The sequence below is a fragment of the Channa argus genome, chromosome 10 (genome assembly GCF_033026475.1).
Source record: "Channa argus isolate prfri chromosome 10, Channa argus male v1.0, whole genome shotgun sequence".
NCBI lineage: Eukaryota > Metazoa > Chordata > Actinopteri > Anabantiformes > Channidae > Channa > Channa argus.
Window position 1 is genome coordinate 27,676,444 of NC_090206.1, and position 68,527 is coordinate 27,744,970.

General features: G+C 40.1%; 7 protein-coding genes across 11 annotated transcripts; 2 read left to right on the top strand and 5 right to left on the bottom strand.

The window, feature by feature from the left end:
• Positions 1–216: 216 nt before the first annotated feature.
• On the top strand, positions 217–11,177 carry mrnip (MRN complex interacting protein). Its single transcript, XM_067519001.1, has 6 exons — positions 217–636; positions 6,261–6,320; positions 9,811–9,917; positions 10,016–10,186; positions 10,351–10,381; positions 10,513–11,177. The coding sequence occupies exons 1-6, from the start codon at positions 577–579 to the stop codon at positions 10,780–10,782; spliced, it is 699 nt and encodes a 232-aa protein (XP_067375102.1). The 5' UTR covers positions 217–576; the 3' UTR covers positions 10,783–11,177.
• Positions 11,061–15,603, bottom strand: sqstm1 (sequestosome 1). Of its 2 annotated transcripts, XM_067518999.1 has the most exons (9): positions 15,472–15,603; positions 15,196–15,400; positions 14,766–14,861; positions 14,053–14,312; positions 12,906–13,053; positions 12,732–12,800; positions 12,524–12,645; positions 11,532–11,742; positions 11,061–11,452 (listed from the first exon to the last, which is right to left on the bottom strand). In XM_067518999.1, exons 2-9 carry the CDS (start codon positions 15,362–15,364, stop codon positions 11,292–11,294), a joined length of 1,236 nt encoding a protein of 411 aa, XP_067375100.1. In that variant the 5' UTR covers positions 15,365–15,400; positions 15,472–15,603; the 3' UTR covers positions 11,061–11,291. The 2 variants fall into 2 exon arrangements, with proteins under 2 accessions (XP_067375100.1, XP_067375101.1); XM_067519000.1 differs by lacking the exon at positions 12,732–12,800 and having other exon boundaries at positions 15,196–15,575.
• Positions 15,604–18,849: 3,246 nt separating this feature from the next.
• rnf4 (ring finger protein 4) lies at positions 18,850–24,703 on the bottom strand. 2 transcript variants are annotated; one of them, XM_067519004.1, is made up of 8 exons: positions 24,375–24,703; positions 20,571–20,590; positions 20,042–20,228; positions 19,816–19,895; positions 19,703–19,715; positions 19,496–19,610; positions 19,305–19,356; positions 18,850–19,224 (listed from the first exon to the last, which is right to left on the bottom strand). In XM_067519004.1, the coding sequence occupies exons 2-8, from the start codon at positions 20,580–20,582 to the stop codon at positions 19,075–19,077; spliced, it is 609 nt and encodes a 202-aa protein (XP_067375105.1). In that variant the 5' UTR covers positions 20,583–20,590; positions 24,375–24,703; the 3' UTR covers positions 18,850–19,074. The 2 variants fall into 2 exon arrangements, with proteins under 2 accessions (XP_067375105.1, XP_067375103.1); XM_067519002.1 differs by lacking the exons at positions 20,571–20,590; positions 24,375–24,703 and having other exon boundaries at positions 20,042–20,520.
• Positions 24,704–28,578: 3,875 nt separating this feature from the next.
• Positions 28,579–32,763, bottom strand: LOC137134318 (probable pancreatic secretory proteinase inhibitor). The gene is made up of 4 exons (XM_067519005.1): positions 32,409–32,763; positions 31,378–31,409; positions 31,187–31,299; positions 28,579–28,800 (listed from the first exon to the last, which is right to left on the bottom strand). The coding sequence occupies exons 1-4, from the start codon at positions 32,458–32,460 to the stop codon at positions 28,755–28,757; spliced, it is 243 nt and encodes an 80-aa protein (XP_067375106.1). The 5' UTR covers positions 32,461–32,763; the 3' UTR covers positions 28,579–28,754.
• A 2,184-nt stretch (positions 32,764–34,947) lies between these two features.
• polr2b (RNA polymerase II subunit B) lies at positions 34,948–44,558 on the top strand. 2 transcript variants are annotated; one of them, XM_067518874.1, is made up of 25 exons: positions 34,948–35,072; positions 36,209–36,281; positions 37,274–37,424; positions 37,510–37,622; positions 37,747–37,966; positions 38,109–38,267; positions 38,600–38,764; positions 38,846–39,042; positions 39,123–39,242; positions 40,026–40,212; positions 40,404–40,547; positions 40,653–40,792; positions 41,056–41,167; positions 41,478–41,632; positions 41,707–41,905; positions 41,995–42,163; positions 42,266–42,362; positions 42,474–42,568; positions 42,681–42,931; positions 43,021–43,110; positions 43,195–43,302; positions 43,510–43,623; positions 43,716–43,876; positions 44,030–44,225; positions 44,335–44,558. In XM_067518874.1, exons 1-25 carry the CDS (start codon positions 35,054–35,056, stop codon positions 44,422–44,424), a joined length of 3,525 nt encoding a protein of 1,174 aa, XP_067374975.1. In that variant the 5' UTR covers positions 34,948–35,053; the 3' UTR covers positions 44,425–44,558. The 2 variants fall into 2 exon arrangements, with proteins under 2 accessions (XP_067374975.1, XP_067374976.1); XM_067518875.1 differs by lacking the exons at positions 34,948–35,072; positions 36,209–36,281 and adding an exon at positions 36,295–37,177.
• A 10,411-nt stretch (positions 44,559–54,969) lies between these two features.
• Positions 54,970–60,108, bottom strand: igfbp7 (insulin-like growth factor binding protein 7). Its single transcript, XM_067519342.1, has 5 exons — positions 59,621–60,108; positions 58,157–58,266; positions 56,854–56,958; positions 56,081–56,207; positions 54,970–55,419 (listed from the first exon to the last, which is right to left on the bottom strand). The coding sequence occupies exons 1-5, from the start codon at positions 60,057–60,059 to the stop codon at positions 55,397–55,399; spliced, it is 804 nt and encodes a 267-aa protein (XP_067375443.1). The 5' UTR covers positions 60,060–60,108; the 3' UTR covers positions 54,970–55,396.
• A 532-nt stretch (positions 60,109–60,640) lies between these two features.
• Positions 60,641–67,842, bottom strand: cox18 (cytochrome c oxidase assembly factor COX18). Of its 2 annotated transcripts, none has more exons than XM_067519078.1 (7): positions 67,699–67,842; positions 66,387–66,766; positions 64,818–64,918; positions 62,639–62,793; positions 62,198–62,313; positions 62,017–62,124; positions 60,641–61,487 (listed from the first exon to the last, which is right to left on the bottom strand). In XM_067519078.1, the coding sequence occupies exons 2-7, from the start codon at positions 66,747–66,749 to the stop codon at positions 61,326–61,328; spliced, it is 1,005 nt and encodes a 334-aa protein (XP_067375179.1). In that variant the 5' UTR covers positions 66,750–66,766; positions 67,699–67,842; the 3' UTR covers positions 60,641–61,325. The 2 variants fall into 2 exon arrangements, with proteins under 2 accessions (XP_067375179.1, XP_067375180.1); XM_067519079.1 differs by lacking the exon at positions 67,699–67,842 and adding an exon at positions 65,760–65,842 and having other exon boundaries at positions 66,387–66,527.
• Between the last annotated feature and the right edge of the window lie 685 nt (positions 67,843–68,527).

The window sequence follows — 68,527 nt, forward strand, 5'->3', positions numbered from 1 at the left end:
ATAGTCCAACCTACAAATCCTGGTCCAAAATAACTTCAAGGTTCCTAAAAGTAGCACTGGAGGCCAGAGCTACTGAATGCCATCTAGAGTTATCATATGTTTAAATACCATATTTCAAACCATAAAGGTAAATTTAAGTTACCGTATGGTGTCAAACATTGAGTTCTCTAAATAGAAACTTTTAGAGTTTTTCACAACTGTTCAGATCAATTAAAGTAATAGGATATAAGGATAATTAGAAAGTATGAAGTGGAGAAGTTTAATCTTCTATTGCTAGTATTTCTTCACACTATGGTCTTTATGTGGTAACAGTTCAGTAATTAAAATGTTATTGTGATCATGTCTAATCTGTCTGAGACAGAAAAACATTCACCAGTCTGTTCCGCTGACGGAAGATAAACTGATCACACTCGGCGCCATCTTTTCCCCCGGCCCGCAGGGGGCGCGCTGAGGCAACACTCCCTACAATTCCTTGGTGACGTAAGACCCGGCGTTTCGCTCAGGTTGAAACAGACCCGGGAAAGCTCAGCCGGAAGACCAACAGGAGCATATCCAGAAGCGTTGAAACCGTTCGTCATGGTTCAGGAGTTTCACGTCGTTCGCTGTTTTAAATGCCAGATTTTCCAGGTTCAACAGGTACAAAATCAAACACACTGCTAACTAACAGCTGAGTGTTGAGTTTACAGATGATATTAGCGCCCTCCGATGTTGTCCACAGTGGTTTTTGCTATGCGTCTTAAATTGGCTTATATCATATCTGATTTTAAAATCGATTTAAAAGGATTCAGCCAAAACAAGGAGATAGTTTGGTGTTCGGTAGTCAATGGTAAAACAACTATCAGTTAATATTAGTGAGCTGCTGAACAAGATGCCTTTAAATGTGTAACTGGTGAAAGTGCTGGTTGTATCTGCTTTTTGGGGAAAAAAATTAAGGTATTTTATGGGAAAGGCAAAAGTTAATCATCTGTAAAAGTCAGTTTTCATTCGTGTACTGTGTTCAGTCTTTTTGTGGCATTCTGGATAATTTACCCTTTTTAACTTAAAACGTTTAACCTAAATCAAACCACGTGAGCCCTGCCTGTGATTGAACTGCTGACAAGTGAGGGACATCTGAAACTATGTGCCAGGTCAAGGATTTGTAATCCTTTTTAAAAGCTAATCCAAAACTTAAACATTCAAAATCCTTAATTTGAAAAGTAGATAGTGTTTACAGCAAATTGAGACGGTATTTAAGAGTACAGTACTGTACAGTAGTAACCTCTCCATCTGAGTGTGAAGCAAGTACAAAAAGCCTCAAACCTTTACTTCCGTATAGTACTTAGGTGCATGTGCTATGTGTTGCTGTCAGCCAAGTGTAACAGTAGTAAGATAAAACCTGCTATTAAATTTCACTGAATTAAAAACTAGAATAGTGTTAAAGAAATACTAAAGGAAATAAAAATAAAATGTTTTTATAATATTTCTTTGAAACAGTTGATGGACAGTGCTTATCCTCCATTTGGACCCTGAACTCATCGTTGTCCGCATGTTGATTTGGCCCAGTTTTTATGCGAGATGCCCTTCCTGACACAACCCACCCCAATTTCTACCGGGCTTGGACCGGCCTTTACCAACTGAGCTACAGCCGCCCTGTGCTCTAAATAATACTAATTATAATAATGCAATATACTGCCTCAATTGTAAAGACTTGTACATAGTGATATATTTACGAACTTATTATATATATTATAATTATTTTAGTAGTAGACCCTCTTGTATTAAATGCCACCACAAGTGGGCACAAGCCAGTGTCTTCTTGTGCCAGTCCCAAGTCTGGGTAATTGCAGAGGGCTGGTTAACAACGACCGCCACCAGTGCTTTTGGCCTGCAGGGTGCCGGTGGAAACAGGGCTACTGTTGGTCAAAAAAGGAGAGGAGGAAGGCGTGCTTTTGTAGGCAGAGAGAGAAGAGGAAAGCCAAGAGTGTAGGACTGACAGTAAGGACTTTGAATGTTGGGACTATGATAGAGAAGGCTAGAGAGTTGGTTGACATGATGCAAAGAAGGAAGGTGGATATACTAAGTGTCCAGGAGACCAGGTGGAAAGGTAGCAACACTAGAAGCTTAGGAGCAGGGTTCATGTTGTTTTACCATGGGTCGGATAGGAAGAGAAATGGAGTAGGTGTTATCCTGAAAGAGGAGGTGAAGTGAGGAGGGTGTTGAAGAGGATGAAGAGTGGAAGGGCAGTTGGTCCTGATGACATACCTGTGGAGGTATGGAAGTGGCAGTATAGATTCTAACTAGTTTGTTTAACAAGATCTTGGAGAGTGAGAGGATTCCCAAGGAATGGAGGAGACATGTCATGGTGCCGATTTTTAAGAACAAGGGAAATGTGCAGAGCTATGGCAACTACAGAGGAATAAAGCTGATGAGCCATACAATGAACTTGTGGGAAAGAGTAGTGGAAGCTAGGCTAAGGGCAGAGGTCGTAGTTTTAGAGAAAATGTATGACAGGGTGCAGAGAGAGGAGCTGTGGTATTGTATGAGGAAGTCTGGAGAGGCAGATACGTATGTTAGAGGTGCAGGACATGTATGAGAGCTGTAAGATCGTGGTGAGGTGTGCTGTAGGTGTGACAGATGAGTTCAAGGTGCAGGTGGGTCTGCATCAAGGATTAGCTCTGAGCCCCTTCTTATTTGCTCTGGTGATGTACAGGCTGACAGATGAGGTTAGACAGGAATCTCCATGGAGTCTCCAGAGCAGGGAGCAGGTGGAGGAAAATCTAGAGAGGTGGAGGTCTGCTCTGGAAAGCCAATAAATGAAGGTTAGCTGCAGCAAGACAGAATACGTGTGTGTGTGTGTGAATGAGAAAGGCCCAAGTAGAATGGTGAAATAATGGGGAGTAGAGTTGAAGAAGGTGGAGGACTTTAAGTACTTAGGGTCAACAGTTCAGAGCAACGGAGAATGTGGTGAAGAGGCGAGTGTGGAGAAAAGTGTCAGGTGTGTTGTGTGATAAGAGTATCAGCGAGAATGAAAGGAAAGGTGTTCAAGGTGAGAATGAGACCAGATATGTTGTTTGGCTTAGAGACAGTGACACTGAAGAAAAGACAAGAGGCAGAGCTGGACGTAGCAGAGCTTAAGATGTTAAAGTTCTCTTTGGGGTGTGACAAGGATTGATAGGATCAGGAATGAGGACATCAGAGGGACAGCTCATGTTGATGTTTTGGAGATAAAATTAGAGAGGCTTATTTTGGCAGATCAGATGGTGGTGGCAGGGCACAGTGTGGCTAGACCGCACTGGATGTTGGACGTTAGGGGAACAAGAATGCAAGAACCAAACTAAAATTGGATTAATTAGTTCAACTTAATACAATAAAAAAAAAATAAAAGAGTTGATAACAAGGCACACCAAATGAAAGCAATAAGACACTAAATTAAGACTGTTAAACAATGCGGCTAATGCACACAAATAATAAACAAAGATTAATCTGTACAAATGATAAAAGGCTATAAAACAAATTCAGATTAAAAAAAGACAAACACTAAAAATTACTAAAGAATCAAAAGTATATTCACAGTATATAAAATGACACACATTAAATATTTTATTAAAAACCCAGGCTAAAAAGGTGAGTTTTAAGCATCCAGACTTTCTTTTGTTCTGAGATCCTCTGTTCCAGCAGCTCACAGCATAAACACTAAAAGCTGCCTCTTCCAAAGTTTTTGTCCATGTAAATAAGATTTTACTAACAGACCATTGGGTCGGGATCTGTGGCATTTATGTATTTGGACAACTGAAGACAGATTATTATATTTAGGTCCTGATTGAGTTTGACCCAATGTGCAGTACTCGGGTCTTTATCAATGAATATTACAATTACAATTAGTCATTTAGCACACGCTTTTATCCAAAGCAACTCACAAGTTAGTAGCAAACACTAGGGACACCTTTGGGGTTCAGTGTCTTGCCCAGGGATACATAGCCAACAGGACTGGGAGTCCAAGTATTAACCCTGTGGTTTGTAGACGATTGTTCTACCAACAGCTGCCTAGTCCATAAACAGAGGTCTTTCCATGTCTATGTTCTGCTGCACTCAGTCACAAATCATTTCTTTTCTCAGGATCATGCGTTCAATTAGAAGTAGATTCATTAAACCTTTTCTTGCCAGAGTTTATATTAAGCTATTCTAAAAGTTCAGCTTTTGTTTTGTTTTTTTAAGGTACACAATCAGATTGAGTTTACATTTCTGATACAAATTCAATTCAATTTAACTTTATTTATATAGCCCTAATTCACAACAAAGTCATCTCATGGCACTTTACAGAATAAAGACAGGACTATAAAGATGTACAGAGAGAACCCAACGATTCCCCCTTGAGCAAGCCCTAGGCAACAGTGGAGAGGAAAAACAGTGGTGACAATTGTGGGGTGAGAGGAGAATAAAGAGGGATAGGAGTAGGAAAGGAGCTCAGTGCATTGGGGGGTGGGTCCCCCAGCAGTCTAAGCCTATAGCAGCATAACTATAACTAACTATAAAGTTTATCAAAGAGGAATGTTTTAAGCCTAAACTTAAAAGTAGAGAGGGTGTCTGCTTCCTGAATCTGAACTGTGAGCAGGTTCCACAGGAGAGGCGCTTGATAGCTAAAGGCTCTGCCTCCCATTCTACCTTTGGAAATTCTGGGAACCACAAGTAGACCTGCATTCTGAGATCGAAGTGGTCTACTGGGATGATATGGTGCTATAAGGTCTTCTAAATACGATGGAGCCTAACCATTCAGAGCTTTATATGTAAGCACGGTTTTAAATTCTATTCTGGATTTAATAGGAAGACTATGGAGAAAAGCTAGTGAGGGTGAAATATGATCTCTCTTGCTAGTTCCAGTCAGCATTCTTGTTGCAGCATTTTTGATTAATTACAGGCTCTTTAGGGGATTACTGGGGCATCCTGAAAGTAGGGAATTACAGTGGTACAACCGAGAAGTAGTAAATGCATGGCCTAGTTTTCGGCTCCTAATTTTGGCTGTGTTCCATAGGTGGAAGAAGGCTCTTCTAGAGATTGTTTTATATGTGAGGTAAAGAACAAATCCTGGTCAAAAATAACTCCAAGGTTCCTTGCAGTAGTACTGGGGGCCAGACTTATGCCATCTAGAGTAACAATATGGTTGGACATCATATGTCTTAGATTTTTTGGGCCAAAGTACTATGACTTCAGTTTTGTCTAAATTCAAAAGTAAAGAATTGTGGGACATCCAGGGCTTTATGTCTTGTAGACATGCTTGAAGCTTTATTAACTGATTTATCTTCATCTGGTTCCATAGATAGATATAGCTGGATATCATCATCATAGCAATTGGGATTTATGGAGTGTTTTCTAATAATGTTGCCTAAAGGAGACATATATAAAGTAAAAAGTATTGGTCCTAACACAGAGCCCTGTGGAACTCCATAGCTAACCTTTGTGCGCATGGAGGATTCATCATTAACTTAAACAAATTGAAATCTATCAGATAGATATGGTTTAAACCAACCTAGTGCAGTTCCTTTAATGCCAATTTCATGTTCCAGTCTCTGTAATAAAATGTGCACAAAGGGGACTATCGAAAATATGCATTGTGTTGTGTGTTAGGCGTATTTTTGGCCGCTGAAATTGTTTTTGGCATTAGGTGGTATCCCAAGACTTTGTTAAAGGTTGGGAGGTCTGGTAAGAGAACGCAAACGTATCCCTTAACCTGACATGATAACAATACACATTATCATAATGAATAACAAAAATGGTCAAGGAGTGTATAACAAAAATGTTGTAGTAAAATAATAAGAATTAAAGTGGTACAAAAATTTGCATCCCTCTTGATAAATTAAGGAAAATTAACTTAAATTTCAGATGAAAGAACATTTACACATTCAATATTTTGTTGATGAAAAAAAATATATTTTACTGTTTTTGACATTTCAAACTAAAGGGTTGCAAACAACTGTAAGTAATTCACTTCATGCAAACCTACACTGATGCATACACCTCTCATAGTGTCAAGCAGCCTATCAAGAGTCTTAGTACCTGTAGAAAAAATGTTATTTCTACTACACTTAATCATCAATGTACATCAGATGTAATTAAATGAGTAACACAAATCAGCTGAGCATCAGTTGCATCTTCCCTTTCGATAGAGGTTTAATGATCCTTGTTTATTTTTTATTTTTTGGTACAATAGCAGCTGCTTTCTGTCAGCTTTGTTAAAGTCCTGACAAATGCAACTGATTGTTTTTTCCCTGTGCTGTGTCTAACAGGTGAAAAAGGCAACCAGGTGGAGCTGTAAACTCTGTGGAGAGAAACAGTCACTGCTCAAGGTCAGAAATTGTTAATTATTCTAAATTACTGCTAATGATTTATTCATTCTTCTTCTTTTCCTTTCGGCCGTTCCCTGTCAGGGGTCGCCACAGCAAATCGTTTGCCTCCATCTAACCCTGTCCTCTGCATCCTCTTCTCTGACACCAACTAACTTCATGTCCTCTCTCACTACATCCATAAATCTCCTCTTTGGTCTTCCTCTAGACCTCCTTCCTGGCAGCTCCAACCTCAGCATCCTTTTCCCAATATATTCACCATCTCTCTGAACATGTCCAAACCATCTCAATCTGGCCTCTCTGACTTTATCTCCAAAACATCTTACATGAGCTGTCCCTCTGATGTCCTCATTCCTGATCCTGTCCATCCTCGTCACTCCCATCTCTGCCTCCTCTCTTTTCTTCAGTGCCACTGTCTCTAAGCTGAACAACATCTCTGGTCTCACCACCGTCTTGAACACCTTTCCTTTCATTCTCGCTGATACTTATCACACAACACACCTGACACTTTTCTCCTCTCCTCCCTCTCATTCACACACGTATTCTGTCTTACTCCGGCTAAGCTTCATTCCTCTGTTTTTCAGAGCAGACCTACACCTTTCTAGATTTTCCTCCACCTGCTCCCTGCTCTCACTACAAATCACAACGTCATCTGCAAACATCCTAGTCCATGGAGATTCCTGTCTAACCTCATCTGTTCGCCTGTCCATCACCAGAGTAAACAAGAAGGGGCTCAGAGCCAATCCTTGATGCACACCCACCTCCATCTTGAGCTCCTCTGTCACACCTACAGCACACCTCACCACGGTCTTACAGCTCTCATACATGTCCTGCACCACTCTAACATACTTCTCTGCCACTCCAGACGTCCTCATACAATACCACAGCTCCTGTCTTGGCACCCTGTCATATGCTTTCTCTAAATCTTAAAAGACACAATGCAACTCCCTATAAACTTCTCTGTACATCTCCATCAGCATCCTCAAAGCAAATACTGCATCTGTTGGACTCTTTCTAGCCATGAAACCATATTTCTACTCACAAATGCTCACCTCTTCCCTTAGCCTAGCTTCCACTACTCTGTCCCACAACTTAATTGTTTGGCTCATCAGCTTAATTCTTCTGTAGTTGCCACAGCTCTGCACATCTCTCTTGTTCTTAAAAATCAGCAATAGTACCCTTGTCCATTCCACGGGTATCCTCTCACTCTCCAAGACCTTGTTAAAAATACTAGTCAGAAACAGAAGAGTCCTACATTCTTACCTTCCTCTTCTCTCTCAACAATCCAAGTCCAATTACCACCAGCACCCTGTAGGTCAACAGCACCGGTTGGCGGTCGTTGTTAACACGGGGCCCCGACCGATCCGGTATGGAAGTCATTTTTGGTGTGAAAGTCATGATTCGCATTGTTAATTCAGCCTGGGCTTTTGTTTTTTTACCTCGGATGCCCTTCCTGACACAACCCTCTGCATTTATCCAGACTTTGGACTGGCACAAGAAGGCTTGTGTCCCCTTGTGGTTGCATTGCTAATGATTTTTTCATTAAAAACCTAAATTAACCAGTATTGCAGAAGATGAGGACATATTGTGTACCTGTCTTTAAACCAAGTGATGTACTCTATTCTTGTGTAGTAGTGGTCTTACTTTTTAATTACATGGTGTTACATGTGTTTGCTGATCACCTGCTGCTAAGATTATAAATCAAACATCTCAGTGCAGCTCTCTGTCCATTGCTGCAGGAGTTGTGTGAATAAACACTGTACTTATCACTATCTAAGGCTCTTGCTAACATAGAACTTGCTCTGGGTGAATGCAGGCCATAAGAAGTCACTGTGCTAATGTTTGGTACAAGCTGATTTCTAATAAAATATCTTTTAATCTTAATCAACACAAAGCTGATGAACTGCTTTTGCAACACCCGTGCTCTGAGTGTTGATCATAAGAGCTGGATACTGAACTGGAACAGGGCACTTGTCACATGTCACTTGACTGAAAAGTGCTTGGCTGGCCAAAATAGTTTCTGGATTATGAGTTTGCTTCTGTATTGTGCAGCCCACTGCACATGCCCACTAGTGTTTTAAGTGCCTGCACGCTCCTGCTCGCTCCATAGACTATATTAAACTTGTGTCTGAAGATAATAGTTTTTTACTCTGCTCTGGGAAAGTTTTTACAGCTATAGATTGGCCACCATAGACTTAGAAAGTCATTATAGTGTAAAAAAAGGGGTGTCCTGTCAACAATTTTAGAGGCATCTCCTATCTCATTAGAGTCAAAGGAGAAAATGCTTTTTGGGTAATAGGGAGATGTTGTGCTGCAGTAGCATGACTGACTAGTGGGCTGAAGCAGTGCGAGGTGGTGTTGTATACAGATTTTTGAATACATCTTTGGTGTTCTCCTCACGTTAAATTTTACTGGGTACATCCCCTGGATAACCATCCCAGCTGAGCAAGTGTTCACAGTATTTGAAATACAGTGAACAACCCACAGGTCACTTCCATCATGACAAAGTGGGATCATCTTAAAAAATCTGCTCTAACTTAATGTTTGTTCTCCAGTCAAGCTGGAAGTTGTGCAGCACTGTTCATTGTATTTGCCACTCCCAGTTGTTGAATTGCAACAACTGGGAGTGGTAAGTCCTGAATTTTTACAGAAGCCATCATGTTTAATTTATAATTATGTAACTTTAAACTGTTCTTTACACTTCAAATGGATTCCTGTGGTGAACATATGTATTATCTGTTTATTAGAGCACTTTACTTAAATTTATTTCTAAAGATTAACCAATTATTGTTGTTAATAATCATTGGTATTATTAACATCAAAGACTATCAGAAAGACAGTTGCATTCAGAAATACAAATATTTTTTAATTCTTTTTCTGATGGTCATTTTCATAATCATATTATCAATAATGATAGGCTGGTTTTTAGTGATTACACTTATGTCTATTTAGTAGAAGTATTAGTAGTAGTATTTAGACATCATGTTAGCTCTTGTCACCATAGTGGACTAAATTGATGTGTTTAACGTTTTAGCCATTTTCATTCACAGATCCACAGCTTTAGTCACTTTGCCAGTCACACAAAGTGATTGGCACAATTGCCCACAATGTGATGATTGGATTTTTTCTAATGATTGTAAAATTAATTCCTTAATTAATTTAATCACACTTAATTAAGTCTTTAATTTTTTTTGGCTACTGGTCAAATAAAACAAGCACTTTGAATACATTATATTGAATATATTTGGATAGTTTCTCTGCTGTTCCATGTTCAGGCATGGGTTGTTACTTTGTCAGTTCATTTAAAAGTTGGCAGGTAAAAGGTTTAAAGTTGATGTGTCAACTTTGGGAGACAGGTAGAAGTTGATGTGTGATGAGTTCACAGTCAGAGGACAACCATCAGACTTAGGCAAAGACATGCTGTTCTCTGATAGGTCACACAGAACATTTGTGTCCTTTGTGAATAGAAAAAAGTATTTGCAATGATTGACAGGAGTTTGGACGGGGCTCTGGGGCAGACTGCAGACGTCACGTTCAGAAACTGAACGCCATGAGAGGCGCCATCATAGAGGAGCAGAAACATTTTACGTCGTCACCGTGGTAATTGTGTGATTGCTATGGTCAGATAAATCAGATCTTTATCAATAGTTACCTGTTTGTCATGTAATCTGATCTTTCACTGCCTGTGGTTTTCAAAGGGAACAGGTTGAGGCTGGGGAGGAGACAAATGACCAGGTGAGCCGATGGAGCAAGTACCTGGACCCACCAGAGAAGGGGGAGCCGGACCCACCAGAGAAGGGGGAGCCGGAGGAGGAGCAGAATGTTTTGATTGACAGACAGCCATTCCACAACAAGGACATGACTAACAGGTAAAACTTTTGAGATGGTGAATGTTGTTAGAGGCCACGCCCAACTAACTGTGCATTACTCCATGTATGATTTTTATTACATCATCAAATCAGCTGACAAACAAGTGAGATACCTTATTTACTCTCATCTGAAATTTTAAAAATTTAAATCTGTTTTCTAACAGGAAGAGGAAGAGGAGCTGCCTTACTGAAGAGGTAACATGCTGTCATCATCACTCTAATTTAAATTGTAAATTATCCGAGCTCAGAAATTGCTGCTAATTTCTAATACAGAGTGGTCACTTAGAAAACAGCCATAACTTTCTAACCAGTTCTTCTTTTTACAGTCAAAACACATCAGAGCCACCAGTCCACACAAGACCAGCCCTCCTTATAAGAAGATTTTTAACCCTCCCATTCTAACAACTCTTCCTGTCTCCAGATGGGCAGGTTTCCTCACTTCTGACTGTAAGGAAGGGAAGGGGCCTTCTGTGGGTGGAGTCACAAATCAGTCTTGCTGTGATACCATCCACAGACATCCCACCCTGCACCACATTTCCTCCATGTTTGAGAGCGGGGATGATTTCAGCGTCGACGACAAGTTTCTGACAGAATGAAGACTTTAACCTTACCCAGGACTAAAAATTGTGAGGCTCTTTCAAAGCAAACTTATACCTATGTCCATGTACAGCCTGAACCAGGTGTGTCTTCCTCCTGGTCATACTGTTCATGGTTTGGTGGATTGAAATGCAGTTTTTCTTGTGATCTGAAACATTTTCATCAGATCAAACCTCTGTGTAAACTTTTCTCTTCTGTAGGGCAAAGAGTACAAACTGCAGTTTTAGTTTCAGGTAAATGGAGTGAATCTAATTAAGACAAAATAAGTGGAAAACAGTTCAGAACCAGTTTGGCCCAAAGGAAATATGCTGTAGTTTTATTTATCTAAATTAGACTGAAGTTGAATAAAACAGCCATCTCAGTTACTGATTTTTTTTTTTTTTTTTTTTTTTTTTTTTTTTAAATGAGAATAACAAAGAAAATTAGACAGATCAAAGAGTTATTGTATTGCTCTACAATGTCAATAAACTGATTGGGTTATGTCATCAGTTTAGCACAAGCAATTATGTCATTTCTGGGGGCGGGGCAGCTTGGCGTACTGAATGGCGTCTAGTGCACCTCCAATGTCAAAGTTTTTGGCCTGAAGGAGTCGAGTCAGCCAACCTCCTTCATCAGTGAAGCCCATTGACAGCATGAGGGCTAGGGACTCCACCAGGCGGGGGTCTGCCTCTGTGGGGGAGGTCAGAGGTCAGTGGGGGCATCATAAAGTATCAGACAGCTGAGATTCAGGTACTTGAGGTCGACTTACCTTGAGGCAGGTGTGGGTATAGAGCTGCCTCTCTCAAGCCAGTTGGACCCTGCTGTTCCCTTGGGGTATCCTGTGGTCCTACTGAAGGAGGCCCCTGTAGTTCTGATGGTTGGTCCTGGTTCTGGGGCTGTAAGGACTGCAGTTCACCAGTGGAGGGGTCAACCTCTTTGGAGCTCAGGTGAGTCCACTCCTCATCAGAGTCTTTGCTCCCCTGAAGACCCACACAATCAGACTGGTTATGGTGTCATCTAAACCTGCATCATGCTTAGACCAGTTCTGATTGCTAAACTCAGCTTTGCTGTAAATTATAGAACTTTTTTTTTTTATTTTAATGTTTCTGTGTGTCATGATTTCCTGATGATGATAATAATAATAAAACATAACAAAATTAAAGTTATTGTATTTGGGCCAAGAAATCTCAGAATTATTGTTCAACCATATCATTACTCTAAATGACATTGCTCCAGTAATAAACCGGACTTATTTTTTTATGATCTGTCCTTTGCCTCACATAAAACAAATCTCTAGAACAGCCTTCTTCCACCTATGGAACATTGCCAAAATTAGGAGCATCCTGTCTCAAAGTGATGCTGAAAAACTAGTCCATGAATTTGTCACTTCTAGGTTGGACTACTAGAAAGAGTGCTGATGCGAATTACCAAGAGAGATCATATTTCACCTTCACTAGCTTCTCCATGGTTTTCCCCATTAAATCCAAAATAGAATTTAAAACCATGCTTCTTACTCATAGTTCCATATCATCCCGGTAGACCACTTCGATCTCAGAATGCAGGCCTACTTGTGGTTCCCAGAATTTCCAAAGGTAGAAAAGGAGGCAGAGCCTTTAGCTATCAAGCTCCTCTCCTGTGGAACCAGCTCCCAGTTCAGATTCGTGAAGCAGACACCCTCTCTACTTTTAGGTTTAGGCTTAAAACATTCCTCTTTGATAAAGCTTATAGTTAAGGGTTACTAACTATAGTTAGTTAACTGACCTTTGACCCCTTGCTGTCACCTCCATCCATCTCCACATCCCCCTCAGCTCCACCACTCTGAGAGGGAGCGGTCACCTTGGTCCGCTGGCCCTCATGTTCAACATCAATGTCCACATCAATACCTGCATGCACACACACACTCATTATTTCCTGCTTGTTCAGTACACAATCAGAAAGCTGAAGGAACCTCAGGTGTGACATCACTCACCCAGTGGACTCAACATGGCTGCCACCCCCTCCCCAATATTTTTCAAAAAGTCCACATTAGCCTGGGAGGCTGCAGACAGAGGTCAGAGGTAACTAATGACATAATTAATGAGGTGAAGTCACATCATGAGATAATAGGTTTATTAATCAGCTGAAACCTGATTATTACACTGACCACAGGGAGCGCTGCCATCAGCTGCAGCTCTGGAGGGTCCAGCCTGGCCCTGATTCTGGTCTTGAGGTTGAGCTTGAGCCTGGTTCAGGTTCTGGTTCCAGATGCAGTGTCTCATCTGCTTCAGCCACTTCCCCCGAGGAAACCGTTGCTGAAAGGAAGGAATGGTTCAAACTGACAGTCACGGAACAGGACTAACACAAATACACATACACCAAATAGCCACAACCTTATCACTACCTGGTATAAAATGTATGTTTTAGATACAAGTAGTATCAGCTGAATTAACCACCTATCAGCACATAAAGTGGTTAAAAACCGCTCCACCCTTATGAACAGTGGTCTCTGAACCTACTGTTTTATTACTTACTGTACATGTTTTACCATAATTAATATAATCAGTATTGTTTTAAAAACATTGTATTCTTTGTGAAAGACTTTTACTCTGTTACTTTAAATATAGATAAAATCTTTTGCTCAAGTAAAAGTCTTGAGATTAAGTTATTTCTTAGGCCAATAATTCTTAGAGTAGCCACACTACAGATCATAATTATTTGGACAAACCAAGGAATTCCATGTAAAATCAGGCAAGGATTAGCACCCCCATATAGCTGGAGTGGAACAATCCTTGTTTCATAAACACATTTTGTAAATGTGGCCTTAGATTACATGTTCTAATATACTGTTTGGGAATTTATTTATTTTTTGTCCTTTCGGGCTTATCCCGTGAGTTCAGGGTCGCCACAGCGGATCATTGTCCGCATGTAGATTTGGCAGTTTTTTTTTACGCCGGATGCCCTTCCTGACGCAACCCTCCCCAATTTCTACCAGGCTTGGACCGGCACTGCACAGCTAGTGAGGGGAGCCCAGAGACACTTCAACATATAGCCAGGGCTGGGGATCGATTTTTTTTTTTTTTAAATCCCTTCTCAGAGAAAAACCTGTTTAAACATCTACTCTGACGTCACACAGTACACAGGGCACAGTGTGATGTCATAGTGGGCTTGGTAAGTTAATACGAAATAGAGCTTAAATAGTCTGTAACTTGTGTACGCAGCTTTCATCAGTATTTTCATTGTGGGGTCTATGATGAACCATAACCCCAGGTCACACCCTCTCTTACCTGTCTACCTCTTATGACGGCACTCACCTGAAGAGGATGACAGATGGGCAGAAGAACGTGCTCAGTATGTGTCCCTTGGGCCTGGCAGGTTGAGCAAAGGTCATAGTCGGGACAAACCGAACACTTGAAGCGCGTTCCAACCACTGGGCCCTCGCAACCATCACAGGTAACCTTAGGATGGAGGGGTGGGGGGATATGGTGATTGGGTGGGCCATGTTGAGAAGGGGGCCCAAAGGCAAAGGGGGGCAAGGCATGGAGAGGAAAGTCCCGACGATGTTCCTTCTTCTCTGAAAGAGTTTCATCAAACTTTATTAGGAAATAAAATTCACAAGAACAGTGAATACAATTTTTGACTCAACAATAAACTTCTGTAAGAAAAAATTCTGACTCCTTATTTTTTTAAGGAAAAATAGGATAAATGGATTAAATATTTTAGATTTAATTTGTAATATTTTTAAAGAATGTTTTTTTCCAAAGGATTAGGGTTGAAAAAATTTGTTTCCAAAAAAAAATGTGTTAATCTTTGAATAACGAAGCTTCTTTTAACATCCTAAAATTAAACTCTCACTTTTAATATAATTTGTGATGTAAATCTGTAAATGCTTTGTGTCTTTTTTAACTGATGTGTTCAATTTAGATTAAAAACTATAAAGAAACAAATTTCTGTGAACATTGTGTTCATACATACAGGTTTAACTGGTATATAAATATAACTGCAGGTTAGGCTCAGGTGTTAGTACCTTTGATAAAGAGACGGAAGGTGTTGTCCTTCACACAGGCCAAACCCATCATCAGTTCATCGTCTGAGGAAAATGCCACCAGGTCCCCATCTTCATCTAAAACGTCACCATCATCATCATCATCATCATTATTAATATTATCAGTGTGACCAGCTTGTTAACAAATACTGAAACACCTCATTCTAAAATATGCAGTCTTTAATTGTAAATAAACTTATGTTGTTAAACATCAAAATAAAAAGTGAGTTTACAGTGAAAGTGTATAATTAATCTACAGACATAAATAAGCATTTATGACTGTGTTTTACTTCAAGTTCAAGTTTTACTTTAATAAAATAAGTTAAAACTAAACTTTTTCTTTTTACTTTGGCTGGATAGTTAAATGAAATACGCGTACGTCTAATTCTGTGTAATAAAGTAAGTTTCTGACCTCGGTAGTACATGTTGAAGGAAGTGTTTTGCAGGTTGTTAAAGACTCCAGCGGTTTTCCTGCTCAGATATTCGAAGCTGCAGGAAACGTCCTGATCCACAGTGAACCTCCGGATCTCCTTCACCGCCTCGTCCTTACCCAACAGGTAGGCCTTCACTGTCACTGACATTCTGCTGCAGGAACCGGGTACACTTCGAACCAGACCCTGAATATAACACACTCACTTTTACAGACTGAACCAGACTCGGGGCAGGAAATTCTCTGGTGACCGCTTACACTGAACCAGACGTGCAGAAATCAATGAGTTCTTCCCACTGAAACAAAGTAAGGAACTTTGTGACGCAGCGTTAAATCCCTTCAGCCTCTTTTATGTTTACTTCCGCGACACGTCACTGTCGTCAGGATTGACGCGGCCTCTGATTAGTCCGTTTGGGTAGTCCAACCCACAAGACCAATCAGAGCCTGCAGAATGACTCAGCACTTTCCAACCAGGGGCTTTCTTCTGAGTCAGCTGGCCAATCAGGAACAAGCTGTATAAAGTTCAGGTTAAAGAAAAATGAGCAGATTCATCGTGACAAGACACAAGGTGGCGGGTATTAAGTTTAATTCATGTTCAAATGTAAAGTTTAAATGTTTAAATATAAAATGGTTAATAAAGACTAACAGTTAAGTCAATTAGCTTCTGTTATTAAAATCATCAGCTTAATAAAGCAATCATGCAGATTTTTATGGTAGTGATGAGGCAGAATTTACAATAAAAACACGCTAATGTGAAGTGATTTAAGTGCAATTTTTTTCTAACTTACTATAGTTGGGAACTGCATTCACATTTTTAAAATAATGAATAAACTTTTCTTTGTCACGCTACAAGAAAGGTAGAATGGGAGCTGTGGAACCAACTCCCAGTTCAGATTCAGGAAACAGACACCCTCTCTACTTTTAAGTCTAGGCTTAAAACCTTCCTCTTTGATAAAGCTTATAGTCAGTTCTAGTCATGCTGCTATAGGCTTAGACTGCTGGGGGACACAGTGTGGAGCTACTGGTCTTACCAACCTGCCCGATGTTTTGTTGTTGCTTTTGTTGCTCTTTTCTTTTCTCTCTCCACTTTCCACTCACCCCCATCAGTCAAGGCAGATGGCCGCCCACCCTGAGCCTGGTTCTGCTGGAGGTTTCTTCCGTTAAAGGGAGTTTTTCCTTTCCACTACTGTCTAGGGCTTGCTCAAGGGGGGATTAATGGGTTCTCTCTATACGCCTTTATAGTCTTGACTTTATTCTGTAAAGTGCCTTGAGATGACTTTGTTGTGAATTGGTACTATATTTATACAGTTAAATTGAATTAAATGTTTGGCCAAATGTAATTTTGGACAAAATAATAATAACAACAATAATAACAAAAATAAATAAGTCACAGACCAACATTATTATGGTTTCCACATAGGGTCTAGTTTAGAACATTTTCACTAACATCTGTTGTCATTTATTATTTTTATGGCTTCATCTGTTTTATTGACCTGAATTAGAGAATTAATGTGGGTTAAAATAAGAATTCAAATTGAATATTACCTATTTATGTGATTTATAGTACATTTATTATATAGTGCATCTTTTAACTCACCTTCTCAGTTCATACACTATGTAAAAACTACTACTGTGACTTTTAGTTTCGTTAAAAAAAAATAATAAAGGTCTACTTTAATTTAATGTACATCTAAAACAAAACATCACATCAGACCAGAAATACTTTCAAAACCTGGGAAATTGATGGACATGTAGTGTTTACTTCTTTACATTTTAATTTAAACACAATGTCTCTGTTCATACTGGTAAGATTATCTTATTTTTGTTGAAATGGCCGGCTTATTACAAAGGTTTTCAAGTTGCTGCATCTTGAGATCACTCAGAGTGACGTTGCAGCACCCAATCACTAGCAGAGCGTGGGTCAGATGACAGTGACTCATCAGTCCTGTGAGTCTGAGTCACAAAGTGAAAACAAACAATGGAAACCATTTTAAATCTAGATCCTGTTTAATTTAGAATCCAGCTTAGATATTTTAACTCTGCTTGATTTGATTTTTTTTCATCTCTGATTAACAAAGCTTCTTCCAACACCCTAAAATTAAACTCTCACTTCTAAACCGATTTTCTTCTTTTCAGCTTAGATTTATTCAACACTGAATCTGCTGTTGTTTTCCCTTATGACAGTAAAAACACAAATTCACATACACTAGAAGCAAAGTTATGTCAGTTTATTATCAGGTGCTTAAACATCATAATAAACTGACAAACTACCAGTCTCTAATTGAAATTATTTTTGAAATATTTTAATCATTTAAATATTTTTAAGTTAAAGTGTTCAAGGTGGTCTAGGTCGTGTCCACACTGAGAAGAAAACAGTGCGAGACTAATGGAGGATCGCTGCAGCATCTGCCGTAGTTAGGACATTGTATATTATTATTATTATTATTATTATTATTTATTATAAGAGGAAGTGGACCCTGAAGTCAAAGCCCTTAAAAAGTGTTTTTTCTTTTAACCTGTACTGCTGTGACATTGGGTAATCTTATTAAACTAGGCCCAATTTCAAAATCTTGGGATGAACATAGCATAATTCAGTCAGTGACTGCTACTGTAGCCTCTTTCACACAGGCGTTCACAGGCAAGGTGCGTTCACCACACCTACATCCCCCCTCACTGTCCTGCAAAAGGCACCGAAACAGCATACGGGAGTCACAGTTGATTCTCCTATGAGCCGCCTCCAAAAGGTATCATCAGTGTAATTTCACACTGCCTCCAATACCGCCCCTGTGTAAATGACAGATTGCTACAAGTAAATGTTTTTTGTTGTCATTTCTATTTTTATCCTAAAAGCAGATACTGGTTTGTTTTTCCTGAGACTCTCCCTCCTACACTGGAGATGAAACAGCATTTATAACATAATTCAGTAAAGTTGTCAAATTGTGTAAAACATTGTGGACAGATTTTAGTTTGTTCGAGTAATGTGTTTCAGTAAGACATAACGGATGGATAATGGATGCATGTTTTCACAGCTGCAACATTCACATGATGGAACACATGAATCCAGCCAGTAAATATTTTTCTGCACAGGTATTTTTTTCCCCCCCATACATTTACTGTACATATTTTTGGACACAACAATCTAGGCCCAAGCAAATGTAATTTAAGTAATTTACCCTTTTTTTTTTTTAAGTAGTTACCCTTGTTGTTCTAACGTGCAGTTATTTCCGATCATAGACTTGTGTTTGAGTTGGTGAAACTAACTTTCTTCCCATTGCTGACACAACTTATAAATCACATATTTAATTACCATCTTATTTTTTGCTGAACCACTTACAAACATATGTGAACAGCTTTTTTAAAAAGCCTTCTAGTGTGCAAGCTTAGCGTTCCATAATGCTTGTTGTTTTGAAGGCTCATGTGAGATAACTACAATACACTGTGGACATGCAAACTGTCACTAACAAAATGCAGTGCATTTTTATCACAGGGAGAAATATGATCTATAATAGACAAAACAAAATGGAACAGCCCTACAAACTTTTTTGTAGTTTGAGCACTTAACTACAAGATGTAAAAACTTCTTTCAATGGTTAAACTGGTAATCTGCATGAATAATTGATCACCTACATCAGCAAATCACCTGAATCCAAAGTGAGTTTATTTCTACTGGTACACACCGCATCAGAAAAAAAAAAAAAAAACTAAAGAATTAACTCATACATGTCTAGAATATCAATAATGTACCAATACCACATCAATAGTCAATCAGCTCGGACTAAAAGGTTCATATTCCTGATAGAGAAGAAAAAAAAAGTGTCAACAAGAAAAACACCTGACGTCAAAAGGGACGTCATTGTGATGTCAGACATAGAGGGGGTGGTACTGGCGGGGTGTCAGTCTCTTCCTGCAGGTGGGACAGGTGTGTGATGATGTCAGCGCGTCTCTCAAACACTGGCTGCAGAACACGTGACCACATTTGGTAGAAACAACCAATCGGCCACTCTCAACTATCTGCAGAGGAAACAACAGCCAATCGGAATGCAGCATTTCTATAGGCCAGCCAGGTGTGAACAAGTGTGTCAGAGTCTTACCTCAGAGTACGAGTCCAGACACACTGGACAACTGATGGTCCCAGGGGTCGACCTGGAACACAGTGACAGACTGGACTGATTATACTGAGACCTCTGGTGCTGACCCAGGCAATAAACTGATCCCACCTTCAGGGGTGACTGGTGGGCTCAGTCTATTACCTGTAGTGTCTACAATGGTTTCAGTGTATTACCTAGAGTTGTGTTGAGATGTTACCATGGCAGCAGTGAGGATGGGCGGAGTTTCGTCATCTTCATCACTACTGACAACATAACTCTCACCTGTGAGGACCCTTCTGGTCTGAGGATCTGATGAAGGACAACCACACATGTTGGACTTGTCCTTTAATCAAACTGAACATCATGTTTATGTGTTTATGTTTATGTTTCAGGAGGTTTACCTTCATCCACCAGCTGCAGCAGCAACAACAGAACAAACAAGAGAAGGATCAGCTTAATGTGTAGCACAATGTGTGCACGTTTTTTTTTTTTTGTTTTGTTTTGTTTTTTTTACCAGTACTGAGTCGTTGTTGGTCAGGTCAACCACAGCAGCTTCTGATCCTTCACATGTCAGATCCACCACCTCCTCCACACCTGCTCAGAGTCATCAGTTATTGTTCAGTTATAAATTAGTGACTGGTCATTAATAAGACATGAACACACAGCAATTAAAAAGTAACTTCAGTGCATTTTATCCTCATCGACCAATAACAGAAACCATTGATCGGCACTGTACTGACTATCCTCTGTGTTGTCCATAACATCAATGGTCTCTGTGGGTGGGGCAGAGTCACCATCCAATGTCCTGCTAATGTTAGCTGTCCTGCTAGCAGCTCTGCTATTCTTCCTAGTGTTAGCTGCTTTGCGGGTCTTGCTGCTTGGTCGGGACACCAGAGGACTTCCTATGGCCCTCCTCTTCCTCTGAGCCTGAACACACATAGATGACATCACCATTATGGGCAGGATTCAAACCATCTGAACAGGTGATCTGGCTGTTTTCTATCACTGTAAAATGTTTCCTTGTTCCCTAAAGCTTCTTAGTTGTGAAAAACAGGAAATATTTTAGATAAATGAGACATGATGGCCAGATTGATGTTTGGATTTATTTTGTGAATGCCTCTAAAAAAAAACGATTGTTGCAATATTTATTAATCACAGAAACTGACTAATTGCATCTTCACAACTGCTTGATGAGGTGATAACCTGATAAACTCTTAATGAACTGATCTAAGACTGATCATAAAACATGAATAGAAGAAATAAACTTACAGAGCTGCTCATCAGAGACACTGGGGACAAAAATGAAAAAAAAAAAATAGAAAAACAGGGTTAGCGGAACTATTTGGACCATCAGATTAAACCACTGTAAAAATGTGCTTGTGGGACACAGGGCTGGGTGATAGAGATTATGAGAAATCGATAAATTATGGCAAATTGTTGATAAGATGTTGCTTGATCAGCTAATCATGTTACAGGAACAAGCTTTATTCTCACTAGTCACATGGTATTTTTCTACCAGACAACCTAGAGCTAATATTAAGCAAGGATTGCGTTATGTTTTGGGATAAAAAAATTAGTCATAGGGATGATCTGTCCCTGAGGTGTTGGTTAGAAATGTAATAGTTCTGAAAAGACCAATGACCAGACATGGTGACACAAACATGGTCTCATGTCATAATCTCAAGATAAGGGAGAAAAAAATAAAACAAACAAACAAAAAAAAACAAACAATGTATGTAACATGCATGTCTATAGGCCCTGGGAGGAAGCGAGAGTACCCAGAGAAAGCAAAGCTGCTCCCCATTAGATTGTCTGCAGACAAGTGCAGGGCAGACCACTATGTCCTCGTGCCCGACACTTAAGTCCAGAGAGAGGGTCTTCTACATAAGAGAGTACAGTGTCTTTCCTCCCGTCTCTCAGACAGACAGCCCGAGATCTTTTTGAAAAAGAATTTGCAGTTATAGGTTCAAATTAGTTTTATTTATTTTTTACATTTTCCATTCACTTGTCAGACAGATAATACCATACCTTGTATTGCACTTCAATTTAGCACGTGACCAATTAATATTTTAATATAAAGACTTAAATTTCATCTATTTTAATCATCTATAAATATCTATTTTAACATCATCTTGAATTATATATTAATTTAATTTGCAAAAGATTCTTAATTCAAGTGTTCTTAAAGTTCTAAAGCCCTAAATGAAAAGTGAATTACATTTAAAAACTGTTCACATCTGTATCTAACACCAAAACAACTAAAACTGGTATAAGTTGTATTCAGCTACATTTATTTTGTTACAACAGACCTGCACCTCCTAAAAGAAACGTCTCAGCCTGAATCCACTGAAAATTACCTTTTAGACTGTGACCCACCAAACCAAAGTCAAAGACAAGTGTCAATCAAGACCGACGGCTGTGTCGACTCACAAGCTTGTCTGGGCTAGCAAGTGTTAACGGTGTGGGACATGCACTGCAAAAACTAGGTCAATGCCTAAACTTCAGCTTGGTGTGTCACGGACCTTAGTTGCTGACAGTCAACTGCTAGAATGTTAGGGGGAAAAATGTTTTAATGTGTTTTACTTTCAGGAAAAAACAGCTTGTGCAGAGATAAGAACTTCTGTCCTGTTACTATTTAATTGTCACTATTCTTTTTGTAAAGAGAGTTAACTAGACAGATGATTGGTTAAGGAAGCAAGTTCAGCAAAAAAGATAGGTCTTGCATTCTTAACAATGTTAACCTCAATAATAGTTGTTTTAAATACTAATAGTGGACCCGAGGATGAGTTATGTCCGCAGAAGCTCAACTTCACGACAGACCTTTTTTAAAGTTTAAAGTATTGTTGTTGATCCAATGTGAGGAATATTCTCAAAGCCAGTGTTGCACAAAATGGTAAATGGTGTGCTTGCACAACACTTTAATCCAAAGCACTTTACAATGCTGGTTCTCATTCACCAAAAAAGGGCAATATTTATGAAAATAGCACAGTTAAACTTTGTCTTTCATAACTGGCACAAAACCTCTATTATCCTCTTGGGGAAATGCTGTAAACACTGCTGTGAAGCAAAATTTGAAGAGCTGTAAAGAGCTTAAAATCACCAAGGCAAATAAATCTAGATACCTTAAGCATTACTTACAGTTTGCTAAATATATTTTTTTTAAATGCAGCTTTTAGGTAGACGGTAGATCTGGATACAGTAGAATTAATTTCTGTGACTAATTTTGATCATTTATAGTTAGAATGTATATTCCAGATTTCTTTGCCAAACATTTAGCTGCAAATCTACATTTATTTAAAATAGAGCAAGCTTGTGAAGGCAAAAAGGACATATTTATGAACAGCTTAAAGATTTCATAAAGCTACGCCGTAAAAATTAGGCTTGCGCTTAAGGGACATTCAAAATCTGTCCTTTGTGCTTTGCCCAACTCTAGCTTCCCCTCTGCCTACTCTGATATGGGTTTACTGTGCTCTTTGCATTCCACTGTGCTGTGCACATTTCTACGTGAAGTTATCAAATTGAAAAAAATTAAAATAAATAAATAAAGCAGAAAACTTACAACTAGGGCTGAACAATGTATGTATAGACTTGACTTTATGTAAAGTGCCTTGAGATTACTTTGTTTTAAATAGCTGCTGTATAAATGAAGTTGCACTGAATTGAAATAAATCAATCCTTACCAAAGCAATATTGCAATTGCGAGTTCCTATTCATATGTAATGTTCAGTACAAACACAAGGAGTAACATATCAACTACAAATGCATGCGGGTAAGATGCATTCTCTCAGAAGGTTTTTAAAATATGTTCCGAACGCCCCCAGAAACGAAATAACAAACACACAGGCAACAACAACAACAGGCAAACAGGTCATCGAGGCTCCAAATTCGGGGTTTGCTTCAGCAAAGGCTATTTTAACTACAGTTAGCAGTGCTGCATTTAAGCTTGTTTGTGTGTGAAACTTTCTTCATCTCATTCACTTCCCATGCAGGCAAGGTGAGGGCAGATCTCTGCAACAGAAGCCTGTGGGAACACTTGTACTGTTAAAAAAAAAAATTAGCTTAAGGTCATTTGAGACTACATAATAATTAAACAGAAATCATTGCTCAGAATGGTAAGTAGGGCAAGGCTCACTTGAAGTGAATATACAGTATGCACCACTGCCAGTGCTGTTCAAGGAGTCTGTCACAGAAGGCTGCAACCGCACCTCTCCACACTAAGAAGTGTAGGCAACAGAGGAGGATAAAGTGACCGCTCTGAGTAAGTTGGACTTGAAAGTTGCTACGTCACATTTACCAACAGGATAGACCATATGAGCTGCTGCCAGAGTCTTGTGTAGATCTGACAGCACATCACCTAGAATAATGTGTTCACACCTACAGCACAGAATAACACCTATTTATACTGTTGTTTATTTTACTGAGGCTGTGTGAGTGCAGTGTTAAGGCTCTTTATTTTATCCAACCAATCATTACTTACAGAGATGTGAGAAAGATATGAATGCAAGTTGTTCACTTTGAATGGAATTCTAGAAAAATAACTGTTTCACCTATTTTGCTTCTGCTCAAAAGATTCAGTAAACGCAATGCATTGCTGATAACATTACCCTCAATTTACTTTCACTTGGAAAGTTTTGCAATTTTACATCCCAAAATCAGAATTTTTAAATAAAATGCCAACTACTACAGACTACATTTAATGTATAGCTGTTTGAACTAAAAATGTTGGATGTCGAATATTAAATACAGCTTATTTAAAAAACCGTAATGTATAAAGTGGCCTTTAGTAAGAGACATCAGACTATATTAAACATGATAAAATAAATCCCACAATTATTTCCCTTAATTTATACCAGAATGAAACATAGTGATTATTTCTGGTTTAACTGAAACTTCATCGGACTCTAAACAGTTTCTCTGATAGTTAGCCGTTTGGTTAACCAGTTGATCTAAACAAATACTCGCTATATTACGTTAGCCTCACACTCAAACGTTAGTGTCTTTAGCTTACAGTTAGCTACCTTATAATAAGACTTCCGCTAGTTAGCATCAGGTGTTTTGGTGAAATCCGCTTACCTTTACAATGCGCTTCCTGTCGCGCTGCTTTGAGTCTTCTAACGTGCTTTTATCGCTAAAAAATATGTACCGTGTGTTTTCAGGCGACACATTAACTCCGACTTCAGTTACGTTAACGTTTCAACATTTAGACGGAAACAGACTCGCTGTTAGCGTTTCCTTTCCCTTTAGCTGTTAGCAAGGATTCGTTCAGCGGCTGTTGAGACTATTAAACTTTTTAAGATCCGACAAATTAACGGCTGACTGGTTTATTTCTGCTATACAGCTGATGCTGACGTTAGCTTCTGCTACCACCGGTTTCAAGATCTCCTTCTTCTTCTCCACAGGAAGTTAATACAGTTAATGACAGTTTTCTAAGGTGATCAGCGCCCCCTGTTACCTCAAAGAGTGCCCAACAGCTGAAGACGCCGCTGTTTTTTTGTTTTTTTTAATTACATTTATTTTATCAACAATGCTTAACAAAAAAATACATTTTAAAATAACATACAAACAAACATCTTCACAAATGGTATATTTAGTAACAGCAGACAGGGAATAAAGAACCAAAGAAAAGAGAGAATAAGAAAGAAAAGAGGAGCAAGGAGGCTGAAGCTATGCAGTCAGTCATAAGTCACAGGTATCTCATGCATTTTATTGCTTCTCTTTTTTTTTATTAAAAACAATTATCAGATTTTTGTGAGGTAATGTACAAATATATGTCTGATAAAAACACTTTCAAAACAGGTTTCATCTTAAAGTATTTTATCACATAAATAAAAGATTTGCCCATAGTGATATACAGATTTACAATTAGAGTTTTGGGGTTCTATATGTTATAATAAAACAACATTTCTATAGCTGCAATGTACATATTAGTAGAAAGGTTCTTAGTCAGATAAGTTTCCCAAGCCCTTCCAGATTTTAAGCATGCACATTATTATGTGCATGCGCTTCACACTATAGGGGCAACTTTGGCACAGGAAGGTAGAGTGGTTGTCCACCAATCTTACAGTTCCCCAGCTCCTCCAGTCACATGTCAAAGTGTCCTTGAGCAAGACACTGAACCCCAACTTAGTTGCTCCCGGTGAGTGTTGGCCAGCTGCATAGCAGCTCCCCGATCTGTGTATGAGTGTGTGTGTGTCTGTGTGTGGGATTGTGAGTGTGAATGGGTGAATAAGAAGCAGTGCAAAGCGTTTTGAGTGAATAGGTAGAAAAGCACTATATAAGTGCAGACCATTTACCATTTACTTCTCATTCATCCACTCACACACAAATGTGGGAGCTGCTACACTCACCGATGGAGCAACTAAGTTGGGGTTCAGTGTCTTGCTCAAGGACACTTCGACATGTGACCGGAGGAGCCGGGGATTGAACCAACAACTGTGAGATTGGTGGACAACCGCTCTATCTTCCTGCGCCACAGTCGCCCAAAACATACCCACAGCATACCAGGTAAAGCGGGGGTAGAGCGGTTGTCCACCAATCTCACAGTTGTTGGTTCAATCCCCGGCTACTCCGGTCACATGTCGAAGTGTCCTTGAGCAAGACACTGAACCCCAACTTAGTTGCTCCCGGTGAGACATAACTAGCTAACCCAAATCTCTAGAACAGCTTTCCTGCAGAAAAAATACTCCATGCATTTGTTATTTCTAGGTTGGACTACTCTAATTCCTTACATTTGGGGTGTCCTAATAACTCTCTAAAAAGCCTTGCTAACTGGAATTGGCAAGAGAGATCATATTTCTCCTTCATTAGCTTCTCTCCACTGGATTCCCATAAAATCTAGAATAGAATTCAAAACCCTCCTCCTTACATTCAAAGCTCTTAATGGTCTAGCTCCATCATATTTCAAAGATCTCATAGTACTGTATCTGCCGATTAGACCACTTCAATCCCAGAATACAGGCCTACTTGTGGTTCCCAGACTTTGCAAAAGTAGAATGGGAGGCAGAGCCTTTAGCTATCAAGCCCCTCTTCTTTGGAACCAGCTTCCAATCCAGATTCGGGGGGCAGACACCCTCTCTACTTTTAAGACTAGGCTTAAAACCTTCCATTTGGATCAAGCTTATAGTTAAAATTGCTCAGTCAACCTGAACTAGCTGTCCTTGGCTTTGGAGCTGTGTGTTTCCAGTGTGCAGCTACTCGTCCTAACAGCCTGTATAATATTTTTATTGTAGCTTTTAGTTGCCCTTTTTTTCTCTCTTCACTTTTCACTCACCCCAACCGGTCAAGGCAGATGGCCGCCCACCCTGAGCCTGGTTCTGCTGGAGGTTTCTTCCGTTAAAGGGAGTTTTTCCTCTCCACTGTTGCGCAGGGCTTGCACAAGGGGGATTTGTTGGGTTGACTTTACATACTTTTATAGTCTGGAATTTATTATGTAAAGTTCCTTGAGATGATTTTGTTGTAAATTGACACTATATAAATAAAATTGAATTGAATTGAACATTTTATTATAGAGACTGGAACATGAAATTGGGATTAAAGGAACTGCACTAGGTTGGTTTAAATCTCATCTAGGTTAGCTAGGCTAGCTCTAGGTTAGTTAACACAAAGGTTAGCTATGGAGCTCCAAAAGGCTCTGTGTTAGGACCAATACTTATACTTTATATATGTATCCTTTAGGCAGCATTATTAGAACATAAATTTATCATCTAAACATAAATTTCCATTGCTATGCTGATGATACCTAGCTATATCTATCTATGGAACCAGATAAAAAAAATCAGTTAATCAAGCTTTTAAGCATGCATGCAAGACATAAAGGCCTGGATGTCCCATAATGTTTTACTTCTAAACTCAGATAAAACTGAAGTCATAGTATTTGGGCCCAAAAATCTAAGAAATATGATGTCCAACCCTATCGTTACTCTAGATGGCATAAGTCTGGCCTCCAGTACTACTGCAAGGAACCTTGGAGTTATTTTTGACCAGGATTTGTTCTTTACCTCACATATAAAATAAATCTCTAGAACAGCCTTCTTCCACCTACGGAACATTGCCAAAATTAGGAGCATGCTGTCTCAAAGTGATGCCGAAAAACTAGTCCATGCATTTGTTACTTCTAGGTTGGACAACTGTAATTCCCTACTTTCAGGATGCCCCAGTAACTCCCTAAAGAGCCTGCAATTAATCCAAAATTCTGCAGCAAGAGTGCTGACTGGAATTAGCAAGAGAGTTAATATTTCACCTTCACTTGCTTCTCTTCATTGGCTTCCCATTAAATTTAGAATAGAATTTAAAACCCTGCTTCTTACGTATAAAGCTCTGAATGGTCAGGTTCCATCATATATAGAAGACCTCATAGCACCAAATCATCCCAATAGACCACTTCAATCTCAGAATGCAGGTCTATGTGTGGTTCACAGAATTTAAAAAGTTAGAATGGGAGGCAGAGCCTTTAGTTATCAAGCTCCTCTACTGTAAAACCAGCTCCCAGTTCAGATTCAGGAAGCAGACACCCTCTCTACTTTTTAGTCTATGCTTAAAACTTTCCTCTTTGATAAAGCTTATGGTTAGTTATAGTCATGCTGCTATAGGCTTAGACTGCTGGAAGACCCACCCCACGATGCACTGAGCTCCTTTCCTCCTCTTGTTCCCTTCTCCTCTCACCCCACAGTTGTCACCACTATATGAAATTAACTTAGTGTTATCTTTCTACCATAGTTGTGTTTCTTATTCTCTGTCTCCCGCTCTCTGTTTCTTTCGTTACAGAGAGTTTTTCCTCTCCACTGTTGCCTAGGGCTTGCTCTATACATCTTCCTCTATACCTCCTCCTTATCCTGACTTTATTCTGTAAAGTGTCTTAAGATGACTTTGTTGTGAACTAGCGCTGTATAAATAAAGTTAAATTGAATTGAATTGAATCTTCTTTCTCACAACATCCTGTTAGTTTCTTAAGTGATCTTGGAAGTATTGGAAGTATTTCTCTGGCTTGCACTTTGCTAAAACAAAAAAAGGCTAATCTGACTGAGTTTTACCAGTTCCCATTATTTCTGATATCCTCCAGATTTTAATGCTACTGTGGTTCATGTGGTTTATAATTAGGTTCTTGATAATCTCTTAAATCATTGTCTCCAACCACCTGAAGTGGTCCTGTCCTCTCCTCTACAGCTCAATTTAATGCTGAACTAAACAAAAAGACAACATGTCTGATGAGCTGTGACAGAAAAATTGTTTACACCTTCAGCATTTGTTCCCCCACCACAGACACTGTGACGTAGCTGAATTCAGAGGGAAAATTTTATTGGTCAAATAGCCAGCGAAAATCTCTACAGAGACTCTACAAAAAATATGAACATGGCACTGCTTCATGCCAACGCTAACAGCTACATTCAAAAAACAAGTCAAATACATGTTGTGATGTCATCAGTTTGGGGGGATGAAATCACAGTAATGTCATCCTCAGCAGGATCCATCCTTTACGATCAAAATATCAGCATTTTTCTCCCTGAACAGAAGAATCAAAAAAACCACCTTTACCTTAAAACCTGGTTTCACCCTGAAAACAATCATCAACTAATATCAACTGCTGATTAAAGCCTGGGGAACACTTAACTGATATTAAAATTGTCGCAGATCATAGAAATAAAGATAAAGAGGTTTACCAGGTTCTTAATATTTAAATCTTAATAATGCACACGTCAGAAAACAAAACTGGAAGTATTTTTTAAAATCTACTTTATTCAGAGCGAGGACTTTCAAAAGGTAATGCATTAATTATGTGTTAGCACAAAATATGCTGATCGTTTAGCAGTGATTTGTGAAGTAACCTAACTGAGAAAGTTCTCATTGGCTCTATAGCAGCCTCCACATTAAACGAGCTGTAACAGTTAAGCACATCAATTGGAAAAGAATGATCAGTGAGTGATACTGACGGATTTCTATATTAATTTTAAACCTCGCCTGGTTATTCTAATCAGCACAGTTTTTATTTTATGTAGATAAAAGAACAAGGCACATTTTACATGACTTAGAAAAAAATGCATATTTACTCAGTTGTCAGTTTATTACCTACTCCAAGTCAGTACCATCAGTACGATGTCTCCACTGCTATGCTGATAAAAGTTGAAAATGTCCCCTTACCCCAAATTCTGGGTAACTATAATGTGTGAATAATGAATTACGGATAATCTGTGATTAATTATAATTTTAAATGACTTATAGCTCTATTCATTGCATTTTATGTATAACACAGTTACATTTTGTGACACTGTAATTGACCAAAGAGAAAACTGAACAAGCTTGAAGGATATTTGTATATCACACAATAGAATATACTGAGCACAAAATCTGTTGTGGAAAAGGTAAAAATGAAATGGAAACATAAATAATTCTGAGATTTTCCACATTCATGAATAATGTTAATATTGTCTCCAAAGTTTTGAATCTTTCAAAGCTTTTTTTTTTTTAAATCTTCCATAATTCAGAAATTTAGCAAATGTTTTAAGTCTAAAATTAAATAAATTAGCATTGGCTTTCAAGGAGCTCATTTTGGAATTGTGGATGTGAAATTTAATTATGCAAAATGTCCAAAGAGAGTGACAGAGCTGGATTTTACCCAGAAGAGGGATTCATTTTCAAAGCCACAAAAAGAACGCTGTGGTGTTATGATTTATAAATTTAATTAAAAATAAAATACAGGGATAGAAGTTGTGGGTAATTTTATGTTAACTTCTTTAACTTTGTAAGGAACAAAGAATGTGTCATGTTCCATGTAACTGAGACAGGACACATTGTTTCCATAAAACACATATAAGTAACATTAATATCAATGCAGTTTATATGAAAAAAGGTTTCATAACAAATTGGCACTGATTTATTATCATAAAACTGGACATTTTTGTTTTTGTATTTGGATGTTGGCTTTTGTATTGGGTTTGGACTTGGATAATATTTGGATTGTGCATTTGTGGATTTTTGTAAAGCCCTTGCAACTCTGTGTTGGATATCAGATGATTGCATGATGGTTTTGTATCATGGACTGTAACCAAAATCTCTCTCCTGGTGTCAGTTGACTTCCTCTGTCCCTGCACTTGAGTACACTTCTCCCTGAGAACCCACACGAGTCACAGTCTCTACTTAACTTCTGGTTACTTGCATCATTTTTGTGATTGCCTTACTCTCTGACTCACCCTCAGACCAATCCAGCTAAACTTGTCTTTTTATAACAATGAACTCTTTCTAAAATCATGTTCTTGTGTCTCATGTTTCCCTTCTAGGTCTGTCAGAACTCCCACGAAACCAAGTCAGAATATTTAAAAAAGCCCTCCCATCTATAGCTGGATAGCTGAAACTCTGCTAACTTACTAATTCACAACCTGTTGTCATGTTAGAATTTCTCCTACATTACTACAACTTGTACTCAGTCTCACATTTCCTATGTAAATGTGGCAGGTAGACACTAGGAATCGGTAGGGGTGGTGGCAAGAGAGGAGCAGCAGCCAATGAGAGAAACAGCAAACTGATTAAGAGAGAAATGTGAAGCAGGTGTGGGGAGCTTTAGAACCACTAATCATGTACTCCAAGTATGATTGTTCTTCTGGCTTGTTTTCATCTTAATTGTAGTTGTTAAAATTAATTTTGCCACTTTACATAGACTTATGCCTATTGTCTGTATTATCTCTGCAGTCTTTGTTTGTTATTGGTTTACAAAAACTTAATTATTTCAGCATCACTTTGAGTGGCCTATAAACTGTAAGGAAGAACTGATTGTATTATTGATGAGACAGAGATGACACATGAGCTAAAGGATAAGAGAAATAAACTCTACAGCGAGTCCATCAAACCTCCATCAACTAACCTAACTTCCTGGTGAATGAGTGTTGCTGACTTACAGTCTGTAGACGCACAGTGAACACTCATTGGGATAGGTGACACCATTGCTGCCACAGACTGGAGAATAATTCAGGGGACAGGCCTGATTCACACGCATCCCCACACAGGAGGGCTGCAGAACAAACACAGAAAACATTGTTTATCCAAAGTGACAGTGAGGGACGCTTAAGGGCAACTTGGAGTTTCTTACCATCCTGTAGTGTCTGGATTTATCCTCAGCATCTGAAAAACACAATTTATCAGGTTTATTATCCACAAAATCAAACTTTACCTAGACCTAGGCAGATGTAATCCTGTCTTTATATGACTGTATTTCTCAGTTAACACTAAATTGTATTAGACTACATATTTTTTAAGCCAAGTGTGCTTCAGTGTTTTGGAAATGTTTTAACCTAGCAGTGCAGACCTGACCCTGTTTACCTTAGCCCTCTCCACTTTGTCCACTTGCTCAAGGGAATTGGTTGGGTTTTCTCTATACATCGTTATAGATTTTACCTTATTCTGTAAAGTGCCTTCATTAATTGTTTTGAATTGGTGCTATATAAATAAAGTTGAATTGAACTGAATAGCTTTTTCATTACCAAAGTGGGAACCATCAGCTTCTAGCCTCTCATCCAGATGGAAACAAGAGACCAACTTCATCAAACAACACCACTCGGACTGAAATCAATACATCCACAGTCCTTGCTCAAACCTTCTTACCACCTGTCCTTATCCCATTTAATCTGTCTGCAGCCTTTGACACTATGAACCACCAGAACCACACTCTCTGACTTGAGTCTTTCCTGTATGGACAAACCTCGGAGTACATTATCTTAGCAGGGTCATGTTTCCATCTTTCATTGCCTCTTGACAGGTATGCCACAGGGCTTAGTTCTTGGTCATGTTCCATTATCCATCTATTTCACATGTCTTCTACCCTCCCCTCACAGAATTGTACTTATCATTGATATGCTGTTCTATCCTCTTCACCAGATGAGTTCCCTGTCTCTACCTGAAATCTCTCATCCAGGTCTACGCTCCCTCTCTCCCACGATGCTCTGCCATCTAACAGCATCTCCCGGTCCCTACACCACACAGCTCAGTGGTCCTACAATGATTGAACGACTCTGCCAAACTCTGTATACTCAGCAGCCTCACTCTCAAATAGTTGTTGATGGCTGAATACTCCCATAACCTTCTATGCAATGAAATATTACACCTGTTCAGTTACAATCTTACCTGCACAGATGAAAACTGTCACACAGATGAGTAGAAGTGTCTGGTGAAACATTGTGATAAAAACAATCAAATAAAAAAATAAAAGAGCTGAAACAGTTCGTATCTGAAGCTCTAATGTTTGAGTCACTAGTCTGTTTTGTATTTTCCAATCGGCTGTTTCTGTGGTGATGTTGATGTGTCCGTGTGCAAGAGTTTGGGGTTTGTGGTGTCCACAGTTGTTGAGCTGTTGTCATATAGATGATGGACTCTGTTGTAGTCTGAAACAGTGAGAGCTCCTGTTGTTGTGAAGCTGCTGCTCTCTTTGTTCTGGTTTAATCTGGGGATCAACATTCTGTCTGCTCTGGAAAATTGATGACAGGAGAAGTGACACTGAGTGATTCAAAAACAAACACGAGCAGAAAAACAAGCAATGCCCTGTCATGAGTCTGCGCAACAACGCAGTTGCACAATTTATTGAACTAAGCACAGAAAAACAAGTGTCTGTGTACAGTGTATAGTTTTCAGAAAACACATTTTCTGATTCCGATCTATTTTTATTTCCGCGTACTCTACACTCTCTGCCTAGAATATTATTTAACTTCATTAAGTTTAAACTTCCTAAGTAGGGATTTAAACCAGTGATCCTGTGATTATTGGTATAATGTGCTATATCCGTAAATGGCCATTTATATAGCATTTTTATCCAGAGCGCTTCACAGTATTACTTTTGTCATTCACCCATGCACTCACACACTCATGGAAGTGGCTGCCATGCAAGGTGCTCATTTGACACAATGCCAGGAGGGACCAGAGATCAAAACACTGACCCTGTGATCCATGAACGACCTTACCAACTGCGCTATAGACGCCCCCTGACACAGTGCAATATAGAATACAATATATCGTACTGTACCACTACCTATATACTTGACTACAATTGACTGCAATCAAGACCAATAACGCTCTAAATATCTGACATCAACAAAGCTGTGTCTTGTGTTTGCATTTTTCTCCCTGTCACTGTACCCTTTCCTTCGCCTCCCTGTCCTCTTTCTTTTCCCTCTTCCTCCTTTTTTCCCTTTATCACTGTCTTTCTGTGTGTGTGCATGTGTGTGTTGGCCTACCTGGCGCTACAGCAGCGATCACACCTGTACTCAATCTTCCACCTTGCTGCACATAAACTAGTCCCCTTCATTCCACAATTCAACAGATCGTCTCATTAACCACATTGGAGCAGAGAACTCTAGCTCTTGAACGGAAACTTTTGAACATTCCTTATTCATTACCTCTGTTTCATCTTGATCCAGAATCTCTGGCCAGCCTGCTCAGCTCCGCTCACCTCTCCGGCTATTAGTCTTTCACATAAGGAAGTCACAAATACTCATATCCCATGAGATCCGATCCATATTATTTAAAATGTTACCAGATAATTGTTAAAGATTATCTATCCATCCATAATCTGTAACCACTTATCCTCTGGGGGCTGGAGGCTATCCCCTTCATCACTGGGTGAGAGGCGGGGTCCATCTTGGACAGGTCTCCAGTCAATTTTAGTTCCAACACAGAGAGACATACACAGTCCCAGTCCCTTCTGAAGAATTCTCATTAATCATCACTTATTTTGCAGTGTTTTTACACCGGTACCCAAACGAGCACTAATGTTGTCCGGTTGAGTTAAGGAGGAATTTTGACTTTACCTGAGCTAACTCTCTGCTGCAGACAGGGACACTTGGCTGGGCTCCGTCCTCACTGCTCCACTAGTTTATAGTCTTATTCACTAATCTCAGTGGTGTCTTGAAAATCCGCACACTGCGAGGTAATTTCTTTATTATACCAAATCTTTGTGTACAGTTAATTTCCAGCCCAACTTACTACAAGTAGATGCACGTTTGCTAAATCAAAGTGTTTGGAGTGATGCCAGCTCCTCTACCATGATTACTTTTTATTGTGAAAACACTCAGAAAACTATCCAATCAATTTGAAAGCTTGTCTGAATTATATTCTACAAGAGAAGAACGGACATTATATATTTACTGGTGGATCTAAAAACCCAGAGTGGTTACATACATTTTATGTACCAGAGTTGAAAGTTAACATCAAAAAGAGCAACAGATTACTCAACACTTTGTACAATTGAAATGATGTCTTTCTCATGTTCACACTCTAGTGCAGGACTATAAAGTATTAACTTTGTTCTGAATGCAATATTTTTGTATGGTCCTTCTCTCGTGATCTCAGTACTGCTGCTATTCAGTTGATTTCCCACCATGCTATGTTCTTTTCTTCTGCCTTTTAATACCAAATTTTATATTTTCCTAACCTATCCATGCACAATTGCTGGGTGGGCCATACAGAACAGAGAGAGAAGAAATTCATCAGCTGATAAATAAAACGTATTAAGAGTTGGTTTAAAGGATGTTATATAAATATATCAGGTGGCTTATAAAGATGAAGAACTGTCTAAGAACTGCATGCAATATGCTAAATGCAAATTTGCTAAGTGCAGGAAGAGAATGAATCCAGAAGCTGGCAGCAATGCAACAGTTTGTATGTAGGCTGCCGAAAAATACGAAGAAGAAGAAGAAACTACAGTTTCCGGGGCGCGCAGCTAGTCATAACGTTGTGTCTGAATTTTAGTTGGATTTTAACTGTTTGTGCCGAAAAAAATGTACGATCAGGATGAAGGTAAGTTTTTAGCACATTCACTGAGGGTGTTAAAGGTAGTCCACTATATTTTCACACAGCCCGAAAATAGTTATTATTCCAAGCTAACAGTGGTTAGCTTCGTCAAACTCTTCGAAGCTTTGTTAGTCGCTAATGTTAGCTTAATCTGAAAACAAACTGTAGTCAACACACATGATAACACATGCTAGTATTGGTAATATCGGACCGTATTTACTAACGCACAGGCTGACTTTCATTTAGTTTAATACATCACACTGTTTGAATGAACATGCAAACGCCGGTGATATTTCATAACATTTATTAACAGGCTAACGACGTGATACGCGTTTCTGTCAGCACGATAGCGTGCTAACATGCTCATCAGAGTTTCATAAAATAGACAATTAAAAAAACAAAACTGTTTATCACTGTACTAAAAACAGCAGCTGAACCTAAATTATTTAATAAAGATTTAATACTAATTATTATGAAAGTTATATTGTAAATCTGTCTTAATTCCATAACATGAGACAAAGTAGGAACAAAATAAATACAACAACTTCTAAAACATTTAAACACTTAGCTTATTTTGTATGTAAAACACCTAAACAACTCATTATCTGCTTTGGGGGCATATTTGTCTTTATTTGAGAGAGTCAGGTGATGAGAGCAGAAGTTCCCTAGCTAGACTAAACTCAGGATACTGTGGTTAGGTGGCATGCTCCTCATTCAGCTATCATAGCTGTCCAGACATTATCTGTTAGAGCACATCCATAATAATTATCAAATATGTAATGCTAGAATCATTTGTTCTAATAAACTGATATTATAATTTTTAATATGGAGCAGTATCTGAAATAAAATATTAGATATTTGTGAACATTAGAGAAAAAGTTAGGCAGTATGGTAAAGGAGTGGTTAGCACTAATTTTCCTTTACCTTTTCAATTTTAATGAAAGTCGTGGTAGGTAGTTATTTATTTACTAATGTAGCTTTTCAAAATTAAAAGTTATAAAGTGTTGGACATTGTTTAAAAGTACAAAACAAAACAAAAACAGCTTTTAAGAAAACATGTCTGAGTTGATGAACTACAGATATGGATCAATGGAAATAAATATTGATTGTTTATTCTGTCGTTTCTCATGTTGATGTGTTAGATAATCAATATGATGAAGATGATGATGAAATCACCCCAGATCTGTGGCAGGAGGCATGCTGGATCGTCATCAGGTAGACTCACATGGACTTCATCTGTGTTGCCCTTGTGCAGTGGAAATACTAATATATTGTAATATTGATCAACATGGTAACTAATTAGTAAATAAGTGATAGGTTGTAGCTAGTGATGATGTTTGATTAATATTTATCTACTGTTTGGTAAACAGGCCTTATTTTGAACCCTCTCAATTTAGATTTTATTACAATAATAATATTTGTCCAAATACCTGTTATTTTTTTATCTGGCTACATTTTATATTTTGGGCAAGTAAATTTGGTTGTTGGGCAAGAAAAACATCTCAGCTACTTGGTCTAAAAAGTGTAATTTCAAGGGCTGGCAGGCACTTCTCAGCCTTTGTCAGCTTTGTCAATCTGCTTCTTTACTTTATCACACAGTGCAGTTTTCAGTGAAAATCTACAGACATTTCACTATGTTGCGTCAGTCTGTGAGCCAACCTCCTAACTACTTTATTTTACACAGGGAAAAAATGCATGTTCTTCTGTATGATGCAACATTACATTATAGCTTCACTTACTGCCATTTACCGGTGGACCTATAAGCTTATTTGCTCTGGAAGCAGCAGCTAACACTAGTACTGTTAATATGGTTAATGTCATCTACCTCCAGCTGACTTGTTCATCCTTCTTATGTTAAGACAGCTAGCATTGTGGACTAGCCTGACACGTTTTTCTCTAGGGTGGTAAGTAGGGTCGGTTTGTAAATAGATGCTGACAGGAGAAGGGGCGACACACACACACACACACACACACACACATTCCATCATCCTCAGTTTTAGATCGATTTTTTTTTACACAATTTACTATGGATCTGTGGTTTTCAACTCTTGTATGGATATTCTCGTACGTATCAAGTAATCTTTACACACCTCGCAGCTGATACTTGGGAGGTAAGTAACGCCAGATGTTTGTCAGAAAATTGTCTTTTCCTGCATTGAGTGATTTTTTTTTATTTATTTATTTTTATATGTTTAAAACAATTCTAGTTCCTATTTTGATGAGAAGGGCCTGGTGCGGCAGCAGCTGGACTCGTTTGATGAGTTTATCCAGATGTCAGTGCAGAGGATCGTAGAGGATGCCCCCCCCATAGATTTGCAGGCTGAAGCTCAGCACACATCAGGGGAGGTGGAGGAGCCGGTGAGCAGCAACTGGTGTTATTTTAGTTATCTTCAAGGTCAGTGTTGAGGCTCCTGCGAAATCACTGTGGCTTTTTGTGTTTCAGCCACGCTACCTGTTGAAGTTCGAGCAGATATACTTGTCTAAACCCACCCACTGGGAAAGAGACGGAGCCCCTTCCCCCATGATGCCGAACGAAGCCAGATTGCGAAACCTCACGTATGTCTCATCCAGCTGGCCATGTCTTTGTTCTCGTTATTGCTACGTCAACCCCAACAGTATATGATCCTCTCCAACATTACACATTGTTTATAGCTTAGTTTTTGTGAACCCACACCCCCAGGTACTCTGCCCCCCTGTATGTAGACATCACAAAGACTATTATAAAGGAGGGGGAGGACCAGTTGCAGACCCAGCATCAGAAGACTTTCATCGGAAAGATCCCCATCATGCTTCGCTCCACCTACTGTCTGCTGAGCGGCCTAACCGATCGAGATCTGTGTGAACTCAATGAGTGTCCGCTTGACCCTGGGGGTTATTTTATCATCAACGGCTCAGAGAAAGTACGATCTGACAACACTGCACACCTGGCAACATCATACGGGGGCTGAATGCTAAGCTAACATAGGTGTTTTCCACTGTGAATTGGTTTTCAGATGTTTTTCTGATCTTTAAACATTTTCTGACCTGTGAACTGTTTTTCAGGTTCTTATCGCACAAGAAAAGATGGCCACCAACACAGTGTATGTTTTTGCCAAGAAGGACTCCAAGTACGCTTACACAGCTGAGTGTCGGTCCTGTTTGGAGAATTCGTCACGTCCCACCAGCACCATCTGGGTCAGCATGATGGCCCGAGGAGGACAGGTGATTCCTGACCTGCACACAGAATAGTTTATTCTGATATGACATACATGCATACATACAATACATACATGCAGTACAAAATATTGTAACATAGTAAAATGGCAAAAGATTTTTTTAATTTCACTAACATTATATTTTTATACAATTATGTTTGATCTAGTGTGAGTCTGTTAAAACCTTTTCCAGACCTCAGATAAATACCATTGCCTTTACTGGTGTTTTAACTGCACAAATAGTGCTGAGTAATTGTCTTTTATACTAATGTTCCTCAATGTCTTCTATATGATCTAAGATGTAATTAGCTCATTGGCTATTTATTGGCTATTGATCAGGGAGTAAAGAAGAGTGCAATCGGGCAGAGGATCGTCTCCACGCTGCCCTACATCAGACAGGAAGTTCCCATAATTATTGTGTTTCGGGCACTGGGGTTCGTGTCTGACAGAGATATCCTGGAACACATAATCTATGACTTTGACGACCCTGAGATGATGGAGATGGTCAGTAATTATCCCTTATGGAATACAAATTGATCAGGTGCAATTGATGTGATGCCAGCAATGATGTCACTGTGTCTGCAGGTGAAGCCATCTTTGGACGAAGCTTTTGTGATCCAGGAGCAGAACGTGGCTTTGAACTTCATCGGTTCCAGAGGAGCAAAACCCGGCGTGACGAAGGAGAGAAGGATCAAATATGCTAAAGAGGTTCTGCAGAAAGAAATGTTGCCACATGTTGGTGTCAGTGACTTTTGTGAGACCAAGAAGGCCTACTTCCTGGGGTAAGTTACACCTGAGTAAACCAGAAGAGGTGACATACAGATGTGTGTAACAGTGTGTATTTCTTTCTTTCTGTTCTCAGATACATGGTTCACCGTTTGCTGCTTGCTGCTCTCGGTAGGCGGGAGCTGGATGACAGAGATCACTATGGCAACAAGAGGCTGGACCTTGCTGGGCCACTATTGGCTTTCCTGTTCAGAGGGTGGGGCTTTTTAATGTCTTCACCTTTGACCTCTAACCTCACCTGTCTTTAAACTGTATGAAAAACACAATTCTACGTCATTCGGTAGAGACATCTGATTGGTACCAAGGCGATTCTGCAGCCAAATAAACATCCACTGACCTGCTCCTGAAAGTATTTGGACAATTTAGGTCTGAATAGTTTAACAAAAACAGTTTACAATCTACAAAGCTCCAGCCTTTAAGGCCTTTTGTGTAAATCCAGACATGCAGCTGGTCAGCGAGACCACCAACAAGCTAAAGCATCACTGACCAAGTCAATGTACAGAACACAGGGACATGATAACATACATATAAGACCTGGTTTAACTAACTTAAGAATGTGATGAGGAGTTTTTTATTACTTTAAGTAATACTTAAAGAACAAAAAAAAAAAAACAAGAACCAAAAAACAATATTATTGCCTTTTTATATATAATAATATAAATTTAGGTCAGTTCCTCATTTCTGTTGTTTAGCACATTTAGGTTAAAATCATGGAAACAGATTATCATCTGTGGCAAATAAAGCTCATATAACACGTCCAAAGTTCAAAAGTAATTCGACAGAAACATGAAATTAAACCATCATTATTTGTCCATTAGCTGTTTAAATTGTTTATTCTCTTTAATTTTAAATAACATTGCTCTGTGTATCAGTAGAAAGTCTAACAATATAAAACATAGTTTTACATGAATGTCTTGTGTGTTTGAAGATCTGTCTCCTGTTATTTTGACATGAGTAAACATTTTCGTTCCCTGTTCAGGATGTTTAAGAACTTGCTTAAGGAGATCAGGATCTACGCTCAGAAGTTCATCGACCGAGGGAAAGACTTTAATCTGGAGCTTGCAATTAAAACCAGGATTATCTCAGATGGCCTCAAATACTCACTAGCCACCGGGAACTGGGGTGATGTCAAAAAGGCTCACCAGGCCCGGGCCGGGGTGTCCCAGGTGAAAAAACCTGCCTCCAAGAGCACTATTACACATCAAGGTTGAGGGTGGAGGGGTATACTGTAGTTTAACCCATCCTAATGTGGCAGAGATTTGCAGATTACTCCTCACTATGTCTCATTTTTTGTAGGACTTCATCACATCCTCTGATCAGAATCTAACAATGGTCCTGGCCTATTTCTTGTCTGTAGGTGTTAAACCGTTTGACCTTCGCTTCTACCCTGTCCCACCTGCGAAGAGTTAACTCGCCTATCGGCAGAGATGGAAAACTGGCAAAACCACGACAGCTGCACAACACACTGTGGGGAATGGTGTGTCCAGCTGAGACCCCTGAGGTAAAAACAACTGTGTCCAGTTAAATCCAGGACACCACACTGAACGATACAGGACAATTAAAAGTAAAACTAATTAAAAGTACCTCCTCACTGAATTTGTTTCAGGGTCATGCTGTGGGTCTGGTGAAGAACTTGGCCCTCATGGCTTACATTTCTGTGGGGTCCCAGCCATCCCCCATTCTGGAGTTTCTGGAGGAATGGAGTATGGAGAACCTGGAAGAGATCTCACCTGCTGCTATTGCAGAGTCAGTTCCTTTAAATATTCACTAACATTAAAGTCAGATAAAAATAATGACAGAATAGCTCATAACGAGGACAGAGGACATGTGTCTGCAGGAATCAGCTGTTGTAGTGCTTATGTCCTTTTGATTGAAATATCTCAATGCAGTTTAGCTACTGCTTCCTAATGTCCTGCACACATTGGCAGACAGAACAGTTCTCAGGATTCAGTAACCAAACTGATTTAATAGACTCAGTACTGAAAGGCAGAATATTTTTAATGTTTTAGTGCCACTAAGATCTTTGTGAATGGCTGCTGGGTTGGGATCCACAAAGATCCTGAACAGCTGATGAACACTCTGAGAAAACTGCGCCGACAGATGGACATCATCGTGTCTGAGGTAATATCCAACATCTATAACTCTGATCTGCTCCTGGCCCCGGACACCAGATTACTATATATGTAAAACCCAAACTGCAAAACATTCACAATACAGAGATAATGTTCACAGTAAAACAGATTATCCTGACTGAGGTAAAAACTCTGTGTCCAATGTTTACTATGGGCTGGTGTATTATTAACCTACATAAAACAATAAATGCAAAACCAAATGGATGTGACCAGGATCTGAGGTCTGATGACGATATTACACACAAACGAGCATTTGTGCTCTTTCTCAGGTGAGTTAATAGTTTTGCCGTGTGTTTCAGGTGTCAATGATAAGAGACATTAGGGAACGTGAAATCAGGATTTACACTGACGCTGGACGAATCTGTCGACCACTGCTGATTGTTGAGAAGCAAAAACTCCTGCTGAAGAGACGACACATTGACCAGCTGAAGGAGCGAGAGTACAACAACTACAGGTGAGACACAGCATTGTCTCCACAGAGTCTGTGGACTGGTTAAGTTCCTTTCTGACAGTTTTGGTCTGGGTCAGCTGGCAGGATCTGGTGGCAAGTGGCGTGGTGGAGTACATAGACACTCTGGAGGAGGAGACTGTAATGCTTGCAATGACCCCTGATGACCTCCAGGAGAAGGGAGTGGCCTACTGTTCCACTTACACACACTGTGAGATCCACCCATCCATGATCCTTGGAGTCTGTGCTTCCATTATCCCCTTTCCTGATCACAACCAGGTACTGGCCCAACAGGTTACCATGGAGGCAAAAGATAGCTTAAATCCTGTGGTGTTGGTTCTATAGTAACGAATTGTTTTCTTGTCCAGTCTCCCAGAAACACTTATCAATCCGCCATGGGCAAACAGGCCATGGGCGTCTACATCACCAACTTCCATGTTCGCATGGACACTCTTGCCCATGTGTTGTACTACCCCCAGAAACCACTAGTTACCACCCGCTCCATGGAGTACTTGCGGTTCAGAGAGCTGCCTGCAGGTAACACACATTAACCTGTAGGGTAATCCACCCGACCTATTTCCCCTGCTTGCTGACTGTCAGGCAGACCTCACAATTGTCTTTCTGATCTGTGTCTGACAGGTATCAACTCAATAGTGGCGATTGCCTCGTACACAGGATATAACCAGGAGGACTCTGTTATCATGAATAGGTCAGCTGTGGACCGAGGTTTCTTCAGGTGAGTCTGTGCTTCAAACTATCCATGTTGGCCACCACCCCTGCGTGTAGCACACACCTGTAGATCTGTGTTTTTTACTCAGTTTAACACTGCTGCCCCCTCCACCCCCAGGTCTGTGTTCTACCGATCATACAAGGAGCAGGAGTCAAAGAAAGGTTTTGACCAGGAGGAGATCTTTGAAAAGCCAACACGTGAAACTTGTCAGGGTGAGAATGGAGGAAGTTTGCACTATGACATAACCTGTCATGGGTAGAATGGGGTGGTAGGAGACAAGACTAACTATACCTGTCATTATGAACAACCTGAAATCATCCTCAGGAATGCGACATGCCATCTATGAGAAGCTGGATGATGATGGGCTGATTGCACCTGGTGTCCGTGTGTCTGGGGAGGATGTGATCATCGGAAAGACGGTGACCCTGCCGGAGAATGACGATGAGCTGGACAGCACTAACCGGCGCTACACAAAGAGGGATTGCAGCACCTTCCTGAGAACCAGCGAGACTGGCATTGTGGACCAGGTCATGGTGACCCTTAATCAGGAGGGCTACAAGTTCTGCAAGATCAGGGTGAGGGCATGTAGCACTGCTTATGACACCTGACTAACCTGAGACAGAACCTTAGACTTCAGACATGTTTTTCTTTTCCTCTCCTGCAGGTGCGTTCAGTCCGTATTCCTCAGATTGGAGACAAATTTGCAAGTCGACATGGACAGAAAGGAACCTGTGGCATTCAGTACAGACAGGAGGTATACAGGAAGTTAATTTTTCAAGAGACAGGTAAAGGTACTGGTAGAAAACAGTCTGAGAGGTCTGTGTGTTTTATTTTAAAGGACATGCCGTTCACCTGTGAGGGAATTACACCTGATATCATCATCAATCCTCATGCCATCCCATCCAGAATGACAGTTGGACATCTCATCGAGTGTCTGCAGGGCAAGGTACCAATTGCTTGTGGTGATCAATATTGAACAATAATCTTAGCACAAGCTACCTTATCACAGTGGAAGAATCAGTAAAAGTAGCAATAATAATTTTTAAAAATCAGGATTAACAATAAGCTTTTCACTTTAAAGGGCTTGGCTACCGTCTGCAGCTGACACATACATGTATCTCATGTTCGCATGTTTGTGTCTGTTTTTTTCCAGGTATCTGCAAACAAAGGTGAGATCGGCGATGCTACGCCATTTAATGACGCAGTGAATGTGCAAAAAGTTTCAAATTTGCTGGCTGAGTACGGATACCATCTGAGAGGAAATGAGGTCAGAGCTCACTTTCTGTTGTAACATGATGTCACAGTTACAAAAACATTCAGTTATGATTTCCATCTTAAATATTCTTCATTATTGATCAGGTTTTGTATAATGGCTTCACGGGAAGAAAGCTGACATCGCAGATCTTCATTGGTCCCACTTATTACCAGCGTCTGAAGCATATGGTAGATGACAAGATTCACTCGAGGGCCCGGGGCCCCGTTCAGATCCTTAACAGGCAGCCCATGGAAGGACGATCACGGTCAGTAACACACATTTCCTTTTTACCTGTCCATTCACACCGACACTGAGGCAGACACGTTCAAAAACTTTCACTTGATACTGTGGAACCCAGTGTCACAAACCCTGGCCCTCTTCTGTCTGTCACACCTCTGTCCTACCTATGTGTCCTCAGAGACGGTGGTCTGCGGTTTGGGGAGATGGAACGTGATTGTCAAATTGCTCATGGAGCAGCTCAGTTCCTCAGGGAACGTCTGTTCGAGGCATCTGATCCATATCAGGTTCACGTGTGTAACCTGTGTGGCTTGATGGCAATTGCCAACACAAGGACGCACACTTACGAGTGTCGAGGCTGCCGCAACAAGACACAGGTAAATATTGGGAACAAATTACAGACCCGGGTACACCTGTTTTTTTTTTTTTGTTGTTGTTTTGTTTTTTTCTTCCCTGCTTCCCTTTCATTGGCTGTTTTCTTTTCAGATCTCGCTGGTCCGGATGCCGTATGCCTGTAAACTTCTCTTTCAGGAACTGATGTCAATGAGCATTGCTCCTCGTATGATGACGTCATAGATCAGTTGCCTCCCTGCAGAATGTTAGTGTGACATCATCAGCAGAAAGCAAAAGTAGATTGTTTAGTTTTTAGGTATGTTTTTTCATTGTTTTTGTGAAAGTTTAATAAATCAAAATGTTTTTTTTCTTGGTCACATGTTGAGTTCTTGACTCCTCAGTGGTTTACTTAATAACAGGTCACATTACCAAATGGTTCACCTAACTGCAGGTGTTTTAGAAACAGGAAGAGGTTGCATAAGTTAGCAGAAGTACCACTTCACATTTTTTGCTTGGTATTAATTACATACTGTTATGTACAATGTACTGCAGTACTGGAAGTATTTTAAAAACTAGTGAAATTGATGCTGTTGAAAACAGCATCAATTTCAACACCATCAACAGGGTTGTGCAAGGTGGAATTGTTGGGTTCCCTCTGCACATCTTTATAGTCTTTATTCTGTAAAGTGCCTTGAGATGACTTTGTTGTGATTTGGCGCTATATAAATAAAGTTGAATACACAGTACAGAATGTCAGTGCAGTAAACTGTGGTGATGGAAACATAAAGTTGTGTTGAAGCACCAGTGTTGTGGACATCTGAACCAAAAAAATGGTTCTTGTGGAATCTTTGTGTGCCCATAAAACCACCCAGTGGTCAAAAGTCAAAATGGCCCTTGAAGCCACTTTTGTTTTCGATTTGTTGTAGCTCAGTGGCTTAAACACAAACAATTTACACAAAGTGAGAAATTTAGATTTGATTCCCATGTCCACTGTTCTATGAATGAATGACCTCAAAACCTCATGTATGTGACTACATGCCAGTGTTTAAGGTTTCACATTCAGAAACAGAACTGTCTCAATTAAGCTACAATAAACTCCAAGTTACAAATATAAATAAAATTGGCATGTTCTATAAAAATGCACGAGAAAGGCATTGAGTCTGTTTCTGTAACAGCAAAGATGGGGAAACAATCAACCTGAAATGCTCTGTAATAGTACAAGTCTACAAGCTTTGCAGTCACACTTCTACCAGATATCTCTAACATCCTGCATACTTTGAGGCACTGTGTGAAGCAGTAGCCAAAGATGAAGCTTCATACATCATTAATTATGTCACATTCAGGGACTGATACACACCATGCGAAGAAGGTTCACTTTCTGTTATCTTAAAAAATTTGCACCTGGTCCTACAATATTCGCACATGCTCAACAATTAATTCAGATTCAATAAAGTGGTGAATTCTTTTTTCCCTCATTTATTACATTTATTAGAACATTTATTAGAAAGTATCAAGCAGTCAGAAACTGGTTGGATGTTGGGTTCTCTCTACCTAATTTTAAACTTTACTCTTTAACATTTTTTATATTGTCACATGGTTGTGGTCCCATAATTTGTCAATGTCATTTTTGTTGTTTATGGGAATCAGTTTTAATATTTCTTGCGCCCCTACCCTCCCTTAGGCCATTTTTATCGGCTCTTATTTAGCAGCATACCTAGTTCTTTTTTGCAGCAATAATCACCTTGTGAATTTGATGCAACCACAAGGGGGCACAAGCTAGTGTCTTCTCGTGCCGGTCCCAAGTCTGGATAAATGCAGAGGGTTGTGTCATGAAGAGCATTTGATGTAAACACAGGCCAAATTAAACATGCAAATCACGACGTCCACACTGAATGTGACATTATACAGGATTGGGTTAACAATGACTGCCACTGGTTCTGTTGACTTACAGAGTGCCGGTTGAAATTAGGCTACCGGTGGTCAGAGGAGGAAGGTGTGTTCATGGGCAGAGAGAGAAGAGAAAAGCCAAGAGTGTACAACTACTACAGGGCAACTGTGGCGCAGGAAGTAGAGCAGTCATCCACCAATCTCACATTTTTTGGTTTGATCCCAGCTCCTCTGATCACACATTGATGTGTCCTTAAGCAAGACACTGAACCCTAACTTAGTTACTTGTGGCGACTGTTGGCCAGCTGCATGGCAGCTCCCCCATTGGTGTGTTTGTGTCTCACTGTGAATGTGAAGCAGTGTAAAGCACTTTAAGTACCAATAGGTAGAAAAGTGTAGACCATTTACCACTGATGTGTGTCCAGGAACCCAGGTGGAAAGGTAGCAAGGCTCGAAGCTTAGGAGCAGGGTTCAAGGTGTTTTACCATGGGTTAGATAGGAAGAGAAATTGAGTAGGAGTTATCCTGAAAGAGGAGTGTGTGAGGAATGTTCTAGAGACAAAAAGAGTATCAGACAGATTGAAGAGTCTGAAGCTGGAAATTGAAGGATTTATTTCCAATGTTGTTAGTGGTTATGCCCCACAGGTAGGATGTGAGTTAGAAGAAAAGGAGAAATTCTGGAGTGAGTTAGATGAAGTGATGCAGAGCATCCACAGAGGTGAGAAAGTGGTGATTGGTGCAGATTTCAATGGATATCTTGGTGAAGGGAACAGAGGTGGTGTGAATGTGATGGACAGATTTGTTCAAAAGGACAGACTGTGGTAGACTTTGCAAAAAGGATGGAAATGGCTGTAGTGAACACTTTTTTTCCAGAAGAGGCAGGAACACAGGGTGACGTATAAGAGCATAGGTAGAAGCACTCAGATGGACTACATCTTATGTCGACATTGTAATCTGAAAGAGATCAGTGACTGCGAAGTTATGGTAGGGGAAATTGTAGCCAGACAACACAGGATGGTGGTGTGTAAAATGACTCTTGTCGTGAGGAAAATGAAAAGCAAAGGCAGAGCAGAGGATGAAGTGGTGGAAGTTGAAAAAGGAAGAATGTTGTGTATTTTTCAGGGTGGAGATGAGACAGATTCTGGGTGGTCATGAGGTACTTCTTTGACTGGACCACTACAGCTAATGTGATCAGGGAGACAGATAGGAAGGTACATGGGGTGTCATCAGGAAAGAGGAAAGTGCAAGGACAACAAGAGGCTTGGTGGTGGAACGAAAAAGTTCAGTGTTTATACAGAAAAAGAGGTTAACTAAGAAAAATTGGGACACCGAGAGAACTGAAGAGAGTAGACAGGAGTACAGGGAGAGGCAGCGTAAGGTGAAGGTAGAGGTGGCAAAGGCCAAAAAAGACCATATGAGGACTTGTATGCTAGGTTGGACACTAAGGAGGGAGATGTGGATTTGTACATGGTGGTGAGGAAATGTCAGGATCTCTCTGCACTTTTGTGTTGTGGCCCCTTCTCCTTACTTCCTGTCCCAGTTCTTTTGCCCAGCTTTACCCTCGTTGTCCCTCATTGTTTGCACCTGTTCCCTCCTATACTTAAGTTCTGTCTTCCCTTCACTCCCCTGCCAGATCCTCGTCGTTGTTAACGTGGTCACTGCCATCGTGGGTCCTGTCTTCAGTGTCGCTGTTGTTACCGTCGTCATTATTACCCTCACCAACCCCATGTCTGTATGTATGTTTCATGGACTCTTTCATTCAGGACTCTAGTTTCTTGGACATTTTTCTGGGACTCTGTACATCTGTGTCATTTGGTCTTTGGTTTGCTTTTTTTCTCAATCAGTGTTTCTTGTTTAAGTCCTATTTTCCCTGCCAGTTGCTCCCGGGTTTTTGTGTTTTAGGGTTGCCTTTGTTTAATTCAGTGTTTGGCCAAGTCTCTAGTTTTCTCCCCTAGTTTTGATCCTGTTTTTTTCATGTTTAGGTATGTTTGTGTGGTCTTAGTTTGCCAGAACTTTATGCTTAGTTTGTTCATGTCTGCCTCCCCTTAGTTTGTGTGTTTATGTGCTCCCCCACCTCTGTTACTTTGGTATCTTACCCTTCCAGTGTGTTAAGTTTTTCTTTGTTTTACTTTAATCATTATTGCATGTGTTCCTTTGTTCAGTAGTTTGTGTCTTTTTATATTTCTTAGTCTCCTTAGCCTCACCCTTGTGTTTATATGCTTTAGTAGTTTAACGTTTATCTGTTCCTTAGTAGCCTTTGTTTGTTAAGTTCCTTGTCTAACTTGTGCCTGAGTCTTATCTGTATTTATTTTTGGTAAATTCTGTTCTGAATCCGGGCTCTAGTACCTTCCTGTTAGGAGCAACTTCTGTTCACCATTTTAGTATCTGTTAAATAAACCCTTTTTTCGTTCATCCTTCGCACTGTCTCCTCTCTTGGGTCCACCCCTTAACCAAAACCGTGACAGTAGGATCTGGCCAAACTAGGACCCAGAGATGTGCGAGTGGTTTTTCTTTCCTTTTTTTTTTCCCATCCCCCCCCCCCCATGGATGCCACAAAGGCTTTCATGTTTGTCTCAGGGTATAGACCCCAGACTCAAGACCAGACACCGGTCCTGACCGGTTATGAAGGGACCCGCCTGGCATTCTGTTCTCCAGGCGTGGGCCCGCGACGTAGAAGGTCCAAACCTCAGACCAAAACCAAAGTTCCTGATATCCCTCGCTCTGCCCCTAACACTACCCCTGAGTCTGCCACAGCACCGCCTGCCCCTAGGCCAGTCTGCTGCCCACCTGTTCCTGTTTTGGCTCCCGTAAAGTCGACTCCATCTATACCTGAGGTTTCAGCTCTTGTTTCTGGGCTGGCTTCATGTCCGGTTGACACTCTCCCCCACTCACTTCCCGACCAAGTCTGACCAGTTTGCCACAAAGCCACAGGTTGTCGGACCCTCTATGCACAGAAGACGCTCAGCAGGACGTCGCAGGGCCCAGCACGACAGCTGTTCCAAAACCCCAAGCCAGGAACCTCTATCTAGCACCACCTCAGAATCTAGCACTCCAGCTATGTCAGCCCAGGAAGCTAGGGAGAGGGCGGAGTTCGAGGTTATTGCTGGGGGCCCAAATCCCCTCGCCTCTCCAAGTTGTGGTTCCGCCTGAACCTGTTCTACTTGCCCTGCACCTGCCTCTGAACCCGATTCTGCTGTTCCTGCTCCTCTCACTGTCTCAGCTCCTGCCTCTGACCCGGTCAGCATCTCACCCGGCCCTGAATCTGCACCTGTCCCTGTTTGCCCAGATCCGGTCCAGAGGTCTGGGTCAGCCACCACTCCACCTGCGGCTGTTCCAGGGGGCGTCAATGCCGCCACCTCGGTCCAGCCCCCCGGGAGAGTCGACGCCGCCTCTGGTGATTCCGCTCTGGCTCTTCCTATTCCTTTCCGCGGGTCTGGTTCCTGTTCCTGTCCCTGTCCCGGCGCCGAGGTCGGCGACTGTTTCTCCCGTCTCTGTTTGTCCTGTTTCTATGTGCCCAGGTCCAGCTCCCAACTCTGATCCTACTCTGACGCCTGCCTTTCGACCGGTCAGTGCTCCGCCGGGCCCCAAGGTCGATCCTGCCTGGCTCTGTTCCTGCTCCTGGCGCCGGGTCGGCCGTGTTTTGGTCTGGCTCGGCTCCTGTTCCTTCTCCTGGTTTCGGGTCGGCTGGGGTCCGGCCCGCTCGTGATCCTGCTCCTGTTCCTGGTTCCGGGCCGGCCGACAGTCCTTCTGGTCATTCTCCTGGCTTGTATTACAGAAGCACCTGCTCTTGCAAAACATAACCAGCTAAAGTTTACAAATTCCAGATTTCAACTATATTAGCTTCATTGGCTTAGCAGTTATCCGTTAGCAATGTCTTCTCTGTCTCCCTCTGTCTCTCTTTCTCTCACTTGCTCGGTGTGTCTCATGTTCAGTTTTTCCTCTGCCTCTTGTAGTTATAATAGTATATGTAATAAGTGTAAGGTTTCTGCAGCTTTGGAGGCGAGGCTGACGGAATTGGAAGCACGGCTCCACACCATGGAAAACAACTCAGCTAGTCAGGCACCGGTAGCTGGTGCGGGCGACTTAGCGTAGCCCCTGCTAGCTGTCCCCTGGCAGTTCCCGAGCAGCCGGGAAGCCAGTCCGGCTGCGTGACGGTTCGTAAGAGATCTAATGCTAAACAGACGCCCGAGGTTCATCACCATTCAGTTCACGTTTCAAATCGATTTTCCTCACCCAGCGACACACTCGCTGAGAAACCAACTCTGGTAATTGGCAGCTCTATAGTCAGAAACATGAAGTTAGAGACTCTAGCGGCCGTAGTCAAATGTCTTCCTGGGGCCAGAGCGGGCAACGTTGAATCATATTTGAAACTCCTGGCTAAGGATAAACGTAAATACAGTAATATTATTATTCACGTGGGAGTTAATGACACCCGATTACGCAAATCAGAGGTCACTAAAATGAATGTTGAATCGGTGTGTAACTTTGCAAAAACAATGTCGGTCTCGTAATTTTCTCTGGTCCCCTGCCAAATCTGACCAGTGACGACATGTACACCCGCATGTCGTCATTCAACCACTGGCTGTCTAGGTGGTGTACAGCAAATGATGTGGGCTACATAGATAGTTGGAAACATTTTGGGGGAAAACCTAGGCTTATTAGGAGAGATGGCATCCATCCTACTTTAGATGGTGCAGCTTTCTTATCCAGAAATATGGCTGGTTTTATTAAACAACCAAAAGTATGACAATCCAGAGTTGAGCCTAGGATGCAGAGATCCAGTCCTACATGCCTCTCTGCAGTATCCTTACAACCGTTACCCTCCCACATACATATAGAGACTGTCTGTTCCCCGACCAACTAAATTACATAAACTAAAAACGACAACAAGAAGAGTTAATCATGATAACCTAATAAAAGTTAAGACTAATCCTCTTACAGAACAAAACCCCAAAACTATTAAATGTGGATTATTAAATATCAGATCTCTCTTTTCTAAATCTCTGTTAGTAAATGACTTAAGCGATCATCAATTCAATTTATTTTGTCTTGTCTTTACCTTGTCTACCTACCTTGTCTTTACGTATGGAATTGAAGAGGATAATTTAACAATATTTCCTCACAACTCTCTTCTGTCTGACCATCTTTTAATAACATTTGAATTTACAATAACGGACTATACAGCAGTTAGGGAAAAATTTCACTATGGCAGATGCTTAAGTGAAAAAGCTGTCAACAAATTTAAAGAAATTATTTTTTTCATCATTTGCTTCACCATATGTTAATACAATGGAATGTATTCTCCTTAATGTTATTCCTGCACAAGTAGATTATCTTGTTGCCAATTCTGCAGCCTCACTACGTACAATACTTGATAGTGTTGCCCCTCTGAAAAAGAAGGCAGTAAACCAGAAGAGGCGATGTCCATGGTATAGTTGACAAACACGCATGTCAGGCAACATGAAAGTTGGAAAGGAAGTGGTGTTCCAGAAATTTAGAAGAATCTCATTTAGCCTGGAAAAATAGTTTAAAAATGTACAAAAAAGCTCTCCGTGATGCCAGAACAGCATATTATTCATCATTAATAGAAGAAAACAAGAACAACCCCTGGTTTCTGTTCAGCACCGTAGCCAAGCTGACTAAGAGCCATAGTTCTGTTGAGCCTTCTATTCCCTTAACTCTTGAGCAGCAATGACTTCATGACCTTCTTTATGAATAAAAGTGTAGCTATTAGAGAGAATTCACCAGATCCTCCCCCCAAATATTACAGATAGATCTTCATGTATAGCAGTGAGAGTCATCAATAAGGCTCCAATCCCTGTTAGACTACTTTTTACCCATAGATATCTCTGAGCTAACTTCAATTATTACCTCATCTAAACCAACAACCTGTCTGCTAGACCCTATTCCTGTCAGTCCTGTCCCCCTGTTTGTTATCTAACTTTATTTCCTGTTTTGGCTTTTATTTTATTGATCCTCCTGTGTCTCTTCCTGTGAGTCTGTTTGCTGTCTTTACCTTCCTCATTTTGTCCTGATTTGTTTCACCTGTTCCCCAGTCCTTTTATACCCTGCTCTCCCCAGTGTTCGCTGCTGGTTTGTATTATGTGTTACTACTCAGTCTGCCTAAGTCACAAGTTTTTATCCTGCCTGATCCCTGTCTGGACTCTGTCAAGGTTTTGGTCTGGTTTGGTCTTTCCTTGTGTGGTTTTGTATTCCTTGTTATGTGGTTTGGTTATTTCTTGTGTTAGTGGTTTGGTTCTCCTTTGTTAGGTTTGCATTAGTTTATGAGTTTATTTATTTACTTTACCCTGTTCCCTGTATTTAGTTACCCCTGTTTATTTCCCTTTCTCTCTAGTTTAGTTTGTTTTGGTTTTATTGCCATCTGTCTATTCCTGTTTAGTTCATTTGTCTCTATTAGTTTACCCTCTTGTGTGTTTGAACTAGATACGGTCTTGTCTGGTCCCTGAGTGTTCCTTATGTTGTATTAGTCTTGTATGTGTGCACCTCATTGTTGATTTAGCTGTACTGTCTGTCGTTCTCCCTATTCATGTATAGTCTGTCATCTTGTTGTCTTTAGTTCTGTAAAGTTTATTACCCTCCTATTGGAGTGATTTTCAGTTGTTAAACCCACCTGTTTCTTTATTAATAAATACCCTTTTCTTTACACCTCCTCTTGCCGTCTCCTAACTTGGGTCCTTGTAAATTACTTATACAAACCGTAACAATTCCAGCTAAGCTGCTCAAGACTACTTAAAAAAACCCTCTCTTGACCCAGGGCTCTTAGCCAATTATAGACCAATATCTAATCTCCCCTTTATTTCTAAAATAATTGAAAAAGTAGTTGCAAAAAAATTATGTGATCACCTTCATAGGAATAATTTTATGAAGCCTTTCAGTCAGGATTTAGAGTTCATCATAGTACAGAAACAGCACTGGTAAAAGTCAACAACGATCTTCTTTTGGCCTCAGATAATGGACTCTATCTCTATACTTGTTCTGTTAGATCTTACTGCTGCATTTGATACCATTGATCATAACATTTTATTACAGAGACTGGAACATGAAATTGGGATTGAAGGAACTGCACTAGGTTGGTTTAAATCTTATCTGATAGATTTCAATTTGTTTATGTTAATGATGAATCCTCCATGCACACAGAGGTTAGCTATGGAATTCCACAAGGCTCTGTGTTAGGACCAATAATTTTTACTTTATATGTCTCCTTTAGGCAACATAATTAGAAAACACTCATCATAACTTAACTAAGTGTAAACTTTATCAAAGAGGAAGGTTTTAAGCCTAGACTTAAAAGTAGAGAGGGTGTCTGCTTCCCGAATCTGAACTGGGAGCTGGTTCCACAGGAGAGGAGCTTGATAGCTAAAGGCTCTGCCTCCCATTCTACCTTTGGAAATTTTGGGGAAACACAAGTAGGCCTGCATTCTGAGATTGAAGTGTTCTACTGGGATGATATGGTGCTATGAAGTCTCCTATATATGATGGTGCCTGACTGTTCAGAGCTTTTTATGTAAGGAGCAGGGTTTTCAATTCTATTCTAAATTGAATGGGAAGCCAATGGAGAGAAGCTAATGAAGGTGAAATATGATCTCTCTTGCTAGTTCCAGTCAGCACTCTTACTGCAGCATTTTGGATTAATTACAGGCTCTTTAGGGAGATACTGGGGCATCCTGAAAGTGGGGAATTACAGTAGTCCAACCTAGAGGTAACAAATGCATGGACTAGTTTTTCAGCATCACTTTGAGACAGGATGCTTCTAATTTTGGCAATGTTCGTAGGTGAAAGAAGGCTGTTCTAGAGATTTGTTTTATATGTTAGGTAAAGGACAAATCCTGGTCAAAAATAACTCCAGGGTTCCTTGCAGTAGTACTGGAGACCATGCTTGAAGCTTGATTAACTGATTTTTTTTTTTTTTTTTTTTTCCCATCTGGTTCCATAGATAAATATAGCTGGGTATCATCAGCATAGCAATACAAATTTATGGAGTGTTTTCAAATAATGTTCCCTAAGGGAGACATATATAAAGTAAAAATTATTGGTCCTAACACAGAGCTATAGCTCCATAGCGCCAGAGCTAGAGCTCCATAGCTAACCTCTGTGCGCATGGAGGATTCATCATTAACATGAACAAATTGTAATTGTAGATTATCTATCTGATAGACAAAGTCTATTAGATAAGATTTAAACCGATGTAGCGCAGTTCCTTTAATCCCAATTTCATGTTTCAGTCTCTGTAATAAAATGTTGCGATCAATGGTGTCGAATGCAGCACTAAGAACTAACAGAACAAGTATAGAGATTAGCCCATTATCTGATGCCAAGAGAAGATCGTTGGTGACATTTACCAGTGCTGTTTCTGTACTATGATGAACTCTAAATCCTGACTGGAAGTCTGTTTGTTTCAGAAGACCCAATATATTTTTCTAACACCCTCTCCACATTTCATTGATTTACAGATTAGATTTGAAAGCCCATGGTATCCTATGGCATGACTCATTTACATATCCTCTACACAGGTTTAAGGCTTCTTATCAAACTTTGAGGTAGGCCTCTCCTACCTCATTGATGTACTGCCCTCACCTGTTTGGAGTCTGTAAAAGCTGGATGCTCTACCTGCCTAATCATAACTTATTGTAGTTTGTTGTCCCCTAACCACTGTGACACAACATGCTTTTATTTTGAGTTATTAGTAAATGAGTTACTTTATCACCTTCCATGAGGCAGGCACAACCAAATATTGCAGTCAAGCACCTCAAAATTGTTCTTAGGATTTTATTAAATGTACTTAGATACTAATTAATGGGTTAAACAATTATGAGGATGTGATGATAAAAACAGAAGTGAATATTAGTCTGTGAAAACTGCAGTAACTAAGAAAAGGGCTCAGTTTTTGTTTGTGAGAAGAAGTTTTTAAACTTGTTTTATTTTCACCAGAAACAACTGAATTCATAAAAGTTATAATTTTTGTATATAACTTTTATTTTGCAGCCTCAGAAACATGGAAATCATTTAACATTTTCACTTTGTCAACAATTTGTATGGTTTTAGGTTTTTATTCGGAAATATCTGTACTGTTAAGCCAATTTGTATCAGCACTTGAATCTTCAAGAGCCCAAATAATTTCAGTTTCTGATCAGATCAAAATCAAAAATACAAACTAGTAAAACATAATAAATCTAAAATGTTCCAATAGAAGTTTATTTTAATCAGAAGATTGACTCCAGAGAAGAAAAAAGTTTAAATCAGTCAAAATTAAAGAAAAAAAAAAAAGGAAAGAAAAGAAATCAGCTGTTTCTTGGGATGTCATCAGGTCATCACAGCTCGTCTTCCTTCGTCGCTGAAAAGAAATTACATCATTGTTTAGTTTTGACTTCCTGTAAATAGGCCACATTTTTCAGAATAAAATGTTGTCTCTGCAATCTCTCGGTTTGGATTTTATCCTCTGAACCCTCTGTCAAGATAGTCAACTGCTGGAAGGTATGTCAACAATATTTAAAAAAATGGTAAATGGTCACTCACAATCAGACACACAATGCAGCTGGCCAATCCTCACCGGGAGCAACTAAGTTGGGGTTGAGTGTCTTGCTCAAGGACACTTCAACATGTGACTGGAGGAGCCAGGAATTGAACCACCAACTACAACCGCTTTACCTTCCTCTGCCACAGTCGCCCCTACAAATTAACACTGGATCTTAACTGGTACCATGACTGGTAACTGGTAACTAGTTTTTAATTTGTTCTTTTGTCTTTATGTGACTTTGTGCCCGATGAACTTCAAAAACAAACACAGAAGTATATACTTCTTGATGCAAATGTTTCCACATACCAGCTGTTTAAAGAGTTTTGATGTGAATCATTTAATTGTGCCGAGGTAAAAACACACAAACCCCTCTGTCACATTTTCAATGTCGTTTAAATTGCCCCCGGGGATAAAGTGAATTGAATTTGAAATTCTGTTTGCATTCCTCCTCCTATTTTGTTTTTAACGATCTCATTACCTGTGTCGATAATGATGTCATCATGGGACCGCACCAGATGAACGGTTCCAGTAGCTGAAGCTTCACCTTTGATGTTGGTGGCATGACACTCATACGATCCCTCTTCTTCACTGGTCAGAGGAGAGATCTGAAAACGATGAAAAATCAAAAGAAGCTGAGCTCCTCATAGCTTCATGAACTAACGGGAGAGAGAACACTGATGGTTCCTAAAGCTGATGTTTTAATGTTTTCTCTCCATAACATCAGAAAAACATTTTGTACAATACAATCGTGAAAATATCTCATGAATACAACACAACCACACCTGTGGCTTGTGGGAAATCTAGGCCCCGATACCCCCCCAATGCCTCTACCTGCTAAGTGCTTATTAGCCACCTACAATTCTAATATATACTGTGTGTAGTTTATTTGTTTTTGGTCTTTGGTCTTATCCTGTCAGTTCCGGGTCGCCACAGTGGATCATTTGTCTGCATGTTGATTTGGCACAGTTTTTACACCGGATGCCCTTCCTGACGCAACGCAATGCTTCCTTCCTCCCCAGTTTCTGCCAGGACTATCCCAGGCCCCACAGCCCCACGGCCTGGGATAGGGATGGGCCAACTGTGTTGGGTTCAGTGTCTTGCCCAGGGACACTTCGACATGTGGTCGGGAAGAGTGGGGTGCAAACCTCTGACACTATGGTCGATGGACGGCCACTCTTTGCAGTATATGTCCTGTGTAGTATAATGTGGACTTTGTGGTGTGATGTATGGACTATAAATACTGCAACTGACCAGGACCCAGCCTGTCACTTCATGTTTCTCCGGTCCTCCTCTTGTCTGAATTGCCAAATTCCCTCGATCTCCAGGAAGTAGCTCCATTTTCTTCCCACTGATGACCTGAAAACACACCGATCATTACCATCAGTTGTGTCTAAGATGAGCTGTAACTCATGTTACTTGTTGATCCCCTAAAAAACAGACAGAGATCTTTGGACAAATTGTGTTCAAACTTGACCTAAAGAAAAATTTTTCTCCCTTCAAACCTGCTGCAGCTTGCCTTTCTGAGTCTACTGAAGGGCACTAGACTACACCCGAGCTCAGATGGACTCATCTCAAGGAGGATTTGTGTGTAGTCTTAAACAATAATGAAGAAGTAAAAAGGCCTCTGTGTTAGTTGAAGTTAACATTACCAGGATAAGGTTTGCTGCTGAACGACTAGCTACTGTGGAATTTGCAGAAGGAAGTTTCTGTCCCAGCAGCTGCCAGTGACAGGTAACAAAAGGAAAACACATTTGCTTAAACATGAAGAGGACTGGACTAAAACCATCAAAAAAGCTCATTTTTGGAGGACACACTTCATAAAAAGGTCAAATAAAGTGTTATCTGTTAACATTGAATAAAAATAACTGTTCAGGACTGTTTCCGACTCTTCCTCTCATATGTTGAAGTGTCCTTGAGCAAGACACTGAACAACAACTTAGTTGCTACTGATGAGTGTTGCCCAGCTGCATAGGATCTCCTTCATCTGTGTGAGTATGAATGGGTGAATGAGAAGCAGTGTAAAGAGCTTTGAGAACCAATAGGTAGAAAAGCGCTGTATACGTGCAGTCCATTTACCATTTACCATTTTAAGGTGCTTAAAATGTTACAGATGTTTTGTATATTTACATGTGTATTTGTACTCTTTGTATTTGTGTATTAGTACCTGTGCATTTGTACCATTATTCATAAGTTTTCCTGACATTTGCATTTTGACAAAAATTTGTTAGAATGATGGGGGAGCGGCTGTGGTTCCTTTGGTTGTCTTCCACTAAATTTACCTCTACATTCGGGAATAACCATTCTCCATCCTTCAGCAGTTAAACTGTGATTAATTTCCTGTTTTTTTTTCAGTCAAGACTTATTGTTTCTACAGGAAACAGGAAGTCAGCAGAAACAGGAAAATAGACAGGGACACTGCAGCTCAGAGAATCTGTATTTACTGTTCATGGTGAAGCTAACAGACATGTGGGAGCTCCTTCAGTCTAACTGAAATAAATCACATTTTAAGCTGACAAAAGGTTGATGAAAGCTTTAGAATCCATAGAAAACTCACCTTCCTCCAGGTAAGCACGGGTGTGGGCACACCCACTGCCTCACAGCTCAAGTACACCTGAGAGCCACTCACATTGTAGACTTCACCTGGAGGAGTGACAATGGTCGGCGCTGCAGAAAAAAAAAATTTAGATATGTTTAAATAGTTTGTTTGCAGAAAATCTGCTTGAATCAGTTTCACAGAGATTCGTAATTGTTGTTCAGCAAATGCTTTTACCCAAAGCCACACACACACAGAGGAGAAATTTGCCCAACGACACTGGGTCAGAATCAAAACAGTGATTCTGTGTTTCATGAATAATTGCTGCACCAACTAAGCTACAGTCACAAAATGTGAAAAAAATAACATGAAGTTTGGTATAAAACAAGATGAAACGAGTTGCTGGAATGTGTGAGTCAATGGAATTCAGTTTGTTCCGAGCGCAGTCAGTGACAAAGGAATTCAGTGTTTTTCCAAGGATGAAGGAGGATTATCAGAGACCACATCAATCCTGGTCTCTTGGTATGAGACCGCTGCACACAAATACACAAAACAGACCAGTGGGCATACACATTCATGTGCCATAACACATGAACTATCAGGGGTTAAACTGGAATTTTTTAGGGAGTAGTTGTATTGGGACACTGGTCATGCTGTGTGAAAAACTCAATTCTGATTACACGCACATTACTAAATGGACAAATCCCAGCAGGAATAAGTGCACACATAAAGTAAAGTGATATGTAGGTAATTTGGGTGAAACATCCTTTTAATTAAGTTGGGGGTTTTGAAGTTCGCCTTCATGAAACAGCCCGACAACAACCCCAATTAGTCTCCACCCAAACAAATCCAAACACAGCTGCAATGAGCACTGAGTTGACCTCAATATTTACTGTACCGGTACACAAACTCAACACTAAATAAATGCCAAGTAAAAAAGTACAAGCACCACTTAAAAATCTACTGTGGTACTACATGATGTAAAATGTACTTAAAGTCCAAAAGGGTTAACCTTAACCCAGTGCTTCAGCAAGAAAGGGATTTCTCTGAGTTAGACCAATGCAATGCATTTAGGAGCATCTTAGGCTTCAGTATCTTAATGGAGTAAAACTACAGATACCCAGAAAAATACTTTACTACATTTTCATTCTGATCTAGTTTGTCTTTTCATTATGATTTACTTCAGTTATTAGCTACATGGTTCAAATAATACTGCAAATATTACTGGATTTAGGCAGTACAATCCTGACACGAAATACATGTCAGACAAAATATTGTGACTCTTCATGGTGCACATTAATTGTAGCTGAAAATAAAAATGTTTCAGCAGGTCATTAGACCAGTGTCATCGTCATTCAATCAGTGACGAGCTGAAATTCCCAACAATCTACAGTTATTTATTGTCTGATTAAAACTAAACACAAAATTAAAGTTCTGCTCGTCTCACTAACATATGCAACCTCACCTTCATGACGTCAGACTCACCTATGGGGCAGCGGCCTTTGTTCTGGACGTTGATGGGTTCTTTGCCCTGGCTCTGGGCTGCTAAACTGGCACTCTTCAGGGCGCAGCCGCTCCGGTACGTCAGTCCGTCGGTGCCGCACACTTCGTAGTTGCTTTTGCACGCGCACACGCGCAATGTTTTCTTCTTGTCCGATTCGCTTTTGACGCACTCCAGCCCGGAGCCGCATCGTCGCGGTGCCGCGCGGCGACCACTGCCGCATGGCTCTCCTTCCGCCGCCGCGCAAAACGAGCAGCAACCGCAAGAGTCCCACAGAAACCCGGCGAAACAGCCCTGCGCCGGGACGGGAGCGCACTGAGCCGGGTCACACGGTCCGCATCCTGAACCTGCCGAGACTCGGACCGCGAGCACCGTGAAGAAAGACAGAACAGGAACGAGGCACAAGACTGTAAAAGTCTTCATGATGGTCTGATGTGGACTCTGGTCTAAACTCTTGTTAGGCTGAGGTGGGATCTGAAAGCTTTTTAAAGATGCAGACTCCGCCTCAAATAAGGAGGATCAACATCAGAAACAGCCTAATCAATTTTTTTAGATATATTATTGACCCCTTGGAAAAATTCTTATTGTACAGCTGCACATATATAATGGCGTTACTAGGGGCTTTCAGAAGAACATGGGAATCAAACAACACACCCTGGGTTATGGTTAATTTCCCAAATATTATTTTATTATCATAATTTGTAAATCATTCTTGTTTCATTTAGGCTTTTCACAACATCTAAACTTTTCTGGAAATGGCGATTGGACTTATTAAATTAAACATGTCAAAGTACAATGAGTTCATCAATGTTTAATTTAACTTTTTATCACAGGATTAAGTCAACACCATTTTTTTTCTTTAGACAAATATCGGGTGTTAATCCAACTTTCAGTTTTTAGTTAAACCGGCCATAATTTTTAGTTGACACAGCTAAATGTGGAACTGATCAACAGATCAAATCAGTAAATTACTTTAATAATAAAATACCAAACCTCAAAGTAAATTCTTATTGTCGGACAGCAGCATTTAATCATGAACCACAGCTATTCATCTGATCACCTTTATATTTTCTGAGCAGCATGTTAATCTTACGTGTTTTCAGATGAATCTTTTGACTGACTGATTATTGGTTTTACACAGAAAATAAACATAATAACATTTTTGGTTCTTTACACATTTTTTATTTACCTCTGATGAAAAAAACCTGTTTCATCAGTTCCAGGTAATTTGATTGTTAGCGTGGAAGCAATTGGAAATGTTCCAGAGGCCACATTTATTCTTGTCGTTGGTGGTGGAGTTTATACAGAAGAAAATTAAAGATATTATTGTTAATAGAATGAATAAAATATGTGAACTTATTTTTACAATTCAACATGTCGACAGAGAATATTCAAATGTAAAAAATGACAAGAGGAAACATTTAGAGGATATCACAAGTTCAGTATCAATAACAATAATAATAATAATTTCTGGTGGTACTGACTGAACAGCAGGAAAATCTTATGAAGGATCATTTTTAATATGATTATACTTCATCATCAGATTTTCTTAATTTAATTGTTAGGCAAGTAACAGAATGTGAAACCAGAAAAAAACAGAAAATCAGTATGTGTGGGGGGGGGGACCTGCCTCTCCCCAATACCAGTGGAATCAGCTCAAGTATCTGATCTTTGCCTTATTGTGTGTATTTATTTGCAGTATTTGCTGAGGAAGGCTGACAGCAGGTCTCTGTATGGGGTCTCGGATCGATGAGTTCTCAGCTGGAGGATTTTGTGGATCAAAACAGAACGAAGCATCAGGTTGTGACTGAGTCCAACCAGACTGGACGTGAACCAGTACAAAGCCATAGACTGGAGGTGGGGTAGGTAGGAAAAAAACAAAGGCCTTTTAGAAACAACAAACAGGAAGTCCACTTCAAAATAATATGTGCAGCTGGAACCACAAAGATTTTTATACCAGTTTCATGTAGGGCAGGGTGATATAGCAAAAAAATGTGAATGTTATTATAAACAATTTTTTTCATATCAACATGAAGTCAAGACAAACCACAATTCCAAAACAGATTTAAAGCCAAAGTGATGATTTGTCATGAATTTACATGTCACGTTTTATTTTGTGTTTGCCAAATAACTTGAATCTACTAAAAAGTGAGTGTTAGTCACAATGTAGCTGCCAGCTGAGCTAACACACATCTCCTGTCTAAAAACACAGCATAGTATCTTTTAACTGGTCACTTATTTCTGAGGCCTGTAACAATCATCTGATAAACACGACGTGATGAAAAATATACATTTAAGGAACATGTAATGAACACAAAGGAAAGACACCAGGTATCTGATTTAAAGAGAAGACAGAGAAAAGAGATGGACTAGAACTCACGGAAGGGACTGTAGCAGTGATGGGAACTAACAGGACAGAAAACCCTCGCATCAAGTACAGAACCATCTTCTGGAAACGAGTTGGACTGAGTTTTTGTAAAGAAAACACCTGAAGAAGAAGAGAGCAAGTCAGGTGAATGACATCACAGGGCATGTGATCACAGACCTGCTGATGGACTCACCTCCATAATGATTAGGTTAGTGAGTCCCACACAGAGTGGCAGGATCCAGGTTGAGTCTGGAGATGTGAGGTCGGGGAACCACAGAGTGCCTCCTGCTGCCAGTTCCCCGTGCAATGCTGCAGAGACACACAAGGGTAAGAGTCCAGGACCAATACTGGAACCAGGTCAAAACACTAAAACTGAAGCAGACTGACTGCTGCATTTGCACTTGGATATAGTTCTCTACAAAAACTATAAAATCAGGAAGGCCAGCTATAAGAAACTAATCCTAAACCAGGAATAACATGGACTTTCCTCTCTAAGTCTTAACACTATAACTTATTTGAACTGATCTGGTAAAGCCATCTCTGTTTCTGCAACTGAAAACTCAGCTTCTCTCATAATGAACAAACCAGGACAAGGACTTCTCCAAACTCAGGTCCAGACTCTATGCCAGCTTACCGGACTGGTCCAGACTCAGGTTTCGGAGTGCAAGAGACATGCTGACCCAGAGTGGCAGCTGGATCCAGACCAGCAGACTGGCTTTAAAGGGGTGACAGTTTTCCCTGACATAGAGCTGAGACACAAGACGACGCAGATTTCTCTGGAACTGGAACCTAGACCACAGCACAAAAAGTATAATCACCACCACAAGAATAAAATTTGGTCTAAGGAGAACTGTGAGTTTGTGAAGTTTTTATTCTTTTTCAACATTATATTTATTGCAAAGACTAACTCATTATATAAAAAACGTCAGTAGTCAAACATTTAAAAGTTTATTGCCTTTATGACCCAGAAACTTTTGTCATTGTTAGCATTTTAGTTCAGATGGTAATTATTTCCAGTGGCAAACAGTTTAATTTTTAGATCTAAAAATTAAACTCACAAAATGTAGTTGTCTTTATTGTTGTTTTTGTCATTATTATTAATATTATTATTATCAGTATTAAAACGGTTCTGCGTTGAGCTCAACATGTAAATCCCAGATGGTTGAAACGAATGAGGGATGGTACTGTTCTTGTAAAGCAGATGACATCTTTGTGTGAGGAAGATTACAAAAAGAAAAACACAAACCTGAATGCTAAATCTGTCCATTATATGATGTACTCAAAGTATCCCCCAGAAAAACACCAAGTGTTCATTGTATGTACTTCTTTCTAGAAACAATCCTATATTGCAATGCTCCTTGTTTGGGATATAGGAGAATTACTGCATAGGTCAAACAGCTGTTAGCTGATGCAGCGTGACAACAATTAGTCAGTGTCTAAAATCTCAATTTGACTGCTCCCTGTTGAGTGAACATGATAATGTCATGATCCGACCCTTTGGTTTCACTGCCTGTCTCTCTCTTTTATTTTGTATTCTCTGATTCCACATTCTGCCTTGTCTGTTCTGTTACTTTACACTAATCACCACTCCTAATTGTTTTTACCTGTTCCCCCGGATATTTAAACCCAGCTTTTGCCTCAGTTCCCTGCCAGATTGTCTCTCTGCATAACTTCAGTGAGCCTTCAAGCCATTCTCGACGTGTCGTTTGGATTGTCTCCTAACCTGCCAGGCTGTTAACCTGTCTGCCTATTGCCTACCTGCCAGGTGGCAAACCAGCCTGCTGCCTATCTGATCAGTTTGCCTGCCGAACTCCTCTATGAAGCAACTCTCCAGCTCACCTGCTTACCAGGTACGACTCGAGTCTGTCCCTGAACCTGATTACCTCACTGACCCCCTGCCTTCATAAGCCTTTATGATTATCTGAACTCTGCTTGATTGACCAGGATTGTGTTTCTCTCTGACCTGGCTCAGAACTCTGAATTCATTATTGACTCTTTTTCTTGGATTGTGGACTCTGCTTTGTTTAACTGCTCTGTGTCGGCTTACTGGCTCTGAACCTGAGTTTTCTGAACCTGACCCTGTGCTCTGTCATTTGGATACTGGATTCTTGGACCTGGAATTTGTTAGTACTCTAACCCTGTTGTGGTCTGCCCTGGCCTGTCTCCCCAGTGTGTTCTGTCCAGTTCCTGTTTCCTGCAGTACTCCTTCTTATCTGACCCAATCTGCTCTGTGGCCCTGTCTAGACACTGTCTGAGGACCTCTGATCTGGAATTTGCCTAGCTCTGCTCTGCTTGTTTTTGCTCTCCCCACTCACTCACCTGTTCCTCCAGCTGCACCGTAAGTTCAATCCCCTTCTGAGTGAGTTAATGGGGAGGGATTTTGGACACAGCCACACTTGGCTTTTTTACTAACCCTAACTTTAAAAGCTAAACAATCAATATTAACTGTTTATGTAGACTCAGACCTGAGAACCTCTTAAGATAAACAGCTCTGCCATGTCCCCTACAGTAGGGTTAGGGATTCATTAAAGTTATATTACGCAACATGATGTTTTAAAAATTTTTTACATAGAAATGTCCATTTCTGCCCAGTCTGAGAAGAGCAATGATTTCTGCTTCATTAGTAATATGTCAGCCTCTTGTTTGATTTGATAACTATGATTACCTGAAGGGCTGTGCAGAGTGGTAGAGTGAAAGAGGTAAGCAGGGAGAGGAAGGAATAGGCTGAATGGGTAGGAATCATCCAGAGTCTCATGCTAACACTGTTTTAATTCACTGTAACTAACAACACTGTGTGTGTGTGTGTGTGTTACCGGCTCTCTCTCTCTCTCCAGCCTGTCTCTCTCGCTCTGACTGAAACTTCATATCGAAGCCTCTTCGCCAGCTCAGAGATCTCCACTTGCAGTGCCTCCACCTATACAACACCTAAAAGTTTATATGGTTGGCATGATGTAGAAACAGGTTTAGATGGTTGTGATTATGGTCACATAAAAAAGCTGACTCATGTGAGTGAGGTTAGCGCTGTTTGCAATACACTGATCCTGAACTGGTCTTTTGATAAAGGACCAGTATCATCTAAAATTAAAAAAAAAACAAGCTCCTTTCTTCAATGTACTCTGAGGTGTTTATGCTTGATTTATACTCATGCGCCAGTGGTGTAGGTCCAGTGCATGATCAAGCTTAAACCAAAAACTTCAGCAGCTACTGCTATTCTTCAGTTGGGCTAGTGAAAAGTTCACTCTCTTCCCATTTCACTGGGTCCTGTATTCCTTGACCTTAAAGTTTTAGTTGAGTTATTGTTTGAACTGTAGTTGTTGGGTTGATCTGTTTTGTTTTGATTAGTTATTGTTTGGTATTTGTAGTGTTTTGGGAGGTATTTTTATTTTTTGTGTTTCTACTGTGCAGGTAGACTGGATCAACTGGGTGATATTAGAGAGACTCTGTGTTCTGACACCGAGATAAAGTGCTTGGATTAACTACACTCTGATTGTTTCTCCTGATCAAAATGTTCAGCAGAATTTTCTCATGCCTACCCAGTGCTGAAGCTGCATTTACTACTTCAAATGATTTCAGTAGTGATCAATAACTCTTGTCGTGTCAGAGTCACATTGTCAATACACATGACTGTCAGACATTGATTTGATCTAGTTACTATAAAAAAAATAGGAGGATCATATCAGACTCTGTGTCAGAACATGTACATAAAACCACAGAAACAGATGAAGTCAGAATTCAGTTGATCTGAATGTTTTAACCCTGTCTTGTGTGAAGTGCAGAGCCAAACACCAACACGGGTAAATCTTTCCTTCTTCTGCATCCATTTTAAGTGGACAAATTGCTGCATAAAAACAACCAAGAACAAACATCAAAAGATTATTACACAGAAAGTATTAGTTTAAATACAAGAAAAAGACTGCTAGTAAAAAGTATCAACAGTCTCATGAGAGGAGGAAAGTATGAAAGAGGTTTTGGGAGAGTTTGTGGATTCCTGACATTTTTGTCTGAGGACAAACTGAGTCTGATCTGAGTTTTTGAGAGAAGACCAGACAGATTAAAAAAACCTGATTCCTATGATCAGGGAATCACAAGGGAATCATAGAGACCTGGTGTTTAATCAGGTTTTTTGATCAATCAACAATCAACATTTTACTAAAAGGTACAGGACAAAAGTCTCCAGATGGAAAATTACTGACAAGATGAGTCTTTAAGACCCCCTTCTCTCCACAGACAAAACCTATAAAATGGTCTCTTCACTTGTTGCTCATCTGTCCTTAACATATGCTCAATTGGAGCGGAATCAACTGTTCAGGTGTCTCAATGTGCAGAACCTGCTGAGGCTGATCCAAAGGTTAGTACCTGCTGTACACCTAACCCCTGGTTACCTTGGATATGATCACCAGCTGGTAGGCAGCAAGCGGAAGAGTGATGAATGTCCGGGCCGACAGTGTTGCCAAAGCGATACTAAGCCACCATGGCAACCCGCTCAGCTGCTGCACGTTCACCAGGAAATGCTCACACAGGTGAATGGGGGCTGAGTCCGCCAGTCCACTGTACCAGCCGGAATCACATCCAGCACCAGGACCACCTGACTGAGTCCGGACTGGTGACCTGTGAACAAAGACTGCAGCAGACTCAAGTGCAGAACAGGTGAGTGCAGCGGACTTCCTGTGTATTACCGCTGAAGAGAGCCCTCGAACAGAAAGCTGCAGGAGGCCAGGTCTCAGCAACGCCCCCACAGACAGCATGGTTTGCCCCCCGAATCCTGAAACACAGACAAGTTTAAGAATTTAGCAAGAAACCATTGAGAGTCTTTGAACTGAAATCCCCTGATCTCAGAGTAAAGAGGATTATTTAACCTTAATGCTTTGATGTATGGTTGCTAGAAATGTTAAGAACCTCATCACTTAATAAAAGCTGATAACATTATCATAACATCTGAATATAAATAAGATTTCCAGATTTTTTTATTTATTTTTTTTAACACTGTGTAAAAGTGACCAGTGTTCTCTGATCATGAGCAGCTGCTTTGTATGGAAGAACAGACTATAAACTAAAAGCTGTCAGGACTAAAACATCTGTGCAGATGTTATTTTATGAATCTTTACACGGCAAAACATTTGGTGTCATTTAATAATTAAACGCTTAAATAATTAATGATAATTATACTGTTTATTTCATAGGGGCGGCTATAGCTCAGTAGAGTAGTAGATACTGTTTATTTCATATGCTATAGAACTAGATTGTTAATGGTACAAAACAGTATGTGAACCATCTGTAATAGAAACAGATTTGTTAAATAAAGACATTATGTTCAAAGAATCGACCTTCCGAATTAAATTTTTTTAAATAATAAAATCCAAATATTTTATGTAAAACAAAAGAGGAAACGGGTCTATTTGCAGTCATTGGTGATCAACCGTGGCACCTAGGCAAGGCAAGCGGTTTTTAAAATGAGTCTACAGTCCTTTTTGTAATTAAATGTTAAATATTCATAATTGCATTTGTCCCAGTCAAAAGTGCATTCTTGCTAGTCAGAGTGGTAATTAAGGTTATCCACAGATAGATTCATACTAGTAGAAATTGTATTTTAAGATAATAGAAAATGTGTGGCTGTTTTTACCATGAGATTGCTCAATTAAATATAGGCTGACAGACATAAATTAGATGTCATATGTTAATCACATATGAACATACCTGAGGCCAGCTGTCAGCCGAGCTGTTTCTGGTTCCAGCAAAAGGGGAAAAAACAACAAAAGGTCATAACACTCTAATTTTATTTTAATGTTCACTCTTTCACCTTCACCCCGCCTTCTGCAACGTCCCATACACGTGACGTAATGCTGGTTTTCGCTGTGTGTCGGGTAAATATGACGTCAGAGAGGTTATTCAAAATAAAAGTGTCATGAAAACCGAGACTTAAAGCAATCGCTGTTACAGATTGAATAGGAAGATGATTTATTATTTAACGTGTTTTAGGACAAGAGACTTACTATAAACCTGTAGCAGAGTTGGTAAGAAATAGAAATGAATTATTGTATTCAAAGTAAAACTCTCGATGTGGTAAAAGAAAAAAATAAGTTCAGATTAAAAACATTTTACCTTACTAAAAAGTTTTTTTTTAGTAAGGTTTTTTTCTTCTAAGCAAGAAACAATTTTGTACTTCTATTTCCTTTTGTTGGTTTTATGTGGTTTAGATGACTGAGCTGGCCAAGCTGCCATAAATTGTATACAACCAGGAATAATGTTCAAGTTCATTGTCTTGCTGCAAAATGAAGTTATTCCTAGTCAGTCATTCCCCATGAAGAGGAAATGCCATGCCTCTTCAATATGGAGGATGAGGATGCTTTGCACACGATGCAGATCACCCTCTCTCCCATTGTCAAAGCATCCCCAAAACAACATGTTTCTACCTTTATGCTTCACTGATGGTGTAGCTTGAAGATAAATGGTAAATGTACTTATATAAGCACTTGTGTAGCACTTTTATACCTATTGACACTCAAAGCACTTTACACTGCTTCTT

What these genes read in the sequence shown, in the direction of transcription:
- cox18 (XM_067519078.1), bottom strand. Translation starts at nt 66,749, where the DNA reads ATGCTGTCTGTGGGGGCGTTGCTGAGACCTGGCCTCCTGCAGCTTTCT. An exon ending in TGGAGAGAGAGAGAGAGCCG is followed by an intron (nt 62,794 to 64,817) that starts GTAACACACACA and finishes GCTGTGGTCTAG; the next exon opens with GTTCCAGTTCCAGAGAAATC. An exon ending in TCACTGCTACAGTCCCTTCC is followed by an intron (nt 61,488 to 62,016) that starts GTGAGTTCTAGT and finishes CCCCACCTCCAG; the next exon opens with TCTATGGCTTTGTACTGGTT.
- igfbp7 (XM_067519342.1), bottom strand. Translation starts at nt 60,059, where the DNA reads ATGAAGACTTTTACAGTCTTGTGCCTCGTTCCTGTTCTGTCTTTCTTC. An exon ending in CCGTGCTTACCTGGAGGAAG is followed by an intron (nt 56,959 to 58,156) that starts GTGAGTTTTCTA and finishes GTGTGTTTTCAG; the next exon opens with GTCATCAGTGGGAAGAAAAT. An exon ending in TGACATCATTATCGACACAG is followed by an intron (nt 55,420 to 56,080) that starts GTAATGAGATCG and finishes ATTTCTTTTCAG; the next exon opens with CGACGAAGGAAGACGAGCTG.
- LOC137134318 (XM_067519005.1), bottom strand. Translation starts at nt 32,460, where the DNA reads ATGTTTCACCAGACACTTCTACTCATCTGTGTGACAGTTTTCATCTGT. An exon ending in GACAGTTTTCATCTGTGCAG is followed by an intron (nt 31,410 to 32,408) that starts GTAAGATTGTAA and finishes TGTGTTTTTCAG; the next exon opens with ATGCTGAGGATAAATCCAGA. An exon ending in AATCCAGACACTACAGGATG is followed by an intron (nt 31,300 to 31,377) that starts GTAAGAAACTCC and finishes TTTGTTCTGCAG; the next exon opens with CCCTCCTGTGTGGGGATGCG.
- rnf4 (XM_067519002.1), bottom strand. Translation starts at nt 20,255, where the DNA reads ATGGTGATGTCATCTATGTGTGTTCAGGCTCAGAGGAAGAGGAGGGCC. An exon ending in TATGGACAACACAGAGGATA is followed by an intron (nt 19,896 to 20,041) that starts GTCAGTACAGTG and finishes GACTCTGAGCAG; the next exon opens with GTGTGGAGGAGGTGGTGGAT. An exon ending in GTCTGGACTCGTACTCTGAG is followed by an intron (nt 19,225 to 19,304) that starts GTAAGACTCTGA and finishes TTTCCTCTGCAG; the next exon opens with ATAGTTGAGAGTGGCCGATT.
- polr2b (XM_067518874.1), top strand. An exon ending in CCCGGGCCGGGGTGTCCCAG is followed by an intron (nt 40,213 to 40,403) that starts GTGAAAAAACCT and finishes TCTTGTCTGTAG; the next exon opens with GTGTTAAACCGTTTGACCTT. An exon ending in CCCATGGAAGGACGATCACG is followed by an intron (nt 43,877 to 44,029) that starts GTCAGTAACACA and finishes ATGTGTCCTCAG; the next exon opens with AGACGGTGGTCTGCGGTTTG.
- mrnip (XM_067519001.1), top strand. Translation starts at nt 577, where the DNA reads ATGGTTCAGGAGTTTCACGTCGTTCGCTGTTTTAAATGCCAGATTTTC. An exon ending in AGATTTTCCAGGTTCAACAG is followed by an intron (nt 637 to 6,260) that starts GTACAAAATCAA and finishes TGTGTCTAACAG; the next exon opens with GTGAAAAAGGCAACCAGGTG. An exon ending in CATTTTACGTCGTCACCGTG is followed by an intron (nt 9,918 to 10,015) that starts GTAATTGTGTGA and finishes TGGTTTTCAAAG; the next exon opens with GGAACAGGTTGAGGCTGGGG.
- sqstm1 (XM_067518999.1), bottom strand. Translation starts at nt 15,364, where the DNA reads ATGTCAGTGACAGTGAAGGCCTACCTGTTGGGTAAGGACGAGGCGGTG. An exon ending in CTTCAACATGTACTACCGAG is followed by an intron (nt 14,862 to 15,195) that starts GTCAGAAACTTA and finishes GTGACGTTTTAG; the next exon opens with ATGAAGATGGGGACCTGGTG. An exon ending in CCATCTGTCATCCTCTTCAG is followed by an intron (nt 13,054 to 14,052) that starts GTGAGTGCCGTC and finishes CCTTCCTTTCAG; the next exon opens with CAACGGTTTCCTCGGGGGAA.